At 36.8% G+C, this 72,089-nt stretch overlaps 1 pseudogene; it reads left to right on the forward strand.

Annotated features, from left to right (window-relative positions):
• The first annotated feature begins 11,320 nt into the window (after positions 1-11,320).
• LOC142537570 (uncharacterized) lies at positions 11,321-44,296 on the forward strand (annotated as a pseudogene).
• The last annotated feature ends 27,793 nt before the right edge of the window (positions 44,297-72,089 follow it).

The raw sequence follows: 72,089 nt of genomic DNA on the forward strand, positions 1-72,089 counted from the left end.
CCAGAAACCTTCGGGCATCTTCATGAATCGCTCATAAACAGCCTCGGCCCTGTCGGCCTGTCACCACACATCGTTCCCCGCAAACTGTGCGAAGAACTGTGCATCCCAGCTAACATCTGGGCACTCATGTCCGGTGGGGGCGGTGGTGGAGGTGGAGGAGGTGTCTGTCTCTGTCTCTGTCGTCTCGTCCTGCGAGGCTCCGCCTCCTCTGGCGTCTACTGCGTCTAGGGGGCATACTGTTCCAACATAACCCATACGTAACTAACATGCATAATTCCATAATTTATTTTAAATGAACACTGAAATGCTGAAATCTGAAAATCTGGAAGCATGCTGACAAATAATTCATGCTTAAATAAATGCTGAACTGTAAAACTTACAGACCGAAGGCGTGGCTTCGTGAGCTTCTCGCGGTCAGTAGTAGTGAACCCTATACAGAACCACCGCTCTGATACCAACTGAAAAGGCCCTAGAACTCTTGCTTGAAAATTTGCGGAAAATTAAAAATTTTTTTTTAAAAGAACTTAAATGGCCTCATTCATAAAATCACTGATGAATCAAGTTCAATGTTTAAAATAATAGCAGCGGAAGAAAATAAAGTTTTGCCAACAATAACAATTTAAAAATTATCCAACTGACTGATAAATTGTTTGCGGAATAAAATAACAACTGCTGCACTGAGGTCCTCGGGTGCCACTACTGCCGACCCAAGCTGGCTCACTGGTCCCCGCCCTCGGCCCTGGCCTCATCAGTACCTACAACAATCAAGTCTAGTGAGCCTAAAGACTCAGCATGCATATATCGCATCTAACGAGTAAAAATCGAATTAAAATATGCATGGGATAAATATCATGTCCTGAGGCATGCTGAAAATAATCTGTACTGAGCAATTATAATACGTGCATAACTGAACTGATAATCACAGTAAAAATGTTTGCTCCTTGGAGCCTGTACTGAAATAACTGGTAAAATTTTCTGTTGAGATTATGTTTTACGCCTGTGGCCACTGCACTAAGCTGAACTGATCGGTAACTGGCTACCGGGGAGGCTGAAACTGAACTGAGCTGGCCGGTCACTGGCGACCGTGGTACCATACTGAACTGATCGGTCACTGGCGACCGTATAAAATAACACTCCCACATAGTGAATGAACCACAAGCCATATCGCATAAATCTCAAAAATGAATCATTTTCTGTTTAATGCACGTAATATAATTAACTGACGTAATGAAAAATCCTGTATTTTACAACTGGATTGGATTGATCGTCCCCAGGCTCGCTGCAACCTAACTGTGCCATGAAAAATATGCAATAGCTTAAACTTGACCAAGTATGCAATTTACGTTCAAAAGATGCGACTATGAAGCCTAATGACTTCGCATTTATCATGACTCCGAGCCAACCTGACCGACACCGAACCGACGTATAGTCATGATTAAAATACGCTGAAAAAATCATAAAATAATGCTCCTAAAATATAGGGTCGAAATCTAGGTGGAATGGAGGCCAAAACACTAAACGCTCTTTCGAGAGTATTTGGCACATCGCACCGTAAATTCTCGTACGACCTCAAAAATGATCCGAATCACGAACGGTCTAAAACATGACCTTCCCAACTCAATGAGGCACTGTCCAGTCCAAGGCCATGGGCTAAAAGCCAACCAAGAACTCAAACGAGCCTTCTAAACGACACAGAACTTGCTGTAAATTTCCAGCAGCTGCACACCCGTGTAAACTTGTGTTGTTTTCGAGACTACCGGCCATTGGGGCGTGAACCACCGACCAGAGACTCTTACCAACATTCCAAGGAATGATTTGAAACCATGGCTAAGGGCCCTAGGCCAGCCACAATCCGCATCATACCAAAACTCAACCGAAGGGTCTAACCGAGAGCCAACGTGCATGCGTGTGTAGTGCTTTGCTTAGATCGATGTCTTGCTTCGTTCCAGTGGCCATCTGATTGACCATGGCACGATCTAGACATCTAGGAGCATGATATAAACCGTGGCTAAGGGCCATAGGCCAACCAATATCCATACCAAGCAACCAAAAGAAACGAACCAAAAGCTATCCAACCGAAGTAGCCGAAGGGGTATAGGGGCTGTTGTGATATTTTTATTAAAAACCGATGAGCCATGGACCAAGCCACCAAAAGGGCAACTTAGTCACGTCTTATACATGCTAGGGGAGTGATCCAACCATGGCTAAGAGGCCCTTAGGGCAGCCAAGATCAGATCCAACCCCTTGACATAAAAACTGAAATTTTTCAAACTCAAAAAGGGACACAAATGGTGTTGCTGTCATTTCTGTTTTTCCAGCAAGCATGGGACTGAAATAAACGTTCTAACATGGACCTAACATGTCCTAGTACATGTCCATATGCAGCCTCGAGCCCCTGGAACGATCCATCCCTGAAATCGAAAAAAAACATACCAATCGTGAAGCATGGAAGTCGATAAAAAATCTGTGCAGAATTTTCGTTTCTTGTCTACTGAAAATTTCGGTTTTTGAAATGATAAATCTTGATCATGTACTGAAAAATAAATGATAATATGACTTGATTGAGGTTTTGAAAGAATCTAGACATGCCTGGTTTCGTTTCGAAAGAAAACGAACGAAACGACGACGACGCGGCACGGAGGAGATGGAGCGCTTCTCTTGTTTTCTTTACTCTCGATTTTTCTTGCCTTTCTCCCTAGCTATGGCTCACGATTTTACTACTGAAAAGGGGTCTGATTTCACTCTGAATTTTCGAAAAGGAGAGGGGGGGAAAAATGGTTAGGAGGGTGAGGGAAGTGGGTGCAAGATATAAGGAAAGAATCAAGACCAAGTCTTCTCATTTTGAATTTTGAATTATGGTTTGATATCAAATCTATGTTGGATGTTTCTAGAATGGTGATGGCCGATTATTGCTTATTTTCTAGTCTAGGATATGTCCATTTATTTAATTAAATTGTGCTCCCAAAAATCCTAGAATTATCCTACTAATTACATGCAAAGAATTGGTCAAAGTTGATGAGTTGGAAAATGAGTCTTCTAGCAACTAAGGGTGGCCGAAAATGCATGATAAAATAAAGGGGAAATGTTGTTTATTTACTAAATTAATAACTCTTAAAAGCCTCACTAATCCCTTAAATAATTTAGTGAGCTAACCCCTTAATTAAATAACTTAAATGAGTTCATTTCTTAATCACCTCAAATAATTAAATTAAATCCTCAAACCTCCCTTACTAACTTAAATGAACTTACTTGCTAGCTAAATTAACTTCTGGAAATATTTTCTGGATCTTAAATTCTATCTCAAAACTCCAACTCCGGTCCGGCCTCACTGAAATAACTGAAACGCTAAAATCAAACTACTGAACTGAAATAATAATAATTAACTTCAAACAAATGCATTTAAAATAATTATGCAATGAAGTCAATTAAATTTAAAAATCTAGAATTATGCATGGCTTATACGTCTACTGATTTACGGGTTCTACAATCCTTCCCCCCTTAAAAGAAATTTCGTCCTCGAAATTAGAACTCACCGAATAACTCGGGGTATCGATCTCTCATCTCCGGCTCAGACTCCCACGTAGCTTCCTCCTCTGAATGGTTGAACCATTTGACTTTAACTCGCTTAACCAACTTGTTCCGAAGTTTCTTCTCCTGCAGGTCTAGGATCTGTACTGGTCTCTCCTCATAAGACAGGTTCGGAGTAAGTTGCAACGGCTCAAAGTTCAGCACATACGAAGGGTTCGCCATGTACTTCCTCAGCATGGAGACGTGAAAGACATTGTGTACTCCGGCCAGATTCGGCGGAAGAGCCACACGATAAGCTAGCGTCCCAACTCTGTCGAGGATCTCAAACGGTCCAATGAATCTCGGACTGAGCTTCCTTTTCTTCCCAAATCTCATGACACCCTTCATAGGTGCCACTTTCACAAATACATGATCGCCCACTGCAAACTCTAAATCTCTCCTCCGCTGATCGGCATAACTCTTCTGTCGGCTCTGAGCAGTCCTCATCCTATCACGGATCCTGACTACTACATCTGCTGCCTGCTGAACAATCTCTGGACCCAACTCTGCTCTCTCTCCTACTTTATCCCAATGAACAGGAGATCTGCACTTGCGGCCATACAGTGCTTCATACGGAGCCATACCTATAGACGACTGGAAGCTGTTGTTATAGGTGAACTCAACCAATGGTAAGTTCGACTCCCAACTCCCTGAGAAATCAATGACGCAAGCGCGAAGAAGATCCTCCAAAATCTGAATAACTCGCTCCGACTGCCCATCTGTCTGCGGATGGAAAGCTGTGCTAAACAGCAACTTCGTATCCAAAGTCGAATGCAAACTCTTCCAAAACGAGGAAGTAAATCTGGGATCTCTGTCAGATACGATCGAAACTGTAATACCATGGAGTCGGACTATCTCTCGGATATACAGCTCTGCATACTGAACCATGGTGAAAGTCATCTTAACAGGCAAGAAGTGCGCTGATTTGGTAAGACGATCTACAATCACCCAGATAGCATTCGATCCTCTGGCTGACCTCGGCAATCCGGTCACAAAGTCCATGGTAACATTCTCCCACTTCCACTCGGGAATAGGGAGAGGCTTGAGCAAACCTGCTGGTCTCTGATGCTCGGCCTTCACTAACTGGCAGGTCAGACACTCGGACACAAAACGTCTGATGTCCTTCTTCATACCAGGCCACCAATACAATAGCTGCAGATCCTTGTACATCTTCGTACTCCCTGGATGAATAGAGTACGGCGACGTATGGGCTTCTGATAAGATATCTGCTCGGATAGAATCACTGCTAGGAACCCATATCCTGTCTCGGTATCTCACAATACCATCACTGACTTAATACAAGACACTGCCCTTGGCTTCATCTCTCTTCTTCCACTGTGCCAATTGCTCATCTGCTGACTGACCACTGCGAATACGGTCCATAAGGGAAGACTGAATGGTCAAGGTAGATAGACGAGGAACTCTACCTCGAGGATAAGTCTCGAGATCAAACCTCTGCATCTCAGTATGAAGAAGTTTCCGAATCGTCAAATGAGCCATCACTGCGACTTTTCTGCTCAATGCATCCGCAACTACATTAGCTTTACCCGGGTGGTAGCTAATGTCACAATCGTAGTCTTTCACAAGCTCCAACCAACGCCTCTGACGCATGTTCAGCTCCTTCTGCGTAAAGAAATACTTGAGGCTCTTGTGGTCGGTAAAGATCTGGCACTTCTCTCCATAAAGATAATGCCTCCAAATCTTCAAGGCAAAAACTACGACGACCAACTCTAGATCATGGGTAGGGTAGTTCTTCTCATGAGTCTTCAACTGTCTAGAAGCATAAGCTATCACCTTCCCATGCTGCATCAATACTGCACCAAGACCGAGCTTCGAAGCATCGGTATACAGAACAAACTCACCGGACCCTGACGGCACGGCCAAAACTGGTGCTGAGGTAATAGCTTGTGGAAAATGCATGTGGGGAAATTTAGGTGCTTCATATGCAAGGAGGAAGGACATAAAGCTGTGGATTGCCCAAAGAAGAAAGCACCTACAGTGGGAAGAGCTTATGTTATGCATGCTGAGGAGGCTAAAGAGGAGCCAGACCCGACCCTTATCACTGATAACCTAGTTATTTAACGTTTTTTATGGCCTTTATTGCATGAAATGTTAAATTGGTTATTATGATTGATTTGGGATTAAGGATAATCTAGTTGAAATTAGGTTGCATGCTCTACCTTAGTTGGAATTAAGAAATGACAATGGAAACCATAGGAATTGGACTTGAATTTTGAGCCTTAATTATGCAAAGAAGGAAAGCATTTCCAAATGAAAGTTTTAGGGCTTAAAATTGAGAATATTCAAAACCAAGGGCATGATTAGAAATTTTCGAAAATTGGAGGGACTAAATTGCAAGTAATCAAAACTTAAGGGACTATTATGTAATTTCCGAAACTTTTGGTGCAAAAATGCAATTTTCAAAAAATTTAAGTGCCAAAATTCAATTTCCAATAATTCTGTGGACCAAAAGGCAATTTACAAAATTTAGGTGACTGAAAAATTGAAACTCCGAAAATTTAAGGGGTCATATAGCAACTTTCCAAATTTTGGGGACTAAAATGCAAATTTTAAAGAATTAAAGGGTCAAAATGCTATTAAAAAGTAATTATAATGAGGTAAATTGTGAATTTTCCTAGAAACAATATGGTCCAATAAATAATCTTCATAAAATTTTGGTAAAATAATGATACAAATTCCTTAATCTTCAACACGAATAAATCTAAAAACGTTTCCGACGCAGGGAGGATATTAATTCTAGGTGCAGATATATAATGCCCGAGATTTTAGTTGATACTTTTGAGATTATTATGTCTTATGAAAAAGGGAATGGAAGAACAAACATGGAGAAGCGACGTTGCAATTTGAGTTTACTGACAACAAGACACCCACCCGCCCCAGGAACCTTACCGCACCCGCGGTTGTCATTCTGAAACTTTGGTGTTGGTACAGTAGAGGCAGCGCACCCGCGGTAAGAACAGGACCGCACCTGCGGTGGATTTACCGAGACAGGACCGCACCCGCGGTGCAAGAGTCATCGCACCCGCGGTCGTTCCTTCTGAATTTTTGAAGGTGATCCAATATGCGCAGCGCACCCACGGTACTAAAGGGAGCGCACCCGCGGTCCAAGCTTCTGGAAAATTTGATGTATATCAGTACACTGAGCGCACCCGCGGTACAAAAATGAGCGCACCCGCGGTGTGACGTGCAGCATGAAAAATAAGCCACGTTTCCTGGTGTTGCATGCAGTATATATATGATGTCTTCTTTCGAAATTCAGAGAGAAAAGAGCCGAGACTCTCTAGGGATAAAGCTTTCTTGTTTTCGTAGGTTAAATTGTGAATTGTGAGAAATCCGTCCGTCCGATTTTGAATTCGACTTCAATTCTGAGTTCATCTCGACACGAGCTACACAAGGACGTAAGTTTTATTACGTTTTGAGATGATTTGAAAATATGATGTTGATGGAATTGAATAGTATTCATATATGTTGTTCTCGAGACAATAGACATCGTATAATCGAAACCGGATTAAAGAATAGACTGTTTATGCAATTGTTATGAATTTTCAGAGTTGATTCAATTGTGGTTATAGCGATTTGATATCTATGTTGTTATCGATTATGAGGTGTTGGAATTGATAACTGATTTATACTGTATCGCTGGGTATATTGATATTATTCAGATTTGGATCAGATGAGTTGTTGATTCGAATATACTGATATTGTATTGCCGGTATTGCGAGACTGTACAGAATTGAGATTATGATTCATATTGATAGCGATTATGACTTGTATGATTATATCTGTGATGTTGAGATTGACGTGGTTATCCAGACTGTATTGTTATGCCGTCGAAACATCAGTAGATTGATATTGATCAGATTTACGATTGATGGAGATTGTATTGTTGTACTGTATGTCGATTGACATTGATCAGATTGTATTTTGATTTGAGTATTGATCAGAACAGGTTCTGAATTGAGTTATATATTGATATTGTGCCTGTTCGATATTTTCATTGCCAGATTGGGTATGGACAGAGTTGAATTCAAGACTTCGTCTTCGTCAGATCGAGAAGAGAAAGGTATAAATCGATGTTAACTGGGAGATCGACTTGAGTTAGATTTAACTCGAGTTTCCCTAAACCACATACTTGTATGGTATTGTTTTTATACCTTTGTGTTTTAATGATTATGTTTATTCTATTGAATTAGAAAGTAGAAAGCAGAGAGCTATTGAGTGAGAGTCACTGACAGAGGGGCTAGACTATGACAGAGGAGTCACTGGCCCATTGCACATTGTCAGAATAGGGTTAGTCTTGGACAGACATGCCAAGACACTGGACGTTTGGTATATCGAGATGCTTCAGATACAAATAGCATCCTTATTACAGATTATTCGATATAGACTAGACCAAAATCCAGAAATAAGAACGTACCGCCACCGCGACCGGTAGTAGTAGGTGGGAGACCTGTTATGTTCTTATTCACCGGGATCCCTAGATTAGATGAGAGATGAGTCGAGTCTGAGATGCCGAGTCATGAGTTGAATTACAGATTGTATAAATTATGTTTCGTAGATTACAATTCATGTTTTATTTACAATTTGATTTCGATTTGCAATGTCAGATTATGATACATGTAGTGATATCTGTTTCATGCTTTTTTATACCATGGCATGTACACATTGTTTATACTGGGATTTATTCTCACCGGAGTTATCCGGCTGTTGTCTTGTTTGTATGTGTGCATGACAACAGGTGGGACATGATCGGGGTCAAGAAGATGATGAGAGAGGACAAGTTTAGCGTGGTGATTCCGGACTTGTTGTAGATATGGTTGTAACACTTGAAATCTAGTAGTTGAACCTTAGTCTAGTCTGAATGTGTATTGTACAGAATTGTATTTTTATACTGATATGTATATTAATTAAATTCCATTACGTTTTCCGCCCTTGCATTGTGAAAGAAAAAAAAAAATTTAGACCCTATTTATCTTAATTGCTAATTAAATCCCAAAAATGATTAAGAAGATGATTAGCGTCCGGGTCCCCACAAGCTACCTATGCATTGCTGGATTCGGGAGCTACACACTCTTTCATATCTGAGACTTTCGTTAAGAGACTGAATATTTCACCTGCGGATATGGGATTGGGTTTCAAAGTTCCTATTCCTTCCGATGATCAAATGCTCACTACAAGTATTGTGAAGAATTTGGAACTTCGTTTATATAAAGATTTTGTTCGGGTAGATCTTATTGGTTATCCTATGCCTGAATTCGATATTCTACTTCGTATGGATTGGTTATCAGTGAATGGAGCTTCGATAGATTTTCGACATAGGACAGTGTCTATTCGACCGCCCAGTGGCAGATCTTTTGTCTTTGAGGCGACAAGAAACAAGCAAATGCCGCACATTATATCTTGTACGTGTGCGAGGAAAATTATGAGACGAGGTTGTGTAATTAAATGTTTTATAATATAAATATATAGTTTTTGTTTTATTAAATGTTTAAATTTTATATGTTTTATAATAAATTGTATAAAATATAAGTTGTGTAATTATAAGTTTTTACTATTTTTTACAGGTTCGACAAAACACGAATAAACTTGGCGTTGCAAATGGGATTAAGATGATTCTTGGACCTGTAGAAAGTTGATGTTAATATCTACAATATTGGTGGCAAGCATGAGATAAAATCTTCTCACAAGTGGGATCAAATTAAGCAACAATTAAAGTTACCAAAGAAGTGGCAGTTTTACCATGCTCTAGTATTTTGACCATATCTCTCAAATTACTTGGTCAAAGTGTTAAAAAAATATATCACAATTCAAACAACTCAGATATCTACATGTTTTATTTTATGTGGAGAAGAAAATTCAGATGGGAAGATTTTCAAAAGTGATGTGTATTAAAATATTAATTTCTTGGAACACCAATGAAGACTTATGTGTAAAAAATAATATTTTATTTGTGGTTGTCTCCCCAAATTTGGCTATAAATAGGGGTGCATTGTAATGTATTGAGATATCCCTCATTTTATGAACAAAACTTTGAGTTCATAATATTTTTCTCTTTGTTTTTCCTTTATTTCTTAATTTAAATATAATTAGCATGTAAATTCATATTCAAAGTTTTACACTTTGAATAATGAGTAGCTAACTTCCCAAAGTTGAGATGAAAAGGTGAAACTCTTGGCATGATAATAAGGTTATTAAAACGTAAGAATCTATGTTTTATATTATTTAATTATTATTTATTGTTTATGTTATATTTATTTCTTTAAGTATTATTATACCTTACTTATAAGTGGGAGTTTTGATTTATTGTTGCTATATGTTACACTAAATTCTTGGAACCATTTAAATGTTAGTTTGGTATTACCAACCATTTAAAGTGGATGCCTTGATTTATTATAAGATTATATCATAATATTAATTTCTTGGTATTACCAACCATTTAAGTGGATGCCTTGATTTATTATTTATTAATATCATAATATTAATTTCTTGGTACTTTTTAAATGTTTGTTTGGTTTTACCAACCATTTAAAGTGGGAACCTTGATTTAGTGTTTACAAATATATATATAGCACAATAAATACTTGACAACATTTACAAGTTTTGGTATATATTATATACTTATAAGATAATAATATATAACATAATAAAAATATGATTATTTAATATATATTGGAACCATTTTATTAAGTGGATTTCAATAATGTTCATTAATGTAAACTTTATTAAAATACAAAGAGTGGATCCTTTAATCTCAACTACTTAAATTAAAATTTGAACAACTAAAAATTACCAATTAAAGATTCAAACCATTAAAGAAAAAAAAACAAAACAAAAACAAAAAGATATTGTAGTGGACTTGTAATTACCTTAGCTTCCCTGTGGATACGATATTCGGGCTCACCGAATTATACTACTTGTTGACAACCTGCTCTTGGGAGTGCAACAATCAAAAAGTCGCAACAAGTTTTTGGCGTCGTTGCCGGGGAAGTATAATTTAATTTCTCTATTTAATTTTGTTTATTTTTCTTTATTTGAATTTTTATTGCTTTTGTATGTTTTTATTCTTTTCCATTTGCATTTGCATGAGCATTTGGTCACGTACACTTAGTGGTCGACTCATTCGAAATAACTCTGTATTTTAACAAAACATGGCGGAAGAACCCATCCAAGAAAATGAAGATGAAATTCAATCGCAAGATGATCATGATAGACAAAGAACAATTAGAGATCACATGAATCCTACACGTACTAGTGCACTTCATGTCTAGTTTTTCCCCCTGATGCATCTCATTTCAATTTTAAGCCTGATATTATCCAACTTTTACCCAATTTTCATGGCTTAGATTCTGAAAATCCATACATGCATTTACGAGAGTTTGAAAAAGTGTGCAACACATATAATGATCTAAATTGTAGCATGAACACCATTCGACTTAAGCTTTTTCCTTTTTCTTTAAAAGATAAAGCTAAAACTTGGCTACAAAATCTTAGATCGGGATCCATTCGAACTTGGGATGAATTGCAACAACAATTTTTGAAAAATTATTTTCCATCTCATAGAACAAATTCTTTCAAAAGGCAAATCATCACTTTCATTCAAAAACAAGGAGAAATTTTTTATCAGTGTTGGGATAGATACAAAGAATTGCTTAATCTTTGTCCACATCATGGTTTTGAAATTTGGAGAGTTGTTTCTCAATTTTATTAAGGATTAACACCTAAAGATAGGTAAATGGTTGAATTTATGTGTAATGGAACATTTGAAGATAAAGATCCAAATGAGGCAATTGAGTATCTCGATTCATTAGCTGAAAATGCTCAAAATTGGGACACTATAGGTATAATCGAACCATCAAACAAGATTCAATCTCCCACATCTGATGGAGGTATGTACACCCTCAAAGATGAACATGATCTCCAAGCTAGATTTACCTCTTCGGCAAGAAAAGTTGAGGCACTTGAATTGAAAAAAAAATGGTCAATTAAAAGCTATTCAAGAAATTGCGTGTCATATCTGTGATACAAGTGATCATTCTACAAAAGATTGTCCCACTTTGCCCTCTTTTAAAGAATAGACCCATGAACGAGTCAATGTTTTGAACAATTTCAAAAGGCCAAATTTTGAACAATTTTCTCAAAATTACAATCCAGGTTGGCGAAATTATCCAAATTTTAGTTGGAGGAATGATAATGCTGCACAATTTCCGCAACCACATTTTCAAACTCAACAAAATTTTCAAAATTATACACCTTATGTTCCTCCACCTAAAAGAAATTTGGAAGATTTAGTGAATTCTTTCATTGCAAAGCAAGAGTCTATCAATACTCAAACTGCTCAAACCATGACAGATTTGAAAGATACTCTTGCTAAATTTGCATATGCACTTAATGATCATGAAAAAGGTAAATTTCCTTCACAACCACAGCCTAATCCCAAGGATCATCATTCACAAACTGGAACTTCTGGAACTCAACCGATGGATCAGGTAAAATCTGTTATTACCCTTCGAAGTGGTAAGGTTGTGGAAAAATCCACTCCTGAACCTTGTGAAGATGATGATAAATCAACTCCAAAGGGTAAGGATGTGGAACCCATAATGATACGAATCCTCGTACAAATGAAAGGCAAGCACGAATATATAAATCGCACCCTCAATTCAATAACAAACAAGGAACGATTATTTTGTCCCTATCTTTTGAAACAAGTAACGATTTTGTGATATTCACCTCTAAGCGATTATAACTTAGCAACAAATATCAACGATAAAACAATTGAATTTCAAACGAACCTTCAAAGAACTTGTTTTGACAATCCGTGCGAAGAACAATCGACAAACGCCACAAATATGAAAATCTTTGATAAGTTTGATTTGGTTTTCTTCTTGTGAAGAACAAAGCTAAAAGCTTTGAAAATTGAGAGAACTCAATGTATTTGATATCAATCTTCAATAATCTCGTTTTTTGTCATTACAATGCATTATATAATTAATAAAACCCATAAAAAGTAGTGTAGAAAGCATTAAAGAAGATAACTAGCAACTTTGACACGGAAGTTGACAATAGACCGCGGGTGCGCTGCATACTGGACCGCGGGTGCGGTGTGGCTACGGCTAAGTTCGAATAAAAGGACCGCGGGTGCGGTCATTGTAGGAGCGCGGGTGCGCTTGCCGTCCGCGGGTGCGATCCGTGCTTGACCGCGGGTGCGGTATAGCTTCGGCAATATTCTCTTAAATTTGATTATTATGGACCGCGAGTGCAGTCCCTGAACTGGCGCGGGTGCGCTCCACCTTCGGCAATTGCACTTGAATAACATTCCAAAAACCTCCAATATTTTCCCATGATTCCCAACCTCCTCTAATTTAGACATCCAACTTGTAGGACTTCCTTGATAGCTCATCATGAGACCTTGAAGTGCATCTTTAAACTTCTTACTTCTTCCCCTCGTTATAGGTCCTTCGGGCAACTCCAACGACTCCCATGCTTTCTTTGGTGCTTGATCAACCACGTTTGCATCATTCTCCCCTTCTTGAAAATGATTTGTCCTCAAATCTTGATCATCTCCTACATCAAACAACGAAAGATCACTAACATTAAAAGTAGAACTGACATTATACTCACCTGGTAGGTCTAATTTGTAGGCATTGTCGTTGATCTTTTCAAGCACTTGAAATGGTCCATCACCCCTAGGTAAGAGTTTTGAACGTCGTTTTTCTGGAAATCTTTCCTTCCTTAAGTGCAACCACACCCAATCTCCCTTTTCAAAAACCATCTTTTTCCTTCCCTTGTTGGCTTGCTTCGTGTATTGTAAATTCTTCTTCTCGATGATATCCTTGACCTTCTCATGCAAACTTCTAACGAATTCAGCTTTCTTCTTTCCATCCATGTTCAACCTTTCACTCATAGGTAGAGACATCAAATCCAATGGAGTCAAAGGATTAAAACCATATACAATTTCAAATGGCGAATAATTTGTAGTAGAATGCATGCAACAATTATAAGCAAACTCAACAAAGGGTAAACAATCCTCCCAATTCTTTAAGTTCTTCTTGAGTATAGCACGCAAAAGTGTTCATAGAGTTCTATTAACAACTTCAGTTTGTCCATCCGTTTGAGGATGACATGTAGTAGAAAACAACAATTTTGTGCCAAGTTTAGTCCATAACGTTTTCCAAAAATAACTCAAGAATTTAACATCACGGTCCGAAACAATAGTCCTAGGCATGCCATGCAACCTAACGACTTCTCTAAAGAATAGATCCGCAATGTGATATGCATCATCAGTTTTGTGACAAGCAATAAAATGTGTCATCTTCGAAAATCTATCCACAACAACAAATATAGAATCTCTCCCCTTCTTTGTCCTAGGCAACCCCAAAACAAAGTCCATAGAAATATCAACCCAAGGTTCACTAGGGACGGGAAGTGGTGTATACAATCCATGTGGTTGTGTTCTAGACTTAGCTTGTCTACAAGTAATGCACTTTTCACAAACACGCTCAACATCACGTTTCATATGTGGCCAATAAAAATGCTCATGCAAACAACTCAAAGTTTTAGCCACACCAAAGTGCCCCATCAAACCACCACCATGTGCGTCCCTCACAAGTAACTCACGAATTGATGACTTAGGAATGCACAATCTATCTTCTCTAAATAAAAACCCATTATGCAAATAAAATTTGTCATGTGGACCATGCATACATGTTTCAAATATCTCCTTAAAATTCTCATCCAACAAATACAACTCTTTCATATGTTCAAATCCCAAGATTTTCGACTCCAATGTAGAGATTAATACGTACCTCCGTGATAATGCGTCAGCCACTACATTTTCCTTACCTTGTTTGTAAGTTGATGATGTAGGGAAATGTACCTACGAATTCAACCCACTTGGCATGCCGCTTGTTCAACTTCTGCTGCCCCTTAAGGTGCTTAAGAGACTCATGATCCGTGTGAATCACAAACTCTTTAGGCCTCAAGTAGTGTTGCCACACCTCCAAAGTCCTCACAAGCGCGTACAACTCCTTGTCATACGTTGGATAGTTTAGCGCTGCCCATTGAGTTTCTCACTAAAATACGCCACTGTTCGTCCTCCGTTATTGATTGCCCTACAATCTACACACATACGCCATGAGCCATCTTTCTTAGGAACTAATAAAACAAGTACAGCACAAGGAGACATGGACTCACGCACGAAACCCCTATCTATTAATTCACTTACCTGCCGTTGAAGCTCCTTGGTCTCCTCCGGATTGCTTCTATACGCTGGACGATTTGGTAATGCACTTCCGGGCACAAAATCAATTTGATGCTCAATCCCCCTCAATGGTGGTATTCCTTGAGGTAGCTCCTCCGGAAATATATCATCAAACTCCTGCAAAAGGGAAACAACAATGCTCGGAAGATTTCCGGCTATATCACTTGTGTTAAAGAGAATCTTTTTGTAAAGAATCAACACAAGTGTATCATGTGTGTGCAGCAATTGTTTCATGTCACTCTTTTGGACCATATATATTTTCTTTTTGGTCTTTTTCCTCTCATTTTCTTTTTCCTCATTTTTCTTTTGTATGACTATCTCAATTTTTTTATCACTTTTGTTTTTAGCCATTTCATTTTTCTTTTCAAAGGCCATCTCACTTTTTAATTCACTCTTTCTTTCGGCCTCATCTCTCTTTTTTTTTTCAATTGATCCTCCAACACTTGTTTTGGGGACAAAGAAAGTAAAACAATGGGTTCTTTCTTGAGTACAAAAGAATATTTATTTCTAAACCCATCATGTGTCACTTGCCTATCATATTGCCATGGTCTTCCTAACAAAATATGACAAGCATGCATTGGTACCACATCACACAATACCTCATCAACATACTTCCCAATCGAAAATGCAACCAAAACTTGTTTGTTCACCTTCACTTCAGCACAGTCGTTCAACCACTGTAGCCTATATGGTTGAGGATGTTTCAAAGTAGGCAAGCTCAATTTTTCAACCATCTCAAGACTAGCAACATTGATACAACTTCCTCCATCTATAATAACGTTGCAAACTTTGCCACTGACAAAACATCTAGTATGGAACAAGTTTTCCCGCTGATTCGTCTCCTCTTCTTTGACTTGGGCACTAATGATACGCCTAGTCACTAATGCCTCACCCACAACTGCTTCATATCCCTCATCAAGATCCTCTAATGCAGGCATCTCATCTTCATCCTCTCCATCATCTCCCTCACTATGAGATTCATACTCCCCATAATTATTCAACACCATCACCCTTTTATTGGGACATTGGCTAGCAATATGTCCAATTCCTTGACACCTAAAACATTTAATATCTCTAGAACGATTAATAGGAGTTTCAGGTTTACCTTGCATTCCCTGCATAGGCGCCTCCTGTTTAATGTCAACTTTGGGCTTGACCACTACCTTGCTTTCTTCACGTTTAACAACGTTGAAACGCCAAGGTATTGATGTATTCCCAGTTTTTGTGGTACGACCAACTCCTCTCCTTTTGAGTTGTTGCTCCACTTTTATCGCCATTTGCACCATTTCATCTAGATCCAAGTAATGTCTAAGCTCCACTTGGTCTTGAATTTCCCTGTTCAAACCACACAGAAAACGAGCCATAGTAGCCTCACTATCCTCATCTATGTTTGCTCTAATCATGACTACTTCCAATTCTTTATAGTAGTCCTCAACACTCTTCACACCTTGTCTCAAAGTTTGTAACTTCTTAAACATTTCTCTATAGTAGTGATTTGGTACAAACCTCTTCCTCATTACGCTTTTCATCTCCGCCCAAGTTTCTATAGGCCTCTCATTGCATCTTCTCTTAGTGGTCACTAATTGATCCCACCAAATAAGTGCATAATCAACAAATTCAACCACGGCCAACCTAACCTTATTTTGTTCGGAATAATGGTGACAATAAAACACAAATTCAACTCGCTTTTCCCATTCTAAATAAGCCTCTGGATCCGACTTACCATGGAACGACGGAATTTTCATCTTAATGCTACCTATGTTATTATCTTCCTTATTCCCATCATCGTACCTACCACGTAAGGCTTCTCTTCTTCCCCTACCAAATCCTCTACCTCTTCCGCTTCTACCCCAATTCTCGTTTTGGCTCTCCTCTTCTCCTTCCAAATCATAATCATTCTCTTCTTCATCCACTCTACCCAAACCTTTAGGCTTAGATTTATTTTCACTCGTACTAACTTCAAGCCTATCCAACCTCTCATATAAAGGATCCAACTCGGCCCTCAACATTGTACTAAAATGCCCAAATAACGCCTCCATTTGAACCTTAGATAACCCTTGGTTCGAACTCTCTCCTACTTCCCTCTCCATTTTAATTTCAGATTTTGTACCTGCAATAAAATGTTAGTAGAAATAAAAGATTTTCCTCACCCAAATTCTCACGATCACTCCAAAGAAAAAAAACACTCGCACTCAAATGTTTTCCACTAGAATTTGATAGTTCTCTCAAAGGTGTGCTCAATCTTTATATATATATATATATATATATATATTTTTATCAAACTAACAAGATTCAACTTGTGAACACTTGCAACTGTTTCACATGGATTGCACAAAAACAAGAACGACAGAATAACACAGAACAAATTTTTCGGGAATTCTGGATTATCAAAAGATGATAGAAATAACGCAAATCTTAAAATAGAACAAAGGATAACACAAAACTTGAAACAGAACAAATTTTTGTTTTTGTTTTTGGTAGATATGACAATAGAAACAAAAGGATACCACAGATCTGAAAACAGAATGAAATTTGAGACAGATCTGAAAAATAACAACAACGATACTTACTTGAATTCAATGAGCCAAAGCTCTGATACCAAATGATACAAATCCTCATACGAATGAAAGGCAAGCACGAATATATAAATCGCACCCTCAATTTAATAACAAACAAGGAACGATTATTTTGTCCCGATCTTTTGAAACAAGTAACGATTTTGTGATATTCACCTCTAAGCGATTATAACTTAGCAACAAATATCAACGATAAAACAATTGAATTTCAAACGAACATTCAAAGAACTTGTTTTGACAATCCGTGCGAAGAACAATAGACAATCGCCACAAAGATGAAAATCTTTGATAAGTTTGATTTGGTTTTCTTCTTGTGAAGAACAAAGCTAAAAGCTTTGAAAATTGAGAGAACTCAATGTATTTGATATCAATCTTCAATAATCTCGTTTTTGGTCATTACAATGCATTATATAATTAATAAAACCCATAAAAAGTAGTGTAGAAAGCATTAAAGAAGATAACTAGCAACTTTGACACGGAAGTTGACAATAGACCGCGGGTGCGCTGCATACTGGACCGCGGGTGCGGTGTGGCTTCGGCTAAGTTCGAATAAAAGGACCGCGAGTACGGTCATTGTAGGAGCGCGGGTGCGCTTGCCGTCCGCGGGTGCGATCCTTGCTTGACCGCGGGTGCGGTATAGCTTCGGCAATATTCTCTTAAATTTGATTATCATGGACCGCGAGTGCAGTCCCTGAACTGGCGCGGGTGCGCTCCACCTTCGGCAATTGCACTTGAATAACATTCCAAAAACCTCCAATATTATTCCCATGATTCCCAACCTCCTCTAATTTAGACATCCAACTTTTAGGACTTCCTTGATAGCTCATCATGAGTCCTTGAAGTGCATCTTTAAACTTCTTACTTCTTCCCCTCGTTATAGGTCCTTCGGGCAACTCCAACGACTCTCATGCTTTCTTTGGTGCTTGATCAACCACGTTTGCATCACATAACTTGCGAAGAGCAGGTTCAACAGACAGTGTCACCACCATTCCCTCATGCATTGAAAAATACAAAAAAATCAAATTTGAATTCTGATATATATGATATTTTTAAACAAGTAAAATTTAATATTCCTTTATTAGATGCAATAAAACAGGTACCATCATATGCCAAATTTTTGAAAGACTTGTGCACTGTGAAAAGAAAATTGAATGTGAAAAAGAAAGCTTTTTTAGCCGAACAAGTAAGTGCAATCATTCAAAATAATAATACTTTGAAATACAAAGACCCTGGTTGTCCTTCTATTTCATGTATTATTGGAGAACGAAAGATTAAAAAGCCTTGCTTGATCTTGGAGCTAGTGTGAATTTACTTCCATATTAAGTTTATCAAGAACTCAATCTAGGTGAGTTAAAATCTACTTCGGTAACACTTTTACTTGCCGATAGATCTGTTAAAGTGCCAAGAGGTATTGTAGAAGACGTGTTGGTCCAAGTTGATAAATTTGTATATCCTGTCGATTTCATAGCTTTAGATACACAACCTATCGAAGCTTGTAATGCAATTCCTGTAATTCTGGGTCGTCCATTTTTAGCAACTTCTAATGCTCTTATAAATTGTAGGAATGGAATAATGAAGTTGTCATTTGGTAACATGACCTTGGAGCTCAATGTTTTTACTCTTTGTAAGCAACCACATGACAAAGGAGATGAAAGTGAAGATGAAAATCTTATTGAAACTCTTGTGGAAAAAAACATTCAAGAAGGGAGTACTCGTGATCAATTAGATATTTGTTCAATTGAAACTGTTAAAGAAAATATTGAAATTGATCTTAATGATTTTATCAGGTATCACTCGTTACCAGGATCAGAGAAAGAATTTGAGGCAAAATATGAGAACAAAGACGAACCACCCATATTGGAGTTAAAACCCTTGCCAGAAGAATTGAAGTATGCATTTCTTGGAGAAGATGAAACATATCCGATTGTAATTTCTTCCAAAGTAGCAAGTGATCAAGAAGGTAAATTAGTTGATATGCTTAAAAGACATAAAAATGCAATTGGTTGGACACTAAAAGATCTCAAGGGCATTAATCCACTAATTTGCACTCACAAAATTCACTTAGAAGAAAATGCAAAAACATCTCAACAACCCCAAAGGATATTAAATCCACATGTGGGGACCCGGGCTCTAACTCAATTCTTTTGGGATTAATTGGATCTTTATTATAAAATGTGGGTCAAATTTTTGCTTTTAACATTAAATCAAATGTATATAAACTAAGCATAAGATCTTTCTTTATTTATTTACAACAAACATAAGTACATGTTTTGTTCTAGTACATCCATACTAGAGTTCAATACCAACTACAAATCACAAGTAGTACAAGTCTAGTAAGAACCACTAGTAATCTCCTTCTACGCCCGTAATCACCAACTCTATCATCTCTCATCCTCGTCGAGACCCAGATCCTGTCCCACTTGTTGCCATGCACACATACAGACACAACAACAGCAGGAACTCCGGTGAGAACGAATCCCAGTATAAAACATATACGCATGCTGATACATAATCATAAATCATGCATGAAAGCAATAATAATAGGCTCCATAATCTATGAAACCATTCTATATAAGCATGCAATTCAAATTAAATCATATCTTGACTCGACTCAACTCTAACTCTATGGATCTCGGTGTGAATAAGACGTCACTATCTGTCACCTACCCTCCCAATCGGGGTAACGGTACGTCTTATTCCTAGACTTCGGCCCTGTCTGTATCGAATGTCTACAATCGGAGTAAGTCTGCTCCTATACGTCGATACCACTGAACGTCTAGTTCGGCAAGTCTGCCAATGACTCCTATCTCAATGCTTGAATATAAATCTATAAACTATTAGATCTCGGTTTTCTACACGCCCAAACGCAGCGGAAGTTTAAAAATTTTATTTTATTTTGACAATCAAAATATGTTTGGACGTTCGTATGATTTTAACTTAAACATACATAGGGCGTTTAAAAGTTATACCTTTTGTGAATAAATCACATGGCACCAACTGATCCGGTATGACGGATCTAGTTCTTGATGAATCTCTACGAACTTTCTTCAAGAGACTCTTTTCTTCTAATCAGGTCCACGACCAGAAGATTTGTTCCTCTTTCAAATAGCACTAGAATATTTGAAAGAAGTTTTTACGTTGATATCAAAACTTTGAGAGAGGACTCAAAATTATTTTTCTTGAAAAAGTGGCCAAAATATTATGGAGGAATTTTTGTGTGCATCTCGTGAATCGCCATTGAATTGGTGGAGGCTAGGTCAATATATATTTATTTCCTTAAACACAATAATCTTGACCTAAATTCCATAATTAACCTTAATGGGCTTGATTAATTAATTGGGCTAGTCACACTAGTTTAATCCATTAATCAAGGCCCATTAATAACTTTAATTATTTAATATGTTGGACTTGTACTCCTACAAGCCCATTAAACATATTATCCATCATATTTATTTTATTAATTAATCAACTCAACTCTTGAGCTTAATAAATTAAATACATTATAAATTCAACATTTGAATTTATTATTTAAATTATAAATTCAACTCCTTGAATTTCTATCACCTCCAAAATTTAATATTTAATAAACCCAACATTTGAGTTTGATAAATTAAATTCTCAAATTTTATAAATTCAACTCCTTGAATTTATTATCTCCAAATTTCATAAATTCAACTCTTGAATTTACTATCTTATAAATTCAACTCCTTGAATTTATTTTCTCAAAATTTAATTATCATAAATTCAACTCCTTGAATTTACTATAAATTCAACTCTTTGAATTTATTCTCTCAACGGGAACAAACGATCCAGTGCTTCTGTGACCCTCAATGGTTCAGGGATACAGCTAGCCGTGGGTTCACAACTCATTGTGATTCAGGACATAATATTTTATTCGGGCTTACCCTAGTTAGCCTCATTCTTTTCATCAACACCTTGATTAAGAATGTCAGAACTCATTTCTGATTGCACCCATCGGATCATGGTAAGAGCGTCTAGTAGCATCGCCCCATGATCCCCTAGGTATCACTGATAGTGCCTGCAAGAACCAGTCGATTATGATTAACGTACTGTACAGTCCCTTCATCTCATATATCCCGATCGAATCTGCAACCATTGGTTCATCGAGGGTTGCATAATAATTCGATAACTATGTGATAACTATAATAGTGGCATCGCGTGTACTATTGGAGAACTCCTTCTCCAACGTACATCTCATACTCTGGCCAGAGATTCCATGCACTATTATTACATTAGATCACATAGGATATCCACATCCGTAGGTGAGCGGTGAATCCCCGACTACAATGCACTGGCTCCTATATGTGTCGCAACTGTACCCAACCTCGCCACCTGATGACTCTCCTGGAGCCGGTAAACGAGTCAAAGCACAGCTCTAGCATATAGAGCCTCAGTGTTGTCCCGGGTCGTAAGGACTAATGGTGTACAATCATAACCACGGAATTATCCTCTCGATGAATGATAACCACTTGGAAAGTCCGAGGGGGGGTTGTTCGGTATAATCATCATATGACTACCCATCTGCATGTTTGGACATCTCCATGCCCTTACCAAGAAACGCAGTACACAACATCACAGATGCTAGTCTCGAGCTCAAGCGGTCTTTATCCCTGTTTTAGGCGGCTGAATCGACTAGGAACGAATTTAGAATATGCAGTGTCTACAAATGAGTTTCAACATCGAATTACGATTCATTTGTATTAAAGCATAATCAAGGACTTTATCTATGCTGTTTGCATGGGTATACAGATAAAGTATAACAAGACCATAAAAAGTTAAATTATATTAAAATAAAGATTGTTTATTACAACTGAGTCAATAAAATCCCTAGCCAACCGTTGGCTTGCAGGGCATCTACTCTAACAATCTCCCACTTGCCCTAGAGCCAACTACCCTTATTCCCATTGCTTCGCGATGCTTTTCAAACAATGGTCCTGGCAAGGGCTTTGTAAGTGGATCAGCAACATTTTCTGCAGAGGGGACTCTTTCAACTGATATGTCTCCTCTTCCCACAATCTCCCGGATGATGTGAAATTTCCTCAGTACATGTTTGGATCGCTGATGAGACCTTGGTTCCTTTGCTTGTGCAACGGCACCAGTGTTGTCGCAGTACACCGGGACTGGATCAACTCCATTAGGAATAACGCCCAACTCTTGGACAAAATTCCTCATCCAAACTTCCTCTTTCGCTGCAGCAGATGCAGCAATGTACTCAGCTTCAGTGGTGGAATCCGCAACGGTGTCTTGCTTGGAACTTTTCCAAGAGACAGCCGCACCATTAAGCATGAATACAAAACCAGAGGTCGATTTCGAATCATCTACATCACATTGGAAGCTAGAATCACTGTAGCCTTCCAATTTTAATTCTCCACCCCCATAGACCATGAACAAATTCTTAGTCATTCTTAAGTACTTAAGAATGTCTTTCACAGCCTTCCAATGCATTGGACCAGGGTTCGCCTGATATCTGCTTGTAACACTCAAAACATAAGCAATGTCAAGACGTGTCGATATCATACCATACATAATACTACCAATAGCCGATGCATATGGAATACGTGTCATCATCTCTATCTCTTCATCAGTTTTGGGACACATAGCTTTAGATAGAGTAATACCATGACACATTGGTAAGTATCCTCTCTTGGACTCTTCCATAGAGAATCGCTTAAGAATGGTATCGATATAATTTGCTTGGGTGAGTCCCAGCATCCTCTTCGATCTATCTCTATAGATCTGTATTCCTAATACATAAGATGCTTCACCCATGTCCTTCATGGAGAATTTACTGGCCAACCATATTTTAGTTGATTGCAGTAATCCTACATCATTCCCAATGAGCAGGATATCATCAACATAAAGTACTAGGAATGTCACTGCACTCCCACTAACTTTCTTGTACACACATGGTTCCTCAGGATTCTTTGCAAAACCAAACTCTTTGATAGTGCTATCAAATCTGAGGTTCCAACTCCTTGATGCCTGCTTGAGACCATATATTGATCTCTGAAGTTTGCATACCTTATGCTCACTTCCTACTGATGTGTATCCCTCGGGTTGAGACATATAAATTTCTTCTTTGATGTCTCCATTGAGGAATGCAGTCTTTTACATCCATTTGCAATATCTCATAGTCGTACCATGCTGCTATGGCTAGTAGTATTCTAATGGACTTAAACATAGCAACTGGTGAAAAGGTTTCCTCATAGTCAACTCCTTGCCTTTGAGTATATCCTTTTGCAACCAGTCTTGCTTTAAAGGTCACTACCTTCCCATCCGCCCCAAGCTTTCTTTTGTAGATCCATTTGCATCCTATGGGAACGATTCCCTCAGGTGGATCCACTAATGTCCAGACTTGGTTTGAATACATAGAGTCCATTTCTGACTGCATGGCTTCAAGCCATCATGGCCTTGTTCATGAAGAAGCGTATATCTTGCAGGTGGTCTAATAACCCTATCAGACCTTCTAGGAGCTTGTACTTCAACTACTGGTTCTTGGGAAATGGGTTCAACTTCTATAGTTGAGGGAGTATCTTGAATTTCTTTAAGTTCTATCATCTTGCTTTTTCTATCTAATAGAAATTCCTTTTCCGAAAAGTGGCATTTTTTGAAACAAACATTTTGCTTCATTGGGATGATAGAAATAATATCCAACAGAATTCTTTGGATATCCTACAAAGTAGCACAAAGTGAATCTACTATCCAATTTGTCTCCCACTGTCTGCTTCACGTAAGCAGGACATCCCTATATTCTCATGTAAGAATATTTGGGAGTTTTTTCAATCCATATCTCATATGGTGTTTCATCCACTGCTTTAGTATAAACATTATTCAACAACATTGCCGCAGTTTCAAGTGCAAAGCCCCAAAACAATGTAGGCAATTCAGTGAATCTCATCATTGATCGAACCATGTCCAACAAGGTTTGCTTACAATATTCAGAAACACCGTTCAATTGTGGTGTTGCTGGTGGAGTCCACTGTGAGAATCACATTCTCTTTTAGATAACCCAAAAATTCATCACTCAAGTATTCTCCACTTCGATCAGATCGAAATGCCTTAATACTTCCTTTTAGCTGGTTTTCTACTTCAGATCTGAATTCTTTGAACCATTCAAATGCTTCAGATTTGTGTTTCATCATATAAACATACCAATACCTCGAATGGTCATCAGTAAAGGTAATGAAGTAGGATTGCCCATATTTTGTGCTAACACTTAGCGGACCACAAATGTCTGTGTGGATCAAATCCAAAAGACCATGTGCACGTTCCACGTTTTCATTGAATGAAGTCTTGGTCAATTTTCCTTTTAGACAGGACTTACAAGTAGGTAGAGAATTTATGTCTGACAAGTCAAACATGCTTTCTCCCACTAGCTTGTGCATCCTTCTTTGAGAAATATGACCTAGTCTAGCATGCCATATTTGTGTGGGATCTGGATCATCTAACTTTCTTTTTGTTGAAATCATATTTACTTGGACATTCACTCATCATTTCCAGAACATTTCTGGCACATATAATTTCTTATGTCCGGACTTCTTGCAGTGAAATAAATATGTTCTAACTTATCGGGCTTTATAGGCCTTTTAAGTGTCTTTCAGAGTTTGCTTCTTATTGGGATTGTTTTTCTTCTGAGGGGCAGAACGTTTCTTTCCCTTACCTTGTGGGCCATTTTCGTCTGACGAGAGGGCCATAAGAAAAATAGCAATTCCTTTTTTTATGGTGATCTCATAAGTTATAAGCGTATTGACTAGCTCTTCAAGGCTATCATCTATCTTATTCAAATTGAAGTTCATCATAACCCCGTCAAATGAGGATGAGAAAGACAACAAATTGATGTTATCTAGTAACTCATTAGGAATCACATATTCCAGGCCCATCACATTCTTAATAAGCTCAGTCATACGCACACCATGCTCATGGGCCAAAGCCCTGTCTTGCATGCGTGTAGTCATGAGCTCCTTGAAAGTGGTGTGCATAGTTTCATGCACCATGCAACTCTTGCACGTGCATTCGAATGTCAGCAGCATTCAAAATTTCCTCAAACTGTCCCTACAGTTCATTTGACGTAAAAGCGAGCACATCACACTTTAGCTTGCATACTATATATATCACATATATCATAATATGACATTCAACAATAAATAAGGATGATCGATTGCCAACACTATTAGATCCATGTGAGCCAAACATGGATCCAGGTCCAAAACCTAGGTGAATGCAGGGATTCAAATGCAACGATTACAAAAGCTTCCAATATTTTACATGTCTTCATCTTGATCATCGGGCCCACCATCTTCCAGTCTTGATCTCCCACTATTTCTAATAATTACATTTAAATAGCCATGGCACATAAGGGATACATCTCATGGGGTGGGAACGGGCCATAAACCAGGTCCACTTTAATAATATCAAATATTAACAAAACGAATAAAACAGTAAAATAGCCTAACATACACGTAACACATTGGTCAAGGCTCTCGATCATCCTTCACGCATTTAATATCAAATATTAACATCAATTAATTAAACAAATTTAATTACCTGATCAATCATATATCTAATAATTTAATCACTAACCACCACAATTATTAAAGAATTTAATAAATTAAATAAACTCTTTTATTTAATTTCCAATTAAATCAATAATAATTGATTTATTGTAAAACTCATTTTTACCATAAATAATTAAAATCATATTTTAATTATTTATTTCACAAGAAATCTATTAATTTTCTAAAAATCAATTTTTCAAAATAAAAATTGAACCAATTTTCAAAAATATCAATTTTGCTCAAAAATTTGAGAAATTAGAAAATCGCACCCTAGGCCCAAACAATTCAAGCCCATTATTCACCGCGCTTCCCAAGACGCTCCCGGGCAACCGCCCGTCCACTGCCCGAACGTTTCGGGCAGCGGCAGTGGCCCTTTGCGAACAGGCGCGCCGACGCATGCGCTAGCGCTGTGCGCAGGACGCCTGCGCGCTGCCGTGCGCGGCCCTGCGCGCACGGACTGCCCGGAACAGTTCCGGGCAGATTTAATTTTTTTTTTTCGAAAATCTGAAAAAAATAAATTTTCGTGGTGCTAAATTTTCTGGAAAATTTTCTTGTGTGGTTAGAAATAAATTATTCAATATCAAAATCAAACGATTTAGAAAAACTTGGCTCTGATACCACTGTTGGATCTCATTTCTACACGCCCAAACGCAGCGGAAGTTTAAAAATTTTATTTTATTTTGACAATTAAAATATGTTTGGACGTTCGTATGATTTTAACTTAAACATACATAGGGCGTTTAAAAGTTATACCTTTTGTGAATAAAACACATGGCACCAACTGATCCGGTATGACGGATCTAGCTCTTGATGAATCCCTACGAACTTTCTTCAAGAGACTCCTTTCTTCTAATCAGGTCCATGACCAGAAGATTTGTTCCTCTTTCAAATAGCACTAGAATATTTGAAAGAAGTTTTTACGTTGAGATCAAGATTTTGAGAGAGGACTCAAAATTATTTTTCTTGAAAAAGTGGCCAAAATATTATGGAGGAATTTTTGTGTGCCTCTCGTGAATCCCCATTGAATTGGTGTAGGCTAGGTCAATATATATTTATTTCCTTAAACACAATAATCTTGACCTAAATTCCATAATTAACCTTAATAGGCTTGATTAATTAATTGGGCTAGTCACACTAGTTTAATCCATTAATCAAGGCCTATAATAACTTTAATTATTTAATATGTTGGACTTGTACTCCTACAAGCCCATTAAACATATTATCCACCATATTTATTTTATTAATTAATCAACTCAACTCTTGAGCTTAATAAATTAAATACATTATAAATTCAACATTTGAATTTATTATTTAAATTATAAATTCAACTCCTTGAATTTCTATCACCTCCAAAATTTAATATTTAATAAATCCAACATTTGAGTTTAATAAATTAAATTCTCAAATTTTATAAATTTAACTCCTTGAATTTATTATCTCCAAATTTCATAAATTCAACTCTTGAATTTACTATCTTATAAATTCAACTCTTTGAATTTATTTTCTCAAAATTTAATTATCATAAATTCAACTCCTTGAATTTACTATAAATTCAACTCTTTGAATTTATTCTCTCAACGGGAACAAACGTTCCAGTGCTTGTGTGACCCTCAATGGTTCAGGGATACAGCTAGCCGTGGGTTCACAACACATTGTGATTCAGGACATAATCTTTTATTCGGGCTTACCCTAGTTAGCCTCATTCTTTTCATCAACACCTTGATTAAGAATGTCAGAACTCATTTCTGATTGCACCCATCGGATCATGGTAAGAGCGTCTAGTAGCATCGCCCCATGATCCCCTAGGTATCACTGATAGTGCCTGCAAGAACCAGTCGATTATGATTAACGTACAGTACGGTCCCTTCATCTCATATATCCCGATCGAATCTGCAACCATTGGTTCATCGAGGGTTGCATAATAATTCGATAACTATGTGATAACTATAATAGTGGCATCGCGTGTACTATTGGAGAACTCCTTCTCCAACGTACATCTCATACTATGGCCAGAGATTCCATGCACTATTATTACATTAGATCGCATAGGATATCCACACCCGTAGGTGAGCGGTGAATCCCCGACTACAATGCACTGGCTCCTATATGTGTCGCAACTGTACCCAACCTCGCCACCTGATGACTCTCCTGGAGACCGTAAACGAGTTAAAGCACAGCTCTAGCATATAGAGCCTCAGTGTTGTCTCAGGTCGTAAGGACTAATGGTGTACAATCATAACCACGGACTTATCCTCTCGATGAATGATAACCACTTGGAAAGTCCGAGGGACGTTTGTTCGGTATAATCATCATATGACTACCCATCTGCATGTTTGGACATCTCCATGCCCTTACCAAGAAACGCAGTACACAACATCACAGATGCTAGTCTCGAGCTCAAGCGGCCTTTATCCCTGTTTTAGGCGGCTGAATCGACTAGGAACGAATTTAGAATATGCAGTGTCTACAAATGAGTTTCAACATCGAATTACGATTCATTTGTATTAAAGCATAATCAAGGACTTTATCTATGCTGTTTGCATGGGTATACAGATAAAGTATAACAAAACCATAAAAAGTTAAATTATATTAAAATAAAGATTGTTTATTACAACTGAGTCAATAAAATCCCTAGCCAACCGTTGGCTTGCAGGGCATCTACTCTAACATAAACAAGGCATAATTGTAATCAAACATAAACAACAATCTATTATGTGATTTTGGGAAACTCCAACCAAGTCTTATTCGAGTCATATCTCCCGAATTCACATGAATTATACCTTCTTCTCGTTGGAATCAATCGAGATCTCGAAGTCGAATATCAAGTCTGTCAATCAAATCTGAAATGGCAATGTATAGATGTAATCTATCAAGATACAACTCCATTCAACACATATATGCATCAATAATAAATCTCGATACCCCTCGACGGTACAACGGCATAATCTTGTGATACCGGTAACTCAATAACAACATAATCCATGGATATCCACAACTCATAATCTTCATCAAAAGCATACATAACTTCTGAAATCTGTATAATCTTATATACAATATATGCTGAAATTCATATCAATAGCATACGCCATCCGATAATCGATCCGGTTGCGAATATACTATGCTCAATATGTCAAGAACACAATATAACCATCATATTATAATTCTTTCAACACATGGAATCTAGATCATGTTGAAAAGATATCAAAAATATACCCTTTTGAAGCCTTTGTCAAGAGGAACAAGAATCTCAACTTGGATTAAACTTTGGATGGATAAATCTTACACAACCAAGTGATAAAGTTGAAAGGAAAGCTCGGAAATCTCTTTCTCTCTCGTTGCTGGTCTGCTGGAATGCTCAAAATGAAGAGTCAGCACACATCTATATATATATATGCCATGTGTCATCATAAGAAATAAAGGTGGATTTCTCGCATGCAGCACCGCGGGTGCGGTCTCTTTCAACCGCAGGTGCGCTCAAGCTTCGGCATGCCTTTCAAAAAATTCATAAATGTCGACCGCGGGTACGGTGACCCTACTGTAGCTGCACCGCGAGTGCATTCTTTCTGGTACCGCGGGTGCGGTGTGGCTACTGTAAAAATGTCCCAACTCTCTGTCCATCAACCGCGGGTGCGGTAGCTTCCTTAGCGCGGGTGCGATCTTCATTTCTTGCCACATTTCATAATTTCATCTCACTTAATGCCTCTCATTACATGTCATGCATACTCATATCTTCGAATATCACGTCAATGAAGACTAATAAATCTAGTACCTCTCATTACATGTCATGCATTCTCATATCTTCGAATATCACATCAATGAAGACTAATAAATCTCAAGCCTTACATTTCTCCCCCTCTAAGAAATGATTTCGTCCTCGAAATCGCAGGCAATTCTATCAAATCATATATAAAAAGCAATATAATCCAAACTGAAAAAATACTCACATCATGTAAATAACTCGGGATGTCTCTGTCTCATATCTGCTTCTGTCTCCCAAGTCGCTTCTTCGCTGCCATGACGACTCCACTGAACTTTCACAAGCGGAATAGTCTTCGTTCTGAGCTGCTTCTCTTTCCGATCAAGAATCTGTATCGGTTTTTCAACATAACTCAAAGTCTGATCAAGCTCGGCTTCTTCAGGCTGAATGACATGAGAAATATCTGGCATATATCTACGCAACATCGATACATGAAAAAGGTCATGTATCCCAGATAAAGAAGGAGGAAGAGCAAGTCGATATGCTCGATCGCCAATCTTCTCAAGAATCTCATACGGACCGACATATCAAGGAGACAACTTTCCACGCTTGTCAAATCTGACAATGCCTCTGAAAGGAGAAATCTTCAAGAATACTCTGTCTCCCTGCTCAAATACTAACGATCTACGTCTGATATTGGCATATTTGGCTTGCCTATCCTGTGCCATCTTCATTCTCTTCTGAATAATCTTCACCTTCTCAGTCATTTCACGAATCATATAAGGCCCAAGTTCTGGTACCTCAGATATATCATCCCAATACAGATGAGATCTGCACTTCTTGCCATATAACGCTTCAAACGGTGCCATCTCGATACTCGTCTGATAGCTGTTGTTGTACGAGAATTCACAAAGTGGTAGTGAATCTTGCCAACTAGTGCCAAAATCTAGCACTACTGCTCTCAGCATATCCTCTAAGGTCTGGATAGTCCGCTCTGACTGTCCGTCTGTCTGGGGATGATAAGCAGTGCTCAGATGCAATGTCGTACCTAACGCCTGCTGTAAACTATGCCAAAAATGTGAAGCGAATCGTGGATCACGATCTGATACGATCGACTTTGGCACACCATGCAGTCTGACCACCTCTCTGATATCTCGACCATCTGATCATGTCGGTACGTCATTCTGTACGGAATAAAGCAAGCTGATTTGGTCAATCTGTCAATAATGACCCAAATCGCATCACAGCCCCGGGATGATCGTGGTAACTTCGTAACGAAATCCATGGAAATGTGATCCCATTTCCATTCAGGAATAGATAAACTCTGAAGTAGACCTCCGGGCTTCTTTCTCTCGGCCTTTACAGTAGGCAATTCAAGCACTTTGACACAAATTCGGCAATGTGTGCCTTCATCTGTTTCCACCAGAAGTGTGTCTTCAAATCATTGTACATCTTTCTGCCACCAGGATGAATACTAAACCGACTACAGTGCGCTTCTGACATAATCCGTTGTTTCAATTCTAGAACATCTGGCACTACAATACGGTTATTCACATACAGAACATAATCATGTACCTGATACTCTGACTGATGTCCTGATCTGACCATATCAATAGACTTCTGCACATTCTGATCAGTTCTTTGGGCTTCGTTGATTCTCATAATCAAATCTGGCTCAACTTGAATCGTAGCAAGTTGTAGCGGTCTACTATCTATATCAAATGCTAAACCAGACAAACAGCAATCTTCAACTAAATTCGAAATACCTATCGGTGATAAGGATAGGGCACATACCTTTCGACTCAAGGCGTCCGCTGCTGCATTTGACTTCCCTGGATAGTACTTGATCTTGCAATCAAAATCTTTCAACAAATCGAGCCATCTACGCTGTCTCATATTCAATTCTGATTGAGAAAACAGATACTTCAGGCTCTTGTGATCAGAGTAGATCTCAAATTTCTCGCCATAAAGATAGTGACGCCAGATCTTCAATGCAAAGACAATAGCCGCCAATTCAAGATCGATATCGGGTCTCGTGTGGCTTCAGCTGTCTAGAGGCATATGAGATCACATGTCCTCGCTGCATAAGAACACATCCTAACCCTCTGTGAGATGCATCACAATACACAACGAAATCACCAGTACCTGAAGGAATCATCAAGGCAGGTGCACTGGTCAGCCTCTTCTTCAACTCTATGAAGCTAGACTCACAATCCTCAGACCACACAAACGGTGCATTCTTCTGTGTCAACTGGGTAATCGGCTTCGCAATGCAGGAGATATCTTTAATGAATCGTCGATAGTACCCTGCCAGACCCATGAAACTGCGTATCTCTGGCACAGAAGTCGGTCTCGGCCAACTGATCACAGCTTCAACTTTACTCGGATCTACAGAAATACCGTCTCCAGATATGATGTGACCCAAGAAGATAACCTGTCTCAGCCAAAACTCACACTTCGACAGTTTAGCAAATAATCTTTCATTTCTCAGCGTTTGCAACACAATTCTCAAATGATCGGCATGCTCAGTCATACTCTTGGAATACACCAAAATATCATCGATAAAAACAATCACAAACTCATCTAAATTCCTCTGAAAGACACGGTTCATCAACCCCATAAACACCGCTGGAGCATTCGTTAAACCAAAAGGCATGACAACAAACTCATAATGTCCATACCTGGTTTGGAATGCTGTCTTCGGTATATCAACATCTCTAACTCTCATCTGGTGATATCCAGATCTCTGATCGATCTTGGAATAAACAGAGGATCCCTGCAACTGATCAAATAAATCATCGATACAAGGCAATGGATATTTGTTCTTTACCGTCGCCTTGTTCAGTTGCCGGTAGTCGATACACAATCTCATTGAACCGTCTTTCTTTCGTACAAAAAGTACTGGAGCGCCCCAAGGAGACACACTAATGTATCCCTTGGTCAGAAGATCTTCTAACTGTGCTTTAAATTCTTTCTACTCTATCGGCGCCATCCTATATGTTGCTCGAGATATAGGAACAGTACCTGGCACAAGATCTATGCTGAAATCTATCTCTCGGGCTGGGGGTAACCCTGGGATATCGTCAGGAAATACATCTGCAAATTCCCGTACTACTGGCAAATCTGCCAATGCCGGGCTCGATTTCTTTAGATCTACAAAATAAACAAGGAACCCCTCTGCTCCTTTCTGCAACAATCTAATCATAGTCAGAGCAGAAACTAAGGAAATCCGAGATCTGGAACCCTTACCGTAGAATTTCCATTCTTCTGTCATTTTAGGTCTGAATCTGACAATCTTGTGAAAACAGTCTACGGTGGCTCTGTACTTGGTTAACATGTCAATCCCGACAATACAATCAAAATCAGATAAGCCAAGTACAACACAGTCTAAATCAATCTCATGCCCCTCAAACTATAGTATACAATGTCTAACTGAAGTCACAGATATCAAACCACTTCCCAACGGAGAAGTAATAGACACTACAGCAGACAATGACTACAGCAGACAATGACTCGACAGGCAATGCATGTGTCAATGCAAAATGTTCAGAAATGAATGTATGGGATGCACCTGTGTCTATCAACACATATGCAGGATAACCGCAAAAAAAAAAAACCTGCAATCACATCATCTGGCGCATCCTGGGCCTGCTCCTCTGTCAGTGCGAACACTCGAGCCTGCTGTCTGGGAGGTTGGCTCATTGTCTGGCTACCTCTGGCTCGGGACTGAGTCGGTGCAGGTGGCAGTTGGAAGGAATGAACAGATGATGCTTGCCGCTCCGGCTGAGATACTGAACCAGATGCCCCAATACTCTGAGCTTGTTGTGCACCTCTATGTGGACAGACTCTGGCAAAGTGTCCCTGCTGTCTACAAATATTGCATCGGCCCATGACTCCCTGACACTGCTCAGTGGCATGCCTGCCTCCACAAGAACTACAGTACACACCTGTATACTCGGTACTCTGGCCGGGACCTCTCTGTCCTGACCCACTGGAGCTCGACGAACTGCTCCCTGATCTCTTGAACTATTTGCCTCTAGCTTTCAAAGAATCTTTCTTGCCACTACTACTGCTTCCACTATCAAATCGAGGAGGAGGTGGTGGAAACTGTGAGGCAGGCTGTGGCTGTCTCTGACTCTGAACGCTATAGGAAGCTCCTCGCTGCCTAATCAAGCCAGCCTCTGCTCCTTTCTCTCTATTCAGTGCATCAGAAAAAGTGTGAGTCGTCCCATGTTCACCAAAGTAAAAATGTCCGGATTCAAACCATTGATGAATTGATCGGCGACCGCTTCATCATTTCCTGCCACGTGTGGCGCAAATCGGAGCAAGGAAGAAAACTTGGCAACATACTCTTCTATGTTCCACTGCCCCTGTCTCAAGTTGGCAAATTCTGCCCCTTTGTCTTTCCGATAGGAGACTGGAAAGAAACGCTGATAAAATTCATCTTTGAATACCTTCCAAGTAATATCGATAGGTCTATGCTCCAATGCTCGTTTCGTTGTAAGCCACCAACTCTTCGCCACTTCTTGTAATTGATGCCCAATAAGTTTCACTCTTCGTTCATCTGTATAAGCAAGAGATTCAAACATCATCTCTATATCGTCTAGCCAGCTCTCACAATCCACTGCAGTCTCTGTCCCCTTCAAAGTCGGGGAATGGAATGACTGAAACCTCTTCAATAACGTCTCCATAGGTGTAGCAGTAACGTCCATCTGAGTACCTGACGTACTACCCTGTTCTGTCACTTGACCTGCAGCTGGTTGTGGTATTCTTCTAGGCGGCATATCTGATTATTCAACTGATTAGTACACAATCTATACAAGCTGTCTCAGCCCTCCTCTGATCATATACCTCTGATCCAGAATCGGTTCTGATTCAGTCTTTACAAATACATGCTGCAATCAACTCAGATAACAATACCACATGTAATAGGGAAAGCAATAAATCATGCTAGCACATCAAAAGCAAGGAAGAAGACTCGATCTACCCCGCTCATTCTATTCTATCTCAGTCTACAGAACCTACTGCTCTGATACCACCTGTTGTTGGGAACCGGGCTCTAACTCAATTCTTTTGGGATTAATTGGATCTTTATTATAAAATGTGGGTCAAATTTTTGCTTTTAACATTAAATCAAATGTATATAAACTAAGCATAAGATCTTTCTTTATTTATTTACAACAAACATAAGTACATGTTTTGTTCTAGTATATCCATACAAACTAGAGTTCAATACCAACTACAAATCACAAGTAGTACAAGTCTAGTAAGAATCACTAGTAATCTCCTTCTACGCCCGTAATCACCAACTCTATCATCTCTCATCCTCGTCAAGACCCAGATCCTGTCCCACCTGTTGCCATGCACACATACAGACACAACAACAGCCGGAACTTCGGTGAGAAGGAATCCCAGTATAAAACATGTATGCATGCTGATACATAATCATAAATCATGCATGAAAGCAATAATAATAGGCTCCATAATCTATGAAACCATTCTATATAAGCATGCAATTCAAATTAAATCATATCTTGACTCGACTCAACTCTAACTCTAGGGATCCCGGTGTGAATAAGACGCCAGTGTCTGTCACCTACCCTCCCAATCGGGGTAACAGTACGTCTTATTCCTAGACTTCGGCCCTGTCTGTATCGAATGTCTACAATCGAAGTAAGTCTGCTCCTATGCGTCGATACCACCGAACGTCTAGTTTGGCAAGTTTGCCAATGACTCCTATCTCAATGCTTGAATATAAATCTATAAACAAGGCATAATTGTAATCAAACATAAACAACAATCTAGTATGTGATTTTGGGAAACTCCAACAAAGTCTTATTCGAGTCATATCTCCCGAATTCACATGAATTATACCTTCTTGTCGTTGGAATCAATCGAGATCTCGAAGTCGAATATCAAGTCTGTCAATCAAATCTGAAATGGCAATGTATAGATGTAATCTATCAAGATACAACTCCATTCAATACATATATGCATCAATAATAAATCTCGATACCCCTCGACGGTACAACGGCATAATCTTGTGATACCGGTAACTCAATAACAACATAATCCATATCCACAACTCATAATCTTCATCAAAAGCATACATAACTTCTGAAATCTGTATAATCTTATATACAATATATGCTGAAATTCATATCAATAGCATACGCCATCCGATAATCGATCCGGTTGCGAATATACTATGCTCAATATGTCAAGAACACAATATAACCATCATATTATAATTCTTTCAACACATGGAATCTAGATCATGTTGAAAAGATATCAAAAATATCCTTTTAAAGCCTTTGTCAAGAGGAACAAGAATCTCAACTTGGATTAAACTTTGGATGGATAAATCTTACACAACCAAGTGATAAAGTTGAAAGGAAAGCTCGGAAATCTCTTTCTCTCTCGTTGCTGGTCTGCTGGAATGCTCAAAATGAAGACTCAGCACAATTCTATATATATATATGCCATGTGTCATCATAAGAAACAAAGGTGGATTTCTCGCATGCAACACCGCGGGTGCGGTCTCTTTCAACCGCAGGTGCGCTCAAGCTTCGGCATGCCTTTCAAAAAATTCATAAATGTCGACCGCGGGTGCGGTCCTATTTTTACCGCGGGTACGGTGACCCTACTGTAGCTGCACCGCGAGTGCGTTCTTTCTGGTACCGCGGGTGCGGTGTGGCTACTGTAAAAATGTCCCAACTCTCTGTCCATCAACCGCGGGTGCGGTCTTCATTTCTTGCCACATTTCATAATTTCATCTCACTTAATGCCTCTCATTACATGTCATGCATACTCATATCTTCGAATATCACGTCAATGAAGACTAATAAATCTAGTACCTCTCATTACATGTCATGCATTCTCATATCTTCGAATATCACATCAATGAAGACTAATAAATCTCAAGCCTTACACCACACATGAAAGATGTGAAAACTGAAGTTCTCAAACTAATTGATGTTAGGATTATCTACCCTATTTCTGATAGTAAGTGGGTAAGCCCAACACAAGTAGTTACAAAAAAATCTGGCATCACAGTGATAAAAAATGAAAAAGGTGAATTGTTAACAAGTCGAATCCCATCTAGTTGGCGGATGTGTATTGATTATAGAAAATTAAATGACGCCACTAGAAAAGATCATTTTCCATTAACATTTTTGGATCAAATTTTAGAAAGAGTAGTAGGTCATCCATACTACTGTTTTCTTGATGGATATTCAGGTTATTACCAAATTCTCATTGCACTCGAAGATCAAGATAAAACTACATTCACATGTTCTTTTGGAACATTTGCATTTAGAAGGATGCCATTTGGATTATGCAATGCCCCAGCAACATTTCAAAGATGTATGCTAAGCATTTTTAGCGACATGGTTGAAAATTGTTTGGAGATTTTCATTGATGATTTAACTGTTTTTGGGAATACATTTGATAAATGTCTTGAAAATTTTGAAAAAAGTTTTAAAAAGATGCGAGGAAAAAGGTCTTATTTTAAATTGGGAAAAATGTCATTACATGATTACTTCTGGGATTGTTTTTGGGCATGTCGTGTCATCTCATGGAATTGAAGTTGATAAAGCCAAAGTTGATGTCATTGCCAATTTACCCCCTCCAAAAACCATTAAAGAATTTCGCTCATTTTTGGGACATGCTGGATTTTATAGGAGGTTTATAAAAAAAGACACTGCATTTGAGTGGACTCAAGACTGTCAAAATGCTTTTGATAAAATCATTCGACATTTAACATCAGCTCCTATCATGCAACCTCCTGATTGGTCTTTACCATTTGAAATCATGTGCGATGCGAGTGATTATGCAGTAGGTGCAGCACTGGGTCAAAGAAGAAACGGTAAGCCTTACGTGATATATTATGCAAGTAGAACTTTAAACAATGCTCAAATGAATTACTCCACAACTGAAAAAGAACTACTTGCTGTAATATTTGCATTATATAAATTTCGTTCTTATTTGATTGGATCAACGACTATTGTGTTTACTGATCATTCTGATATTAGATATTTGTTGACCAAACAGGATGCAAAGCCACGACTGATACGATGGATTTTGTTGCTCCAAGAATTTGACATTGTGATCAAATATAAAAAAGGAACCGAGAATGTCGTAGGCGATCATTTATCGAGACTAGTAACAGGATCATCTTGTGAAATGACACCAATTAACGATAATTTTCCTGATGAACATCTATTTTTAGTTACTACTACACCTTGGTTTGCTAACATAGTAAATTTTCTTGTGACAGGAAAAATTCTACCGCAATGGAGTTCCCAAGATAAAACAAAATTTTTGAATGAGGTAAAAAACTTTTATTGGAATGATCCGTATCTGTTCAAGTATTGTCCAGATCAAATTTTTCGACGTTGCATACCCGACAATGAGGTAAGTAGTGTCATTAAATATTGTCATTCAGAAGCATGCGGAGGACATTTTTCTTCAAAGAAAATGGCTGCAAAAATCTTGCAGTGTGGATTTTATTGGTCCACTTTGTTTAAAGACACCCACGAAATCTGAAAGATCTGTGAAAATTGTCAAAAATTGGGTGCGATTTCAAAAAGAAACATGATGCCTTTGAATCCTATCATTGAAATTGAAATATTTGACTGTTGGGGAATTGATTTTATGGGACCTTTTTCACCGTCGTTTGGATACTTGTATATTTTAGTTGCAGTTGATTATGTTTCCAATTGGATAGAGGCAATTCCATGTCGAACAAATGATTATAAAATCGTCATCAAATTTTTGAAAGAAAATATTTTTAGTAGATTTAGAATTCCTCGAACCATGATAAGTGATGGGGGAACTCACTTTGTTAATAAACAATTTGCTTCATTAATGAAAAAATATGGTATTACTCACAAAGTAACTACTCCTTATCATTTTCAAACAAATGGAAAAGTTGAATTAGCTAATAGAGAGATAAAGAAAATTTTGGAAAAAACTGTTAACTCAAATAGAAAACATTGGTCTCTGCGACTTAATGATGCACTTTGGGCATATCGAACAGCTTATAAAACATCATTGAATATGTCTCCCTATAGGTTGGTTTACGGAAAACATTGTCATTTGCCTGTGGAATTGGAACATAAAGCTTATTGGGCGATCAAAACTTTTAATTCAAGCGTGGAGATTGCAACACATTGCGCAAATTGCAACTTAATGAACTTGATGAACTCAGAAATGATGCATATGAGAATTCAAGGATTTATAAAGCAAAAATCAAATCATTTCATGATAAAACAATTCTTAGAAAATCTTTTGAGATTGGTAAATATGTTTTGCTTTATAATTCTCGACTTCACATATTCCCAGGAAAATTACGATCAAGACGGACAGGCCCATATGTTGTAAAGCATGTGTATCCTTATGGAGCTGTGGATATTGAAAATACTAAAAATGGTGATGTTTTTAAAGTGAATGGACAAAGGCTTAAACCATTTTTGGAAATAAAATCTTTTAGGAAGAGTTTATTTCCCTTTCTGATCCTTAAATTTTTATGTTGCATTTAATTTTGTTTGTTTTTATTTCAGGTTTCTTTAATATTTTTATTTTCCCGGTTAAATGGTGGATAACGGTACTCCGTGACTCTCATAGTCGGTTAAATTAGTTTCCCACAATTGCTGATACAAAAATAAAAAAAAAATCATTTCTTTTCTTTTCAAAATGGATGAAAATCTCTCAAAAATTTGTAAATATTTTCCTTCTGTTTCTGAAAATGTTCTAAGAAAAATTTATGCAGGTAGGTGTGAAAGATTGAGATTGTTAATGCAAAAAGGAATTCCAGAGGATATTCGTCTTGTAATTGAAGCTAAGGTCCGATTAGGAGGAGATGTTCCACAATCATTGCTCATTCGGTATTTGTCTGGATTAGGAAAAAGCACTTATGCGAAAAAACGAAGGGCCAAAAGGTTAGGAGTTTGTCGTAAGTGTGCAAGATGGACTGACTTGTGACAAACGATGCAGATCTTTGGGATGTGTTTCCGATAACAGAGAAAATAAAATTAGTTTCATTAAGAATGGGCTCAGTAAGGAGTCTTTAGATAACATCTTATTGACTCTTGAGACGCATTCTAGTGGACATGTGCAAATTGAACTTCTCCGTTTATGGAAACAATTTCAAGATGAGCGTCATAGTCTTGGGAATCCGACTAAAAAAGACCATGTTTGCCAATTTATAAGAAAATTGGATGGGAAGCATATTCTCGACTCATAGAAAGCATTGAAGCCGTTTCTGGACGTAAAACCAGAGGAAAATTAATTTCATTTCAGAAAATTCACGACGGATGCTCATCTGTGCTTCGACTGCCGACCAATTAATTGATGATTTGGAAGCTTTTGTTCATAAGCCTGATCCAATGATAACAAATATCAATTATTCGCAATCAAGCAGTAAGAAAAGAAAGTTGGATCATTGATTCAAAAATCGTTGATTGGTTTGCGTTTGTTGAAGTTTGTTATCTTCAATAAAATTCCAGGTGATATCTCTTTCATTATGTACTCTTTATTAATAGTTATTTTGACATTAGGGACAATGTCATATTCTGATTGGGGGGAGAACAAACTTAAAAATTAAAAAAATAATTAAAAAAATTTATTTTTAAATAAAAACATGTAAAATTATTTTAAAATAAAAGCATGTTCATTGTTTGTATCTTAGTAATTTTTGCAAAAATATCATACATTACATGTTTGAAATGTTTAGATTAGAAATTGTAATAATCTATCTAAGGATGTTTAAATTTTTATTTGAAAAAAAAAGTCAATTTTAATATTTTGATCATTATAAAAATATGATTTATGAAATCTTTTTGAATAATTAACCATTGTGATAAAATCAGTTATTAAAGTAAGTATATGGCCCAAGATATACCTGATAAGAGTGCCTAAATTTTTTTAAACTCACACATATTTTGTGAGTTAGTGGAGAGGATTGAGAAAACAGCTTGCGACGAGCCTTTATTGATCATCAGAGAGGCTATCTATTGTTTAGATCTTGTGTTCTTATTTTGAAAAAAAAATTGATATTTCCTGAAAAAAAAAGATGTTGAAGATTAATGTAATTTCTAAATTATATGCTGCGACCCATTTATCTCTCATAAAAATACAAATAAAAAATAAAAAAAGAAAGAAATAGAGAAATACATTGTACAAATTAAATAAATATGTGGTCAAGAAGCATAAACTTAGTCTGATTCCATGATGTAAAAAAAATAAAAAATCAGGAAAAAAATATATAATAAGAACAACTGGATTTTGAATCTATGGATTTCCTATCTTTTGATTAGTTTGGCTCGTTTGTCTGTCTGCATTCTGTAAACCATTTTCCTGAGCATTTATCTGTATTCCAACTCCATGAGAGAAATCATTCCCATAAATTGAAACACTTATTAACCTGGGAGGATATGGAGTTGAGACTCTTAGTAGGAATTTCTGAAGGCCATGTACATTTAACTACCTGAAAATAAGCTTTAAATTAATCAGTTCATATTATTTCATAAATTATAATTATAATGATCTTGATATTACTTTGACAGTTTTCAAATTTAATTTAAACACTTGGATAGTTCTGATTATATTTCAATTTAAATTAATCAATATGTTTTGTGTTGCTATTAACGCTTAAATTGCTAGGGACTAGCAATAAGCTGGTTGGGGAGTGTGATAAAGATAAAAAATTGTATATTAATTAAATGTTTTATAATATAAATATATAGTTTTTGTTTTATTAAATGTTTAAATATTATATGTTTTATAATAAATTGTATAAAATATAAGTTGTTGTGTAATTATAAGTTTTTACTATTTTTTACAGGTTCGATAAAACAAGAATAAACTTGGCGTTGCAAATGGGATTAAGATGATTCTTGGACCTGTAGAAAGTTGATGTTAATATCTACAATATTGGTGGCAAGCATGAGATAAAAATCTTCTCACATGTGGGATCAAATTAAGCAACAATTAAAGTTACCAAAGAAGTGGTAGTTTTACCATGCTCTAGTATTTTGACCATATCTCTCAAATTACTTGGTCAAATGGTTAAAAAAAATATCACAATTCAAACAACTCAGATATCTACATGTTTTATTTTATGTGGAGAAAAAAATTCAGATGGGAAGATTTTCAAAAGTGATGTGTATTAAAATATTAATTTTTGGAACACCAATGAAGACTTATGTGTAAAAAATAATATTTTATTTGTGGTTGTCTCCCCAAATTTGGCTATAAATAGGGGTGCATTGTAATGTATTGAGATATCTCTCATTTTATGAACAAACCTTTGAGTTCATAATATTTCTCTCTTTGTTTTTCCTTTATTTATTCATTTAAATATAATTAGCATGTTAAATTCATATTCAAAGTTTTACACTTTGAATAATGAGTAGCTAACTTCCCAAAGTTGAGATGAAAAGGTGAAACTCTTGGCATGATAATAAGGTTATTAAAAGGTAAGAATCTATGTTTTATATTATTTAATCATTATTTATTGTTTATGTTATATTTATTTCTTTAAGTATTATTATACCCTACTTATAAGTGGGAGTTTTGATTTATTGTTGCTATATGTTACACTAAAATTTTGGAACCATTTAAATGTTAGTCTGGTATTACCAACCATTTAAAGTGGATGCCTTGATTTATTATATGATTATATCATAATATTAATTTATTGGTACCATTTAAATGTTTGTTTGGTTTTACCAACCATTTAAAGTGGATGCCTTGATTTATTATTTAGTAATATATATATAGCACAATAAATACTTGACAACATTTACAAGTTTTGGTATATATTATGTACTTATAAGATAATAATATATAACATAATAAAAATATGATTATTTAATATATATTGGAACCATTTTATTAAGTGGATTTCAATAATGTTCATTAATGTTAACTTTATTAAAATACAAAGAGTTGATCCTTTAATCTCAACTACTTAAATTAAAATTTGAACAATTAAAAATTACCAATTAAAGATTCAAACCATTAAAGAAAAAAAAAACAAAAACAAAAACAAAAAGACATTGTAGTGGACTTGTAATTACCTTAGCTTCCCTGTGGATACGATATTCGGACTCACCGAATTATACTACTTGTTGACAATCTGCTCTTGGGAGTGCAACAATCAAAGTCGCAACAATGAAAAGATAGCTTTGTGAGGATTTCAGCAGAGTAACAGCTTGGTTGATTGAATACGTTGTATAATTTTTCTCAGCTGCTCTTCTCGCCTATTTATAGACTTTGCTTCCAACAGTTACAATGAATGCATTTTGAATATTTATATCCGTTGTTAGCCATGTCAACATTCCTCTGACATTCGTACACTGTAGCATTTCTGAAATGCGGTGTTCTTGTTGCTCTTTGTACAATCTGTTGGTTGTTGGGTTACGTCTTTTTTACTGAAGACGTGTAAAACTGATGAGCCGATAGGATAAGCTGATGGTTGACTAACTGATCAGCTCTAAAATGATCGTTCAGTTATCTGCACAGCTTTTAGTTAGCTAATATCAGTTCCATTGTCTTGATACTTATTAATCTTCAGTTCGGGCAACTATCAGAAACTTTCAGTTCAGTTGCCTTTAGTTTTCATGATTTGTTGTTCAATCTTTAACGCTTAGTTTGTCAAACTCCGAAATTAAATTTCCAAAAATTTCATCCTTTTAGGTGTTTGACAAAAGTTAGAAAATGTGAACTGATAAAGCTGAATACTTTGTAGATAAAATAATCTTTTATTGACACATCTTTCAATGTACAGATTCGTACAGAGAATGAAAGAATAAAAGAATCTTCTGATTAAAAATCATCCAAACTCTTTAACTGAATAAGAATAAGAAGAATGTCTTCTAACTAATGAGGATCTCTTTATATCTTTGCTCTTTTATCAGCTGGTCCTTGATCATTCATTTGACTGGGTCTCTTTTTGGATTGCGTCTGATGATCTTCTTCCCCTTTTTTGTCAAACTTGTCAACTCTGCTGGATAAAAAACAGACTTCCGAAGTGACATTTGATAATGCGTGCACTATATCTTCTTGCAACAAATCCATTCTCTTTGTGACAACATTCGGAAGAAAATCCAAGCGGTTTGTGAATACTTATTGAGCTTCGAAATAAGCTTGAATCATCACTCGGTCCTTCTTGAACTGATCTATTTGGAAAAAATAATGAAGTAATATCCTTCGTGACGTTGTAAACTCTTGAGAGTCTTTTCTTTTATAGAATCAATCTTTAAATATGCAGCAGCTGAGTTGATTTGAACTCAGAGATGGAGGAGATCACATCGTGAATGTTGGGCTGAATTTCTTCGATCATGGATTCAGTGTCCGTTGATATAATAGAAGACAAACCTGCAGAGGATTCAGGTTCCTACTCCTTGTCTTCTTGATGAAAAATTACCAAGGCTCTATCATTTGATTTAGTCACAACAGTGACCATTTCTGAAACTTCTTCTAGTATTGCTTCATGCTACTGTTCTAGCGGAAAGAAAAAGTCGGAGGATCAGTTAAGTTGGAAGGCTCGTCAGTTTTCTTATCAGCTGAGACTGTAGCTGGTTCTTCAGTTGGTTGAACAACTGAAACTGTGGCTGGCTGTTCAATTTTCACTTCTTCAATATGTTCCATGTGCATCTGAGCCACGTCAGTGCCAGCTAGAACTTCTTGTTCAGTCATGGCAGCCGACTGAACTGGTTCTTCAGTTTTTGTTCAAAATAGCCTCTGCAGCTGGTTGTTTAGTCACGTTTGGTTCTTCAGTTGCTATTGTAGATAAAATATTCAGCTGAGTATCAGTGGCGACTGATTGTATGACTTTGTCGATGTTCGCCAATGATAACTCAGCATCAGTGTAGAGCTGAAGATCTGTTGTAGAGGATGGAGGAACTGAAGGTGTTAGTTGTGTTAGAGTAGGTGTCCGTCAAGCCAAGTGTTGGCCGAATGTTCACAATGAAACTCCATGTATAAACAATCTTTATTTTAATAATATTTGAATTTATTGTTTTGGCACATCTTTATCTGTATACCCATGCTGGTTGCGTAGATAAAGTACTTGAATATACAAATAGTAGAAAGAATATGAGATACTCATATGATGAGTATCATGAAACTCATATTTGCAATACTGTATATTATAAACAGTTCCAAGTCGATACAGCCGGCGCAAAGAAGGATATAGGCCGCTCGAGTTTGAGACTAGTATCTGCGATGTGAGTACCATGTTTCAATGGTAGGGGACATTTTGATGTCCGAGCATGCAGATAGACGCTCCTAGTAGAGTGCACTGAACAACCCTCCTCCATATAGGACTTTCCAAGTGGTTCTCATTTATCGAGTGGAAACGTCCTAGTTTATGGTTGTACACCATTAGTCCTTATGACCCGAGACAACATTGAGACTTTATGTGCTAGCATTGCACTTTGACTTGTTTAACGACTCTCATGGGGTCATCAGGTGGCAAGGTTGTTAGAGTAGGTGCTCGTCGAGCCAAGTGTTGGCCGAGTGTTCACAATAAAACTCTATGTATAAACAATCTTTATTTTAATAATATTTGAATATATTATTTTGGCACTTCTTTATCTGTATACCCATGCTAGTTGCATAGATAAAGTTCTTGAATATACAAATAGTAGAAAGAATATGAGATGCTCATATGATGAGTATCATGAAACTCATATTTGGAATACTGTATATTCTAAACTGTTCCTAGTCGATTCAGCTGCCGCTAAGAAGGATATAGGCCGCTCGAGTTCGAGACTAGTATTTGCGATGTGAGTACCATGTTTCATTGGTAGGGGACATTGTGATGTCCGAGCATGCAGATAGGTGCTCCTTGTAGAGTGCACTGAACAACCCTCCATAAAGTACTTTCCAAGTGGTTCTCACTTATCGAGTGAAAAAGTCCTGTTTATGGTTGTACAGCATTAGTCCTTATGACCCGGGACAACATTGAGACTCTATGTGCTAGCATTACACTTTGACTTGTTTACCGACTCTCAAGAGGTCATCAAGTGTCAAGGTTGGGTGTTTTGTCGAAACATATAGGAGTCGATGCATTGTAGTCGGGGATTCACCGCTTACCTTCGGGTATAGATATCCTATGTGTTCTCATGTATGTGTAGTATGAAATCTCTGATCAGAATATGGTGGTAATTATGAAAGGGGTTTCATAGATTATATCATCGATGCAACTACGACATGACACATAGTATCGATTCATTGACAACTCTCGATATACCAATGGTTGTCGAATCGGTCGGGATATATGAGTTGAAGAGACCGTACTGTACGCTAACCATAATTGAATGGTTCTTGCAGGCACTATCATTTGATACCTAGGGAATAATGTAAGCGATGCTGCTAGGAGTTTAACATGATTGGTTGTATACTATCAGACTTGAGTTCAGACGTTCTTGTTATCTAGGAGTTGATAAGTAAGAATGGAGCAATTGGGGTATGCTCGTATAAGGACATGTTTAGTCCGAATCACATGTCCTCGCTGCATAAGAACACATCCTAACCCTCTGTGAGATGCATCACAATACACAACGAAATCACCAGTACCTGAAGGAATCATCAAGACAGGTGCACTGGTCAGCCTCTTCTTCAACTCTATGAAGCTAGACTCACAATCCTCAGACCACACAAACGGTGCATTCTTCTGTGTCAACTGGGTAATCGGCTTCGCAATGCAGGAGATATCTTTAATGAATCGTCGATAGTACCCTGCCAGACCCATGAAACTGCGTATCTCTGGCACAGAAGTCGGTCTCGGCCAACTGATCACAGCTTCAACTTTACTCGGATCTACAGAAATACCGTCTCCAGATATGATGTGACCCAAGAAGATAACCTGTCTCAGCCAAAACTCACACTTCGATAGTTTAGCAAATAATCTTTCATTTCTCAGCGTTTGCAACACAATTCTCAAATGATCGGCATGCTCAGTCATACTCTTGGAATACACAAAATATCATCGATAAAAACAATCACAAACTCATCTAAATTCTCTGAAAGACACGGTTCATCAACCCCATAAACACCGCTGGAGCATTCGTTAAACCAAAAGGCATGACAACAAACTCATAATGTCCATACCTGGTTTGGAATGCTGTCTTCGGTATATCAACATCTCTAACTCTCATCTGGTGATATCCAGATCTCTGATCGATCTTGGAATAAACAGAGGATCCCTGCAACTGATCAAATAAATCATCGATACAAGGCAATGGATATTTGTTCTTTACCGTCGCCTTGTTCAGTTGCCGGTAGTCGATACACAATCTCATTGAACCGTCTTTCTTTCGTACAAAAAGTACTGGAGCGCCCCAAGGAGACACACTAATGTATCCCTTGGTCAGAAGATCTTCTAACTGTGCTTTAAATTCTTTCTACTCTATCGGCGCCATCCTATACGATGCTCGAGATATAGGAACAGTACCTGGCACAAGATCTATGCTGAAATCTATCTCTCGGGCTGGGGGTAACCCTGGGATATCGTCAGGAAATACATCTGCAAATTCCCGTACTACTGGCAAATCTGCCAATGCCGGGCTCGATTTCTTTAGATCTACAAAATAAACAAGGAACCCCTCTGCTCCTTTCTGCAACAATCATTACATAGTCAGAGCAGACACTAAGGAAATCCGAGATCTGGAACCCTTACCGTAGAATTTCCATTCTTCTGTCATTTCAGGTCTGAATCTGACAATCTTGTGAAAACAGTCTACGGTGGCTCTGTACTTGGTTAACATGTCAATCCCGACAATACAATCAAAATCAGATAAGCCAAGTACAACACAGTCTAAATCAATCTCATGCCCCTCAAACTGTAGTATACAATGTCTAACTGAAGTCACAGATATCAAACCACTTCCCAACGGAGAAGTAATAGACACTACAGCAGACAATGACTCGACAGGCAATGCATGTGTCAATGCGAAATGTTCAGAAATGAATGTATGGGATGCACCTGTGTCTATCAACACATATGCAGGATAACCGCAAAGAAAACAGTTACCTGCAATCACATCATCTGGCGCATCTTGGGCCTGCTCCTCTGTCAGTGCGAACACTCGAGCCTGCTGTCTGGGAGGTTGGCTCATTGTCTGGCTACCTCTGGCTCGGGACTGAGTCGGTGCAGGTGGCAGTTGGAAGGAATGAACAGATGATGCTTGCCGCTCCGGCTGAGATACTGAACCAGATGCCCCAATACTCTGAGCTTGTTGTGCACCTCTATGTGGACAGACTCTGGCAAAGTGTCCCTGCTGTCTACAAATATTGCATCGGCCCATGACTCCCTGACACTGCTCAGTGGCATGCCTGCCTCCACAAGAACTACAGTACACACCTGTATACTCGGTACTCTGGCCGGGACCTCTCTGTCCTGACCCACTGGAGCTCGACGAACTGCTCCCTGATCTCTTGAACTGTTTGCCTCTAGCTTTCAAAGAATCTTTCTTGCCACTACTACTGCTTCCACTATCAAATCGAGGAGGAGGTGGTGGAAACTGTGAGGCAGGCTGTGGCTGTCTCTGACTCTGAACGCTATAGGAAGCTCCTCGCTGCCTAATCAAGCCAGCCTCTGCTCCTTTCTCTCTATTCAGTGCATCAGAAAAAGTGTTGGGTCGTCCCATGTTCACCAAAGTAAAAATGTCCGGATTCAAACCATTGATGAATTGATCGGCGACCGCTTCATCATTTCCTGCCACGTGTGGCGCAAATCGGAGCAAGGAAGAAAACTTGGCAACATACTCTTCTATGTTCCACTGCCCCTGTCTCAAGTTGGCAAATTCTGCCCCTTTGTCTTTCCGATAGGAGACTGGAAAGAAACGCTGATAAAATTCATCTTTGAATACCTTCCAAGTAATATCGATAGGTCTATGCTCCAATGCTCGTTTCGTTGTAAGCCACCAACTCTTCGCCACTTCTTGTAATTGATGCCCAATAAGTTTCACTCTTCGTTCATCTGTATAAGCAAGAGATTCAAACATCATCTCTATATCGTCTAGCCAGCTCTCACAATCCACTGCAGTCTCTGTCCCCTTCAAAGTCGGGGAATGGAATGACTGAAACCTCTTCAATAACGTCTCCATAGGTGTAGCAGTAACGTCCATCTGAGTACCTGACGTACTACCCTGTTCTGTCACTTGACCTGCAGCTGGTTGTGGTATTCTTCTAGGCGGCATATCTGATTATTCAACTGATTAGTACACAATCTATACAAGCTGTCTCAGCCCTCCTCTGATCATATACCTCTGATCCAGAATCGGTTCTGATTCAGTCTTTACAAATACATGCTGCAATCAACTCAGATAACAATACCACATGTAATAGGGAAAGCAATAAATCATGCTAGCACATCAAAAGCAAGGAAGAAGACTCGATCTACCCCGCTCATTCTATTCTATCTCAGTCTACAGAACCTACTGCTCTGATACCACCTGTTGTTGGGACCCGGGCTCTAACTCAATTCTTTTGGGATTAATTGGATCTTTATTATAAAATGTGGGTCAAATTTTTGCTTTTAACATTAAATCAAATGTATATAAACTAAGCATAAGATCTTTCTTTATTTATTTACAACAAACATAAGTACATGTTTTGTTCTAGTACATCCATACAAACTAGAGTTCAATACCAACTACAAATCACAAGTAGTACAAGTCTAGTAAGAACCACTAGTAATCTCCTTCTACGCCCGTAATCACCAACTCTATCATCTCTCATCCTCGTCAAGACCCAGATCCTGTCCCACCTGTTGCCATGCACACATACAGACACAACAACAGCCGGAACTTCGGTGAGAAGGAATCCCAGTATAAAACATGTATGCATGCTGATACAAATCATAAATCATGCATGAAAGCAATAATAATAGGCTCCATAATCTATGAAACCATTCTATATAAGCATGCAATTCAAATTAAATCATATCTTGACTCGACTCAACTCTAACTCTAGGGATCCCGGTGTGAATAAGACGTCACTGTCTGTCACCTACCCTCCCAATCGGGGTAACGGTACGTCTTATTCCTAGACTTCGGCCCTGTCTGTATCGTATGTCTACAATCGAAGTAAGTCTGCTCTATGCGTCGATACCACCGAACGTCTAGTTTGGCAAGTTTGCCAATGACTCCTATCTCAATGCTTGAATATAAATCTATAAACAAGGCATAATTGTAATCAAACATAAACAACAATCTAGTATGTGATTTTGGGAAACTCCAACAAAGTCTTATTCGAGTCATATCTCCCGAATTCACATGAATTATACCTTCTTGTCGTTGGAATCAATCGAGATCTCGAAGTCGAATATCAAGTCTGTCAATCAAATCTGAAATGGCAATGTATAGATGTAATCTATCAAGATACAACTCCATTCAACACATATATGCATCAATAATAAATCTCGATACCCCTCGACGGTACAACGGCATAATCTTGTGATACCGGTAACTCAATAACAACATAATCCATATCCACAACTCATAATCTTCATCAAAAGCATACATAACTTCTGAAATCTGTATAATCTTATATACAATATATGCTGAAATTCATATCAATAGCATACGCCATCCGATAATCGATCCGGTTGCGAATATACTATGCTCAATATGTCAAGAACACAATATAACCATCATATTATAATTCTTTCAACACATGGAATCTAGATCATGTTGAAAAGATATCAAAAATATACCCTTTTAAAGCCTTTGTCAAGAGGAACAAGAATCTCAACTTGGATAAACTTTGGATGGATAAATCTTACACAACCAAGTGATAAAGTTGAAAGGAAAGCTCGGAAATCTCTTTCTCTCTCGTTGCTGGTCTGCTGGAATGCTCAAAATGAAGACTCAGCACAATTCTATATATATATATGCCTATGTGTCATCATAAGAAACAAAGGTGGATTTCTCGCATGCAACACCGCGGGTGCGGTCTCTTTCAACCGCAGGTGCGCTCAAGCTTCGGCATGCCTTTCAAAAAATTCATAAATGTCGACCGCGGGTGCGGTCCTATTTTTACCGCGGGTACGGTGACCCTACTGTAGCTGCACCGCGAGTGCGTTCTTTCTGGTACCGCGGGTGCGGTGTGGCTACTGTAAAAATGTCCCAACTCTCTGTCCATCAACCGCGGGTGCGGTAGCATCCTTAGCGCGGGTGCGGTCTTCATTTCTTGCCACATTTCATAATTTCATCTCACTTAATGCCTCTCATTACATGTCATGCATACTCATATCTTCGAATATCACGTCAATGAAGACTAATAAATCTAGTACCTCTCATTACATGTCATGCATTCTCATATCTTCGAATATCACATCAATGAAGACTAATAAATCTCAAGCCTTACACCACACATGAAAGATGTGAAAACTGAAGTTCTCAAACTAATTGATGTTAGGATTATCTACCCTATTTCTGATAGTAAGTGGGTAAGCCCAACACAAGTAGTTACAAAAAAATCTGGCATCACAGTGATAAAAAATGAAAAAGGTGAATTGTTAACAAGTCGAATCCCATCTAGTTGGCGGATGTGTATTGATTATAGAAAATTAAAATGACGCCACTAGAAAAGATCATTTTCCATTAACATTTTTGGATCAAATTTTAGAAAGAGTAGTAGGTCATCCATACTACTGTTTTCTTGATGGATATTCAGGTTATTATCAAATTCTCATTGCACTCGAAGATCAAGATAAAACTACATTCACATGTCCTTTTGGAACATTTGCATTTAGAAGGATGCCATTTGGATTATGCAATGCCCCAGCAACATTTCAAAGATGTATGCTAAGCATTTTTAGCGACATGGTTGAAAATTGTTTGGAGATTTTCATTGATGATTTAACTGTTTTTGGGAATACATTTGATAAATGTCTTGAAAATTTGGAAAAAAGTTTTAAAAAGATGCGAGGAAAAAGGTCTTATTTTAAATTGGGAAAAATGTCATTACATGATTACTTCTGGGATTGTTTTTGGGCATGTCGTGTCATCTCATGGAATTGAAGTTGATAAAGCCAAAGTTGATGTCATTGCCAATTTACCCCCTCCAAAAACCATTAAAGAATTTCGCTCATTTTTGGGACATGCTGGATTTTATAGGAGGTTTATAAAGGACTTTAGTTCAATCTCTAAACCCATTTGTAACCTCTTAACAAAAGACACTGCATTTGAGTGGACTCAAGACTGTCAAAATGCTTTTGATAAAATCATTCGACATTTAACATCAGCTCCTATCATGCAACCTCCTGATTGGTCTTTACCATTTGAAATCATGTGCGATGCGAGTGATTATGCAGTAGGTGCAGCACTGGGTCAAAGAAGAAACGGTAAGCCTTACGTGATATATTATGCAAGTAGAACTTTAAACAATGCTCAAATGAATTACTCCACAACTGAAAAAGAACTACTTGCTGTAATATTTGCATTATATAAATTTCGTTCTTATTTGATTGGATCAACGACTATTGTGTTTACTGATCATTCTGATATTAGATATTTGTTGACCAAACAGGATGCAAAGCCACGACTGATACGATGGATTTTGTTGCTCCAAGAATTTGACATTGTGATCAAATATAAAAAAGGAACCGAGAATGTCGTAGCCGATCATTTATCGAGACTAGTAACAGGATCATCTTGTGAAATGACACCAATTAACGATAATTTTCCTGATGAACATCTATTTTCAGTTACTACTACACCTTGGTTTGCTAACATAGTAAATTTTCTTGTGACAGGAAAAATTCTACCGCAATGGAGTTCCCAAGATAAAACAAAATTTTTGAATGAGGTAAAAAACTTTTATTGGAATGATCCGTATCTGTTCAAGTATTGTCCAGATCAAATTTTTCGACGTTGCATACCCGACAATGAGGTAAGTAGTGTCATTAAATATTGTCATTCAGAAGCATGCGGAGGACATTTTTCTTCAAAGAAAATGGCTGCAAAAATCTTGCAGTGTGGATTTTATTGGCCCACTTTGTTTAAAGACACCCACGAAATCTGAAAGATCTGTGAAAATTGTCAAAAATTGGGTGCGATTTCAAAAAGAAACATGATGCCTTTGAATCCTATCATTGAAATTGAAATATTTGACTGTTGGGGAATTGATTTTATGGGACCTTTTTCACCGTCGTTTGGATACTTGTATATTTTAGTTGCAGTTGATTATGTTTCCAATTGGATAGAGGCAATTCCATGTCGAACAAATGATTATAAAATCGTCATCAAATTTTTGAAAGAAAATATTTTTAGTAGATTTAGAATTCCTCGAGCCATGATAAGTGATGGGGGAACTCACTTTGTTAATAAACAATTTGCTTCATTAATGAAAAAATATGGTATTACTCACAAAGTAACTACTCCTTATCATTCTCAAACAAATGGAAAAGTTGAATTAGCTAATAGAGAGATAAAGAAAATTTTGGAAAAAACTGTTAACTCAAATAGAAAACATTGGTCTCTGCGACTTAATGATGCACTTTGGGCATATCGAACAGCTTATAAAACATCATTGAATATGTCTCCCTATAGGTTGGTTTACGGAAAACATTGCCATTTGCCTGTGGAATTGGAACATAAAGCTTATTGGGCGATCAAAACTTTTAATTCAAGCGTGGAGATTGCAACAAATTGCGCAAATTGCAACTTAATGAACTTGATGAACTCAGAAATGATGCATATGAGAATTCAAGGATTTATAAAGCAAAAATCAAATCATTTCATGATAAAACAATTCTTAGAAAATCTTTTGAGATTGGTAAATAAGTTTTGCTTTATAATTCTCGACTTCACATATTCCCAGGAAAATTACGATCAAGACGGACAGGCCCATATGTTGTAAAGCATGTGTATCCTTATGGAGCTGTGGATATTGAAAATACTAAAAATGGTGATGTTTTTAAAGTGAATGGACAAAGGCTTAAACCATTTTTGGAAATAAAATCTTTTAGGAAGAGTTTATTTCCCTTTCTGATCCTTAAATTTTTATGTTGCATTTAATTTTGTTTGTTTTTATTTCAGGTTTCTTTAATCTTTTTATTTTCCCGGTTAAATGGTGGATAACGGTACTCCGTGACTCTCATAGTCGGTTAAATTAGTTTCCCACAATTGCTGATACAAAAATAAAAAAAAATCATTTCTTTTCTTTTCAAAATGGATGAAAATCTCTCAAAAATTTGTAAATATTTTCCTTCTGTTTCTGAAAATGTTCTAAGAAAAATTTATGCAGGTAGGTGTGAAAGATTGAGATTGTTAATGCAAAAAGGAATTCCAGAGGATATTCGTCTTGTAATTGAAGCTAAGGTCCGATTAGGAGGAGATGTTCCACAATCATTGCTCATTCGGTATTTGTCTGGATTAGGAAAAAGCACTTATGCGAAAAAACGAAGGGCCAAAAGGTTAGGAGTTTGTCGTAAGTGTGCAAGATGGACTGACTTGTGACAAACGATGCAGATCTTTGGGATGTGTTTCCGATAACAGAGAAAATAAAATTGGTTTCATTAAGAATGGGCTGAGTAAGGAATCTTTAGATAACATCTTATTGACTCTTGAGACGCATTCTAGTGGACATGTGCAAATTGAACTTCTCCGTTTATGGAAACAATTTCAAGATGAGCGTCATAGTCTTGGGAATCCGACTAAAAAAGACCATGTTTGCCAATTTATAAGAAAATTGGATGGGAAGCATATTCTCGACTCATAGAAAGCATTGAAGCCGTTTCTGGACGTAAAACCAGAGGAAAATTAATTTCATTTCAGAAAATTCACGACGGATGCTCATCTGTGCTTCGACTGCCGACCAATTAATTGATGATTTGGAAGCTTTTGTTCATAAGCCTGATCCAATGATAACAAATATCAATTGTTCGCAATCAAGCAGTAAGAAAAGAAAGTTGGATCATTGATTCAAAAATCGTTGATTGGTTTGCGTTTGTTGAAGTTTGTTATCTTCAATAAAATTCCAGGTGATATCTCTTTCATTATGTACTCTTTATTAATAGTTATTTTGACATTAGGGACAATGTCATATTCTGATTGGGGGGAGAACAAACTTAAAAATTAAAAAAAATAATTAAAAAAATTTATTTTAAAATAAAAACATGTAAAATTATTTTAAAATAAAAACATGTTCATTGTTTGTATCTTAGTAATTTTTGCAAAAATATCATACATTACATGTTTGAAATGTTTAGATTAGAAATTGTAATAATCTATCTAAGGATGTTTAAATTTTTATTTGAAAAAAAAAAGTCAATTTTAATATTTTGATCATTATAAAAATATGATTTATGAAATCTTTTTGAATAATTAACCATTGTGATAAAATCAGTTATTAAAGTATATGGCCCAAGATATACCTGATAAGAGTGCCTAAATTTTTTTAAACTCACACATATTTTGTGAGTGAGTGGAGAGGATTGAGAAAACAGCTTGCGAGCCTTTATTGATCATCAGAGAGGCTATCTATTGTTTAGATCTTGTGTTCTTATTTTGAAAAAAAAAATTGATATTTCCTGAAAAAAAAAGAAAAAAAAAAGATGTTGAAGATTATGTAATTTCTAAATTATATGCTGCGACCCATTTATCTCTCATAAAAATACAAATAAAAAATAAAAAAAGAAAGAAATAGAGAAATACATTGTACAAATTAAATAAATATGTGGTCAAGAAGCATAAACTTAGTCTGATTCCATGATGTAAAAAAAATAAAAAATCAGGAAAAAAATATATAATAAGAACAACTGGATTTTGAATCTATGGATTTCCTATCTTTTGATTAGTTTGGCTCGTTTGTCTGTCTGCATTCTGTAAACCATTTTCCTGAGCATTTATCTGTATTCCAACTCCATGAGAGAAATCATTCCCATAAATTGAAACACTTATTAACCTGGGAGGATATGGAGTTGAGACTCTTAGTAGGAATTTCTGAAGGCCATGTACATTTAACTACCTGAAAATAAGCTTTAAATTAATCAGTTCATATTATTTCATAAATTATAATTATAATGATCTTGATATTACTTTGACAGTTTTCAAATTTAATTTAAACACTTGGATAGTTCTGATTATATTTCAATTTAAATTAATCAATATGTTTTGTGTTGCTATTAACGCTTAAATTGCTAGGGACTAGCAATAAGCTGGTTGGGGAGTGTGATAAAGATAAAAAATTGTATATTAATTAAATGTTTTATAATATAAATATATAGTTTTTGTTTTATTAAATGTTTAAATATTATATGTTTTATAATAAATTGTATAAAATATAAGTTGTTGTGTAATTATAAGTTTTTACTATTTTTTACAGGTTCGATAAAACAAGAATAAACTTGGCGTTGCAAATGGGATTAAGATGATTCTTGGACCTGTAGAAAGTTGATGTTAATATCTACAATATTGGTGGCAAGCATGAGATAAAAATCTTCTCACATGTGGGATCAAATTAAGCAACAATTAAAGTTACCAAAGAAGTGGAGTTTTACCATGCTCTAGTATTTTGACCATATCTCTCAAATTACTTGGTCAAATGGTTAAAAAAAAATATCACAATTCAAACAACTCAGATATCTACATGTTTTATTTTATGTGGAGAAAAAAATTCAGATGGGAAGATTTTCAAAAGTGATGTGTATTAAAATATTAATTTTTTGGAACACCAATGAAGACTTATGTGTAAAAAATAATATTTTATTTGTGGTTGTCTCCCCAAATTTGGCTATAAATAGGGGTGCATTGTAATGTATTGAGATATCTCTCATTTTATGAACAAACCTTTGAGTTCATAATATTTCTCTCTTTGTTTTTCCTTTATTTATTCATTTAAATATAATTAGCATGTTAAATTCATATTCAAAGTTTTACACTTTGAATAATGAGTAGCTAACTTCCCAAAGTTGAGATGAAAAGGTGAAACTCTTGGCATGATAATAAGGTTATTAAAAGGTAAGAATCTATGTTTTATATTATTTAATCATTATTTATTGTTTATGTTATATTTATTTCTTTAAGTATTATTATACCCTACTTATAAGTGGGAGTTTTGATTTATTGTTGCTATATGTTACACTAAAATTTTGGAACCATTTAAATGTTAGTCTGGTATTACCAACCATTTAAAGTGGATGCCTTGATTTATTATATGATTATATCATAATATTAATTTATTGGTACCATTTAAATGTTTGTTTGGTTTTACCAACCATTTAAAGTGGATGCCTTGATTTATTATTTAGTAATATATATATAGCACAATAAATACTTGACAACATTTACAAGTTTTGGTATATATTATGTACTTATAAGATAATAATATATAACATAATAAAAATATGATTATTTAATATATATTGGAACCATTTTATTAAGTGGATTTCAATAATGTTCATTAATGTTAACTTTATTAAAATACAAAGAGTTGATCCTTTAATCTCAACTACTTAAATTAAAATTTGAACAATTAAAAATTACCAATTAAAGATTCAAACCATTAAAGAAAAAAAAAACAAAAACAAAAACAAAAAGACATTGTAGTGGACTTGTAATTACCTTAGCTTCCCTGTGGATACGATATTCGGACTCACCGAATTATACTACTTGTTGACAATCTGCTCTTGGGAGTGCAACAATCAAAGTCGCAACAATGAAAAGATAGCTTTGTGAGGATTTCAGCAGAGTAACAGCTTGGTTGATTGAATACGTTGTATAATTTTTCTCAGCTGCTCTTCTCGCCTATTTATAGACTTTGCTTCCAACAGTTACAATGAATGCATTTTGAATATTTATATCCGTTGTTAGCCATGTCAACATTCCTCTGACATTCGTACACTGTAGCATTTCTGAAATGCGGTGTTCTTGTTGCTCTTTGTACAATCTGTTGGTTGTTGGGTTACGTCTTTTTTACTGAAGACGTGTAAAACTGATGAGCCGATAGGATAAGCTGATGGTTGACTAACTGATCAGCTCTAAAATGATCGTTCAGTTATCTGCACAGCTTTTAGTTAGCTAATATCAGTTCCATTGTCTTGATACTTATTAATCTTCAGTTCGGGCAACTATCAGAAACTTTCAGTTCAGTTGCCTTTAGTTTTCATGATTTGTTGTTCAATCTTTAACGCTTAGTTTGTCAAACTCCGAAATTAAATTTCCAAAAATTTCATCCTTTTAGGTGTTTGACAAAAGTTAGAAAATGTGAACTGATAAAGCTGAATACTTTGTAGATAAAATAATCTTTTATTGACACATCTTTCAATGTACAGATTCGTACAGAGAATGAAAGAATAAAAGAATCTTCTGATTAAAAATCATCCAAACTCTTTAACTGAATAAGAATAAGAAGAATGTCTTCTAACTAATGAGGATCTCTTTATATCTTTGCTCTTTTATCAGCTGGTCCTTGATCATTCATTTGACTGGGTCTCTTTTTGGATTGCGTCTGATGATCTTCTTCCCCTTTTTTGTCAAACTTGTCAACTCTGCTGGATAAAAAACAGACTTCCGAAGTGACATTTGATAATGCGTGCACTATATCTTCTTGCAACAAATCCATTCTCTTTGTGACAACATTCGGAAGAAAATCCAAGCGGTTTGTGAATACTTATTGAGCTTCGAAATAAGCTTGAATCATCACTCGGTCCTTCTTGAACTGATCTATTTGGAAAAAATAATGAAGTAATATCCTTCGTGACGTTGTAAACTCTTGAGAGTCTTTTCTTTTATAGAATCAATCTTTAAATATGCAGCAGCTGAGTTGATTTGAACTCAGAGATGGAGGAGATCACATCGTGAATGTTGGGCTGAATTTCTTCGATCATGGATTCAGTGTCCGTTGATATAATAGAAGACAAACCTGCAGAGGATTCAGGTTCCTACTCCTTGTCTTCTTGATGAAAAATTACCAAGGCTCTATCATTTGATTTAGTCACAACAGTGACCATTTCTGAAACTTCTTCTAGTATTGCTTCATGCTACTGTTCTAGCGGAAAGAAAAAGTCGGAGGATCAGTTAAGTTGGAAGGCTCGTCAGTTTTCTTATCAGCTGAGACTGTAGCTGGTTCTTCAGTTGGTTGAACAACTGAAACTGTGGCTGGCTGTTCAATTTTCACTTCTTCAATATGTTCCATGTGCATCTGAGCCACGTCAGTGCCAGCTAGAACTTCTTGTTCAGTCATGGCAGCCGACTGAACTGGTTCTTCAGTTTTTGTTCAAAATAGCCTCTGCAGCTGGTTGTTTAGTCACGTTTGGTTCTTCAGTTGCTATTGTAGATAAAATATTCAGCTGAGTATCAGTGGCGACTGATTGTATGACTTTGTCGATGTTCGCCAATGATAACTCAGCATCAGTGTAGAGCTGAAGATCTGTTGTAGAGGATGGAGGAACTGAAGGTGTTAGTTGTGTTAGAGTAGGTGTCCGTCAAGCCAAGTGTTGGCCGAATGTTCACAATGAAACTCCATGTATAAACAATCTTTATTTTAATAATATTTGAATTTATTGTTTTGGCACATCTTTATCTGTATACCCATGCTGGTTGCGTAGATAAAGTACTTGAATATACAAATAGTAGAAAGAATATGAGATACTCATATGATGAGTATCATGAAACTCATATTTGCAATACTGTATATTATAAACAGTTCCAAGTCGATACAGCCGGCGCAAAGAAGGATATAGGCCGCTCGAGTTTGAGACTAGTATCTGCGATGTGAGTACCATGTTTCAATGGTAGGGGACATTTTGATGTCCGAGCATGCAGATAGACGCTCCTAGTAGAGTGCACTGAACAACCCTCCTCCATATAGGACTTTCCAAGTGGTTCTCATTTATCGAGTGGAAACGTCCTAGTTTATGGTTGTACACCATTAGTCCTTATGACCCGAGACAACATTGAGACTTTATGTGCTAGCATTGCACTTTGACTTGTTTAACGACTCTCATGGGGTCATCAGGTGGCAAGGTTGTTAGAGTAGGTGCTCGTCGAGCCAAGTGTTGGCCGAGTGTTCACAATAAAACTCTATGTATAAACAATCTTTATTTTAATAATATTTGAATATATTATTTTGGCACTTCTTTATCTGTATACCCATGCTAGTTGCATAGATAAAGTTCTTGAATATACAAATAGTAGAAAGAATATGAGATGCTCATATGATGAGTATCATGAAACTCATATTTGGAATACTGTATATTCTAAACTGTTCCTAGTCGATTCAGCTGCCGCTAAGAAGGATATAGGCCGCTCGAGTTCGAGACTAGTATTTGCGATGTGAGTACCATGTTTCATTGGTAGGGGACATTGTGATGTCCGAGCATGCAGATAGGTGCTCCTTGTAGAGTGCACTGAACAACCCTCCATAAAGTACTTTCCAAGTGGTTCTCACTTATCGAGTGAAAAAGTCCTGTTTATGGTTGTACAGCATTAGTCCTTATGACCCGGGACAACATTGAGACTCTATGTGCTAGCATTACACTTTGACTTGTTTACCGACTCTCAAGAGGTCATCAAGTGTCAAGGTTGGGTGTTTTGTCGAAACATATAGGAGTCGATGCATTGTAGTCGGGGATTCACCGCTTACCTTCGGGTATAGATATCCTATGTGTTCTCATGTATGTGTAGTATGAAATCTCTGATCAGAATATGGTGGTAATTATGAAAGGGGTTTCATAGATTATATCATCGATGCAACTACGACATGACACATAGTATCGATTCATTGACAACTCTCGATATACCAATGGTTGTCGAATCGGTCGGGATATATGAGTTGAAGAGACCGTACTGTACGCTAACCATAATTGAATGGTTCTTGCAGGCACTATCATTTGATACCTAGGGAATAATGTAAGCGATGCTGCTAGGAGTTTAACATGATTGGTTGTATACTATCAGACTTGAGTTCAGACGTTCTTGTTATCTAGGAGTTGATAAGTAAGAATGGAGCAATTGGGGTATGCTCGTATAAGGACATGTTTAGTCCGAATCACATGTCCTCGCTGCATAAGAACACATCCTAACCCTCTGTGAGATGCATCACAATACACAACGAAATCACCAGTACCTGAAGGAATCATCAAGACAGGTGCACTGGTCAGCCTCTTCTTCAACTCTATGAAGCTAGACTCACAATCCTCAGACCACACAAACGGTGCATTCTTCTGTGTCAACTGGGTAATCGGCTTCGCAATGCAGGAGATATCTTTAATGAATCGTCGATAGTACCCTGCCAGACCCATGAAACTGCGTATCTCTGGCACAGAAGTCGGTCTCGGCCAACTGATCACAGCTTCAACTTTACTCGGATCTACAGAAATACCGTCTCCAGATATGATGTGACCCAAGAAGATAACCTGTCTCAGCCAAAACTCACACTTCGATAGTTTAGCAAATAATCTTTCATTTCTCAGCGTTTGCAACACAATTCTCAAATGATCGGCATGCTCAGTCATACTCTTGGAATACACAAAAATATCATCGATAAAAACAATCACAAACTCATCTAAATTCTCTGAAAGACACGGTTCATCAACCCCATAAACACCGCTGGAGCATTCGTTAAACCAAAAGGCATGACAACAAACTCATAATGTCCATACCTGGTTTGGAATGCTGTCTTCGGTATATCAACATCTCTAACTCTCATCTGGTGATATCCAGATCTCTGATCGATCTTGGAATAAACAGAGGATCCCTGCAACTGATCAAATAAATCATCGATACAAGGCAATGGATATTTGTTCTTTACCGTCGCCTTGTTCAGTTGCCGGTAGTCGATACACAATCTCATTGAACCGTCTTTCTTTCGTACAAAAAGTACTGGAGCGCCCCAAGGAGACACACTAATGTATCCCTTGGTCAGAAGATCTTCTAACTGTGCTTTAAATTCTTTCTACTCTATCGGCGCCATCCTATACGATGCTCGAGATATAGGAACAGTACCTGGCACAAGATCTATGCTGAAATCTATCTCTCGGGCTGGGGGTAACCCTGGGATATCGTCAGGAAATACATCTGCAAATTCCCGTACTACTGGCAAATCTGCCAATGCCGGGCTCGATTTCTTTAGATCTACAAAATAAACAAGGAACCCCTCTGCTCCTTTCTGCAACAATCATTACATAGTCAGAGCAGACACTAAGGAAATCCGAGATCTGGAACCCTTACCGTAGAATTTCCATTCTTCTGTCATTTCAGGTCTGAATCTGACAATCTTGTGAAAACAGTCTACGGTGGCTCTGTACTTGGTTAACATGTCAATCCCGACAATACAATCAAAATCAGATAAGCCAAGTACAACACAGTCTAAATCAATCTCATGCCCCTCAAACTGTAGTATACAATGTCTAACTGAAGTCACAGATATCAAACCACTTCCCAACGGAGAAGTAATAGACACTACAGCAGACAATGACTCGACAGGCAATGCATGTGTCAATGCGAAATGTTCAGAAATGAATGTATGGGATGCACCTGTGTCTATCAACACATATGCAGGATAACCGCAATGAAAACAGTTACCTGCAATCACATCATCTGGCGCATCTTGGGCCTGCTCCTCTGTCAGTGCGAACACTCGAGCCTGCTGTCTGGGAGGTTGGCTCATTGTCTGGCTACCTCTGGCTCGGGACTGAGTCGGTGCAGGTGGCAGTTGGAAGGAATGAACAGATGATGCTTGCCGCTCCGGCTGAGATACTGAACCAGATGCCCCAATACTCTGAGCTTGTTGTGCACCTCTATGTGGACAGACTCTGGCAAAGTGTCCCTGCTGTCTACAAATATTGCATCGGCCCATGACTCCCTGACACTGCTCAGTGGCATGCCTGCCTCCACAAGAACTACAGTACACACCTGTATACTCGGTACTCTGGCCGGGACCTCTCTGTCCTGACCCACTGGAGCTCGACGAACTGCTCCCTGATCTCTTGAACTGTTTGCCTCTAGCTTTCAAAGAATCTTTCTTGCCACTACTACTGCTTCCACTATCAAATCGAGGAGGAGGTGGTGGAAACTGTGAGGCAGGCTGTGGCTGTCTCTGACTCTGAACGCTATAGGAAGCTCCTCGCTGCCTAATCAAGCCAGCCTCTGCTCCTTTCTCTCTATTCAGTGCATCAGAAAAAGTGTTGGGTCGTCCCATGTTCACCAAAGTAAAAATGTCCGGATTCAAACCATTGATGAATTGATCGGCGACCGCTTCATCATTTCCTGCCACGTGTGGCGCAAATCGGAGCAAGGAAGAAAACTTGGCAACATACTCTTCTATGTTCCACTGCCCCTGTCTCAAGTTGGCAAATTCTGCCCCTTTGTCTTTCCGATAGGAGGACTGGAAAGAAACGCTGATAAAATTCATCTTTGAATACCTTCCAAGTAATATCGATAGGTCTATGCTCCAATGCTCGTTTCGTTGTAAGCCACCAACTCTTCGCCACTTCTTGTAATTGATGCCCAATAAGTTTCACTCTTCGTTCATCTGTATAAGCAAGAGATTCAAACATCATCTCTATATCGTCTAGCCAGCTCTCACAATCCACTGCAGTCTCTGTCCCCTTCAAAGTCGGGGAATGGAATGACTGAAACCTCTTCAATAACGTCTCCATAGGTGTAGCAGTAACGTCCATCTGAGTACCTGACGTACTACCCTGTTCTGTCACTTGACCTGCAGCTGGTTGTGGTATTCTTCTAGGCGGCATATCTGATTATTCAACTGATTAGTACACAATCTATACAAGCTGTCTCAGCCCTCCTCTGATCATATACCTCTGATCCAGAATCGGTTCTGATTCAGTCTTTACAAATACATGCTGCAATCAACTCAGATAACAATACCACATGTAATAGGGAAAGCAATAAATCATGCTAGCACATCAAAAGCAAGGAAGAAGACTCGATCTACCCCGCTCATTCTATTCTATCTCAGTCTACAGAACCTACTGCTCTGATACCACCTGTTGTTGGGACCCGGGCTCTAACTCAATTCTTTTGGGATTAATTGGATCTTTATTATAAAATGTGGGTCAACTTTTTGCTTTTAACATTAAATCAAATGTATATAAACTAAGCATAAGATCTTTCTTTATTTATTTACAACAAACATAAGTACATGTTTTGTTCTAGTACATCCATACAAACTAGAGTTCAATACCAACTACAAATCACAAGTAGTACAAGTCTAGTAAGAACCACTAGTAATCTCCTTCTACGCCCGTAATCACCAACTCTATCATCTCTCATCCTCGTCAAGACCCAGATCCTGTCCCACCTGTTGCCATGCACACATACAGACACAACAACAGCCGGAACTTCGGTGAGAAGGAATCCCAGTATAAAACATGTATGCATGCTGATACAAAATCATAAATCATGCATGAAAGCAATAATAATAGGCTCCATAATCTATGAAACCATTCTATATAAGCATGCAATTCAAATTAAATCATATCTTGACTCGACTCAACTCTAACTCTAGGGATCCCGGTGTGAATAAGACGTCACTGTCTGTCACCTACCCTCCCAATCGGGGTAACGGTACGTCTTATTCCTAGACTTCGGCCCTGTCTGTATCGTATGTCTACAATCGAAGTAAGTCTGCTCTTATGCGTCGATACCACCGAACGTCTAGTTTGGCAAGTTTGCCAATGACTCCTATCTCAATGCTTGAATATAAATCTATAAACAAGGCATAATTGTAATCAAACATAAACAACAATCTAGTATGTGATTTTGGGAAACTCCAACAAAGTCTTATTCGAGTCATATCTCCCGAATTCACATGAATTATACCTTCTTGTCGTTGGAATCAATCGAGATCTCGAAGTCGAATATCAAGTCTGTCAATCAAATCTGAAATGGCAATGTATAGATGTAATCTATCAAGATACAACTCCATTCAACACATATATGCATCAATAATAAATCTCGATACCCCTCGACGGTACAACGGCATAATCTTGTGATACCGGTAACTCAATAACAACATAATCCATATCCACAACTCATAATCTTCATCAAAAGCATACATAACTTCTGAAATCTGTATAATCTTATATACAATATATGCTGAAATTCATATCAATAGCATACGCCATCCGATAATCGATCCGGTTGCGAATATACTATGCTCAATATGTCAAGAACACAATATAACCATCATATTATAATTCTTTCAACACATGGAATCTAGATCATGTTGAAAAGATATCAAAAATATACCCTTTTAAAGCCTTTGTCAAGAGGAACAAGAATCTCAACTTGGATCAAACTTTGGATGGATAAATCTTACACAACCAAGTGATAAAGTTGAAAGGAAAGCTCGGAAATCTCTTTCTCTCTCGTTGCTGGTCTGCTGGAATGCTCAAAATGAAGACTCAGCACAATTCTATATATATATATGCTATGTGTCATCATAAGAAACAAAGGTGGATTTCTCGCATGCAACACTGCGGGTGCGGTCTCTTTCAACCGCAGGTGCGCTCAAGCTTCGGCATGCCTTTCAAAAAATTCATAAATGTCGACCGCGGGTGCGGTCCTATTTTTACCGCGGGTACGGTGACCCTACTGTAGCTGCACCGCGAGTGCGTTCTTTCTGGTACCGCGGGTGCGGTGTGGCTACTGTAAAAATGTCCCAACTCTCTGTCCATCAACCGCGGGTGCGGTAGCATCCTTAGCGCGGGTGCGGTCTTCATTTCTTGCCACATTTCATAATTTCATCTCACTTAATGCCTCTCATTACATGTCATGCATACTCATATCTTCGAATATCACGTCAATGAAGACTAATAAATCTAGTACCTCTCATTACATGTCATGCATTCTCATATCTTCGAATATCACATCAATGAAGACTAATAAATCTCAAGCCTTACACCACACATGAAAGATGTGAAAACTGAAGTTCTCAAACTAATTGATGTTAGGATTATCTACCCTATTTCTGATAGTAAGTGGGTAAGCCCAACACAAGTAGTTACAAAAAAATCTGGCATCACAGTGATAAAAAATGAAAAAGGTGAATTGTTAACAAGTCGAATCCCATCTAGTTGGCGGATGTGTATTGATTATAGAAAATTAAAAGACGCCACTAGAAAAGATCATTTTCCATTAACATTTTTGGATCAAATTTTAGAAAGAGTAGTAGGTCATCCATACTACTGTTTTCTTGATGGATATTCAGGTTATTATCAAATTCTCATTGCACTCGAAGATCAAGATAAAACTACAATCACATGTCCTTTTGGAACATTTGCATTTAGAAGGATGCCATTTGGATTATGCAATGCCCCAGCAACATTTCAAAGATGTATGCTAAGCATTTTTAGCGACATGGTTGAAAATTGTTTGGAGATTTTCATTGATGATTTAACTGTTTTTGGGAATACATTTGATAAATGTCTTGAAAATTTGGAAAAAAGTTTTAAAAAGATGCGAGGAAAAAGGTCTTATTTTAAATTGGGAAAAATGTCATTACATGATTACTTCTGGGATTGTTTTTGGGCATGTCGTGTCATCTCATGGAATTGAAGTTGATAAAGCCAAAGTTGATGTCATTGCCAATTTACCCCCTCCAAAAACCATTAAAGAATTTCGCTCATTTTTGGGACATGCTGGATTTTATAGGAGGTTTATAAAGGACTTTAGTTCAATCTCTAAACCCATTTGTAACCTCTTAACAAAAGACACTGCATTTGAGTGGACTCAAGACTGTCAAAATGCTTTTGATAAAATCATTCGACATTTAACATCAGCTCCTATCATGCAACCTCCTGATTGGTCTTTACCATTTGAAATCATGTGCGATGCGAGTGATTATGCAGTAGGTGCAGCACTGGGTCAAAGAAGAAACGGTAAGCCTTACGTGATATATTATGCAAGTAGAACTTTAAACAATGCTCAAATGAATTACTCCACAACTGAAAAAGAACTACTTGCTGTAATATTTGCATTATATAAATTTCGTTCTTATTTGATTGGATCAACGACTATTGTGTTTACTGATCATTCTGATATTAGATATTTGTTGACCAAACAGGATGCAAAGCCACGACTGATACGATGGATTTTGTTGCTCCAAGAATTTGACATTGTGATCAAATATAAAAAAGAAACCGAGAATGTCGTAGCCGATCATTTATCGAGACTAGTAACAGGATCATCTTGTGAAATGACACCAATTAACGATAATTTTCCTGATGAACATCTATTTTCAGTTACTACTACACCTTGGTTTGCTAACATAGTAAATTTTCTTGTGACAGGAAAAATTCTACCGCAATGGAGTTCCCAAGATAAAACAAAATTTTTGAATGAGGTAAAAAACTTTTATTGGAAGATCCGTATCTGTTCAAGTATTGTCCAGATCAAATTTTTCGACGTTGCATACCCGACAATGAGGTAAGTAGTGTCATTAAATATTGTCATTCAGAAGCATGCGGAGGACATTTTTCTTCAAAGAAAATGGCTGCAAAAATCTTGCAGTGTGGATTTTATTGGCCCACTTTGTTTAAAGACACCCACGAAATCTGAAAGATCTGTGAAAATTGTCAAAAATTGGGTGCGATTTCAAAAAGAAACATGATGCCTTTGAATCCTATCATTGAAATTGAAATATTTGACTGTTGGGGAATTGATTTTATGGGACCTTTTTCACCGTCGTTTGGATACTTGTATATTTTAGTTGCAGTTGATTGTGTTTCCAATTGGATAGAGGCAATTCCATGTCGAACAAATGATTATAAAATCGTCATCAAATTTTTGAAAGAAAATATTTTTAGTAGATTTTGAATTCCTCGAGCAATGATAAGTGATGGGGGAACTCACTTTGTTAATAAACAATTTGCTTCATTAATGAAAAAATATGGTATTACTCACAAAGTAACTACTTCTTATCATTCTCAAACAAATGGAAAAGTTGAATTAGCTAATAGAGAGATAAAGAAAATTTTGGAAAAAACTGTTAACTCAAATAGAAAACATTGGTCTCTGCGACTTAATGATGCACTTTGGGCATATCGAACAGCTTATAAAACATCATTGAATATGTCTCCCTATAGGTTGGTTTACGGAAAACATTGCCATTTGCCTGTGGAATTGGAACATAAAGCTTATTGGGCGATCAAAACTTTTAATTCAAGCGTGGAGATTGCAACAAATTGCGCAAATTGCAACTTAATGAACTTGATGAACTCAGAAATGATGCATATGAGAATTCAAGGATTTATAAAGCAAAAATCAAATCATTTCATGATAAAACAATTCTTAGAAAATCTTTTGAGATTGGTAAATAAGTTTTGCTTTATAATTCTCGACTTCACATATTCCCAGGAAAATTACGATCAAGACGGACAGGCCCATATGTTGTAAAGCATGTGTATCCTTATGGAGCTGTGGATATTGAAAATACTAAAAATAGTGATGTTTTTAAAGTGAATGGACAAAGGCTTAAACCATTTTTGGAAATAAAATCTTTTAGGAAGAGTTTATTTCCCTTTCTGATCCTTAAATTTTTATGTTGCATTTAATTTTGTTTGTTTTTATTTCAGGTTTCTTTAATCTTTTTATTTTCCCGGTTAAATGGTGGATAACGGTACTCCGTGACTCTTATAGTCGGTTAAATTAGTTTCCCACAATTGCTGATACAAAAATAAAAAAAAATCATTTCTTTTCTTTTCAAAATGGATGAAAATCTCTCAAAAATTTGTAAATATTTTCCTTCTGTTTCTGAAAATGTTCTAAGAAAAATTTATGCAGGTAGGTGTGAAAGATTGAGATTGTTAATGCAAAAAGGAATTCCAGAGGATATTCGTCTTGTAATTGAAGCTAAGGTCCGATTAGGAGGAGATGTTCCACAATCATTGCTCATTCGGTATTTGTCTGGATTAGGAAAAAGCACTTATGCGAAAAAACGAAGGGCCAAAAGGTTAGGAGTTTGTCGTAAGTGTGCAAGATGGACTGACTTGTGACAAACGATGCAGATATTTGGGATGTGTTTCCGATAAAAGAGAAAATAAAATTGGTTTCATTAAGAATGGGCTGAGTAAGGAGTCTTTAGATAAAATCTTATTGACTCTTGAGACGCATTCTAGTGGACATGTGCAAATTGAACTTCTCCGTTTATGGAAACAATTTCAAGATGAGCGTCATAGTCTTGGGAATCCGACTAAAAAAGACCATGTTTGCCAATTTATAAGAAAATTGGATGGGAAGCATATTCTCGACTCATAGAAAGCATTGAAGCCGTTTCTGGACGTAAAACCAGAGGAAAATTAATTTCATTTCAGAAAATTCACGACGAATGCTCATCTGTGCTTCGACTGCCGACCAATTAATTGATGATTTGGAAGCTTTTGTTCATAAGCCTGATCCAATGATAACAAATATCAATTGTTCGCAATCAAGCAGTAAGAAAAGAAAGTTGGATCATTGATTCAAAAATCGTTGATTGGTTTGCGTTTGTTGAAGTTTGTTATCTTCAATAAAATTCCAGGTGATATCTCTTTCATTATGTACTCTTTATTAATAGTTATTTTGACATTAGGGACAATGTCATATTCTGATTGGGGGGAGAACAAACTTAAAAATTAAAAAAAATAATTAAAAAAATTTATTTTAAAATAAAAACATGTAAAATTTTTTTAAAATAAAAACATGTTCATTGTTTGTATCTTAGTAATTTTTGCAAAAATATCATACATTACATGTTTGAAATGTTTAGATTAGAAATTGTAATAATCTATCTAAGGATGTTTAAATTTTTATTTGAAAAAAAAAATCAATTTTAATATTTTGATCATTATAAAAATATGATTTATGAAATCTTTTTGAATAATTAACCATTGTGATAAAATCAGTTATTAAAGTATATGGCCCAAGATATACCTGATAAGAGTGCCTAATTTTTTTTAAACTCACACATATTTTGTGAGTGAATGGAGAGGATTGAGAAAACAGCTTGCGAGCCTTTATTGATCATAAGAGAGGCTATCTATTGTTTAGATCTTGTGTTCTTATTTTGAAAAAAAAAATTGATATTTCCTGAAAAAAAAAGAAAAAAAAAAGATGTTGAAGATTTATGTAATTTCTAAATTATATGCTGCGACCCATTTATCTCTCATAAAAATACAAATAAAAAATAAAAAAAAGAAAGAAATAGAGAAATACATTGTACAAATTAAATAAATATGTGGTCAAGAAGCATAAACTTAGTCTGATTCCATGATGTAAAAAAAATAAAAAATCAGGAAAAAAATATATAATAAGAACAACTGGATTTTGAATCTATGGATTTCCTATCTTTTGATTAGTTTGGCTCGTTTGTCTGTCTGCATTCTGTAAACCATTTTCCTGAGCATTTATCTGTATTCCAACTCCATGAGAGAAATCATTCCCATAAATTGAAACACTTATTAACCTGGGAGGATATGGAGTTGAGACTCTTAGTAGGAATTTCTGAAGGTCATGTACATTTAACTACCTGAAAATAAGCTTTAAATTAATCAGTTCATATTATTTCATAAATTATAATTATAATGATCTTGATATTACTTTGACAGTTTTCAAATTTAATTTAAACACTTGGATAGTTCTGATTATATTTCAATTTAAATTAATCAATATGTTTTGTGTTGCTATTAACGCTTAAATTGCTAGGGACTAGCAATAAGCTGGTTGGGGAGTGTGATAAAGATAAAAAATTGTATATTAATTAAATGTTTTATAATATAAATATATAGTTTTTGTTTTATTAAATGTTTAAATATTATATGTTTTATAATAAATTGTATAAAATATAAGTTGTTGTGTAATTATAAGTTTTTACTATTTTTTACAGGTTCGATAAAACAAGAATAAACTTGGCGTTGCAAATGGGATTAAGATGATTCTTGGACCTGTAGAAAGTTGATGTTAATATCTACAATATTGGTGGCAAGCATGAGATAAAAATCTTCTCACATGTGGGATCAAATTAAGCAACAATTAAAGTTACCAAAGAAGTGGTAGTTTTACCATGCTCTAGTATTTTGACCATATCTCTCAAATTACTTTGTCAAATGGTTAAAAAAAAATATCACAATTCAAACAACTCAGATATCTACATGTTTTATTTTATGTGGAGAAAAAAATTCAGATGGGAAGATTTTCAAAAGTGATGTGTATTAAAATATTAATTTTTTGGAACACCAATGAAGACTTATGTGTAAAAAATAATATTTTATTTGTGGTTGTCTCCCCAAATTTGGCTATAAATAGGGGTACATTGTAATGTATTGAGATATCTCTCATTTTATGAACAAACCTTTGAGTTCATAATATTTCTCTCTTTGTTTTTCCTTTATTTATTCATTTAAATATAATTAGCATGTTAAATTCATATTCAAAGTTTTACACTTTGAATAATGAGTAGCTAACTTCCCAAAGTTGAGATGAAAAGGTGAAACTCTTGGCATGATAATAAGGTTATTAAAAGGTAAGAATCTATGTTTTATATTATTTAATCATTATTTATTGTTTATGTTATATTTATTTCTTTAAGTATTATTATACCCTACTTATAAGTGGGAGTTTTGATTTATTGTTGCTATATGTTACACTAAAATTTTGGAACCATTTAAATGTTAGTCTGGTATTACCAACCATTTAAAGTGGATGCCTTGATTTATTATATGATTATATCATAATATTAATTTATTGGTACCATTTAAATGTTTGTTTGGTTTTACCAACCATTTAAAGTGGATGCCTTGATTTATTATTTAGTAATATATATATAGCACAATAAATACTTGACAACATTTACAAGTTTTGGTATATATTATGTATTTATAAGATAATAATATATAACATAATAAAAATATGATTATTTAATATATATTGGAACCATTTTATTAAGTGGATTTCAATAATGTTCATTAATGTTAACTTTATTAAAATACAAAGAGTTGATCCTTTAATTTCAACTACTTAAATTAAAATTTGAACAATTAAAAATTAACAATTAAAGATTCAAACCATTAAAGAAAAAAAAAAAACAAAAACAAAAACAAAAAGACATTGTAGTGGACTTGTAATTACCTTAGCTTCCCTGTGGATACGATATTCGGACTCACCGAATTATACTACTTGTTGACAATCTGCTCTTGGGAGTGCAACAATCAAAGTCGCAACAATGAAAAGATAGCTTTGTGAGGATTTCAGCAGAGTAACAGCTTGGTTGATTGAATACGTTGTATAATTTTTATCAGCTGCTCTTCTCGCCTATTTATAGACTTTGCTTCCAACAGTTACAATGAATGCATTTTGAATATTTATATCCGTTGTTAGCCATGTCAACATTCCTCTGACATTCGTACACTGTAGCATTTCTGAAATGCGGTGTTCTTG

The sequence above is a fragment of the Primulina tabacum genome, chromosome 2 (genome assembly GCF_025594145.1).
Source record: "Primulina tabacum isolate GXHZ01 chromosome 2, ASM2559414v2, whole genome shotgun sequence".
Classification (NCBI taxonomy): domain Eukaryota; kingdom Viridiplantae; phylum Streptophyta; class Magnoliopsida; order Lamiales; family Gesneriaceae; genus Primulina; species Primulina tabacum.